Source organism: Somniosus microcephalus, chromosome 5 (genome assembly GCF_052327205.1).
Source record: "Somniosus microcephalus isolate GS21.2 chromosome 5, FLI_Smic_1.0, whole genome shotgun sequence".
Taxonomy (NCBI): Eukaryota; Metazoa; Chordata; class Chondrichthyes; order Squaliformes; family Somniosidae; genus Somniosus; species Somniosus microcephalus.
Genome location: NC_140991.1, coordinates 88175959 through 88248047, shown reverse-complemented (window position 1 = coordinate 88248047; position 72089 = coordinate 88175959).

Genomic DNA, 72089 nt, shown 5'->3' with positions numbered 1-72089 from the left:
TTCCTCAGGTAAGGCAACCAAAACTGCACACAATACTCAAGGTGTGGTCTCACCAAGGCCCTGTACAACTGCAGCAAGACATCCTTGTTCTTGTACTCGAACCCTCTTGCTACGAAGGCCAACATACCATTTGCCTTCTTAACCGCCTGCTGCACCTGCATGCTTACCTTCAGCGACTGGTGTACAAGAACAACCAGGTCTCTTTGCACATCCCCTTCTCCCAATCTGTTGCCATTCAAATAATAATCTGCCTTCCTGTTTTTGCCACCAAAGTGGATAACCTCACATTTATCCACATTATAGTGCATTTGCCATGTTTCTGCCCAATCACCCAACCTGTCCAAATCGTGCTGGAGTTTCACGACATCCTCCTCACAGCATACCCTCCCACCCAGCTTTGTGTCGTCTGCAAATTTGGAGATATTACATCCAATTCCCTCGTCCAGATCATTAATATATATTGTGAACAGCTGGGGTCCTAGGACCGATCCTTGCGGTACCCCACTAGTCACTGCTTGCCACTCGGAAAATGACCCGCTTATTCCAACTCTTTGCTTTCTGTCCGCCAACCAGTTCTCTATCCAAGTCAATACCTTGCCCCCAATCCCATGTGCCTTAATTTTGCACGCTAATCTCTTATGCGGGACCTTATCGAAAGCCTTCTGAAAGTCCAAATACACCACATCCACTGGTTCTCCCTTATCTATTTTACCAGTTACATCCTCAAAAAATTCCAGTAGATTAGTCAAGCATGATTTACCTTTTGTAAATCCATGTTGACTTTGTCCGATCCAGTCATTGCTTTCCAAGTGCTCTGCTATTACATCTTTTATAATGGACTCTAGCATTTTCCCCACTACCGATGTCAAGCTTACCGGTCTATAATTCCCCGCCTTTTCTCTACCACCTTTTTTGAATAGTGGGGTAACATTAGCTACCCGCCAATCCATGGGTACCGTTCCAGAGTCTATCGAGTTCTGGAAGATGACCAGCAATGCATCTACTATTTCTCGGGCCACTTCCTTAAGTACCCTAGGATGTAGATTATCAGGCCCTGGGGATTTATCGCCCTTCAGTCCCATCAATTTTCCTAACACCATTTCCCTACAAATACTGATTTCTTTCAGTTCCACCCTTTCATCAGACCCTATGTTCCCCGGCATCTCTGGGAGGTTATTTGTGTCCTCCTTTGTGAAGACAGAACCAAAATATGTATTTAGTTCGCCTGCCATTTCTTTGTTCCCCATTATAAATTCCCCTGATTCTGACTGCAAGGGACCTACACTTGACTTCACCAATCTTTTTCTCTTCACATATCTATAAAAGCTTTTACAGTCAGTTTTTATGTTCTCTGCAAGCTTACTCTCATATTCTATTTTCCCTTTCTTAATTAATCCCTTTGTCCTCCTTTGTTGAATCCTAAACTGCTCCCAATCCTCAGGATTATTGCTTTTTCTGGCCAATTTATATGTCCTCTCCTTGGACCTTATGCTATCCCTAATTTCCCTTGTTAGCCACGGTTGGGTCACCTTTTTTGTTTTATTTTTATGCCAAACTGGGATGAACAAATTCTGCAGTTCATCTATTCGGTCTTTGAATGTTTGCCATTGCCTATCCACCGTCAACCCTTTGAGTGCCATTCCCCAATCAATCCTACCCAACTCGCTCCTCAGACCATCGTAGTTTCCTTTATTTAAATTGAGGACGCTAGTCTCTGAGTCAACTACTTCATTCTCCATTTTAATGAAGAATTCGATCATATTATGATCGCTCCGACCCAAGGGGCCTCGTACAACAAGATTGCTAATTAATCCTTTCTCATTACATAATACCCAGTCTAAGATGGCCTGATCTCTGGTTGGTTCGTCGACATATTGGTCCAGGAAACCATCCCGTAAACACTCCAGGAATTCCTCCTCCACAGTATTGTTACTCATTTGGTTGGCCCAATCTATATGTAGATTAAAGTCACCCATGATGACTGCTGTGCCCTTATTGCACGCTTCTTTAATTTCTCTTTTAATGCCATCCCCAACCTCTGCCTTACTGTTTGGAGGTCTATAAACCACTCCCACTAACGTTCTTTCCCCCTTAGTATTTCTCAATTCTACCCATACAGATTCCACATCATCAGAGCTAATATCCTTCATTACAATTGTGTTAATCCCTTCTTTAACCAGTAATGCTACCCCACCTCCCTTTCCTTTTTGCCTATCTTTCCTGAATATCGAATACCCCTAGATGTTGAGTTCCCAGTCCTGGCCTTCCTTGAGACACGTTTCCGTAATCCCAACCAAATCGTATTTGTTTACTTCTATTTGCGCAGCCAATTCATCCACCTTATTACAAATGCTCCTCGCATTAAGACACAAAGCCTTCAGGCTTGTTTTTTTAACGCTCTTAGACCTATTAGAATTATTATTTACTGTGGCCATGTTTGATTTAAACTGTTGATTTCTCTGACTGCCACTTTTGTTTTTCTCCTTCCTATCTTTTGCTTTTATCCTTGTTTCCCTTTCCTCTGTCTCCCTGCTCAGGTTCCCAACCCCCCCCATTTTAGTTTAAACCCTCCCCCACAGCACTAGCAAACACTCCCCCTAGGACATTGGTTCCAGCCCTGCCCAGGTGCAAACCGTCCGGTTTGAACTGGTCCCACCTCCCCCAGAACCGGTTCCAATGTCCCAGGAACTTGAATCCCTCCCCCCGGCACCATTCCTCTAGCCACGTATTCATCTGAAGCATCCTTCTATTTCTACTCTGACTAGCACGTGGCACTGGTAGCAATCCTGAGATTACTACCTTTGAGGTCCTGTTTTTTAATTTATCTCCTAACTCCCTATATTCAGCTTTTAGGACCTCATCCCACTTTTTACCTATATCGTTGGTGCCCCATCCACTACCTTAAACATTCACTCCCTCCACCACCGGTTTACCATGGCTGCAGTGTGTACCATCTACAAGATGCATTGCAGCAACTCACCAAGGCTTCTTCAGCAGCACCTCCCAAACCCACAAACTCTTCCACCTAGAAGGACAAAGGCAGCAGGCGCATGGGAACACCACCACCTCCAAGTTCCCTTCCAAGTCACACACCATCTTGGAAGTATATCACCGATCCTTCATCATCGCTGGGTCAAAATCCTGGAACTCCCTCCCTAACAGCACTGTGGGAGTACCTTCACCACATGGACTGCAGCGGTTCAAGAAGGCGGCTCATCACCACCTTCTCAAGGGCAATTAGGGATGGGCATTAAACGCTGGCCTTGCCAACGACGCCTATGTCCCAAGGAGAAATATTTTTTAAAAAGGAGGAGGAGGAGCATCAGCGGGAAGACGAGGAGGAGCAGGAGCTGGAGGAACCAACGGCCCAGATGCCACCAGCACCCGAACACATTGCTGCCTGGGAGGCCAGGGATGGCCTCGCCATGGCCAGATTTACTTAGCGCTTAGGGCTTTGGCAGCTGTACACCCATATGGCTGCAACATGCTGTGCCAGGTTCACCCCACCCCACACCAACACCATAAAGCATCTCTACAATGACCAAGCCATTCCGTTCACACTGACCACCATTGCCGGAGGTACCGTTATGTCTTGCCATTCACTACAACTCACTAAGCCACTTCCAAAGGTGCACACTGTTAGATCCGTGATTCTGAGAGTATGCTGTTTTTCAATAACCACACGGATGCTGTAACTTAACGATAAACAGGTACTTACTGGAGGAGGGTAGTCTCAAGACTGGGGGTCCAGAGGCATGCGCAAGGCTTATATACAGGTGTGGTCACTGCCAGTACTACAGTATACAGGAGCTGTAAAAGTAGTTCTGTCTGAAAGGCACATACACTACAATTCCTACCCTTTTAGATTAGTAGTACCCCTAATATTCAAATAACAATTAACACTTTAACATGTACATTAAGCAACAATAGTCCATTTATAGATTCAGTCTTTGGGGCGGCTTCCTGACCCTTTCGGGATAGCGCCTTTCCTGAGGTTCTTGTTCTTGGTGCAGAGGCGATTCTGACCCCTTTTCATTGGGTAGTTCATCGGGTTCCACTGCTACTGGTTCTGAGGTAGATGCTACCGGTATGTCGGGTTTATCCCCAGGTACTCGAGACATGGGGTTGACGCGTTCCTGCGACGCTAAGATCTGATCGACGTGGCGTCTCACAATGTTCTCCCCGACATCCACTGTGTACATTAATGGCCCCTGCCTTGTGCATATCGTTCCGGGTTGCCATTTCTCTGTTCGATAGTCACGGGCCAAGACTGGTTGTCCTACATTGAAGCTCCTTGTCGGCTTCTCATTGATGTGCTGGAATTGTTTGTCCTCAACATTTCTTCGCACATTTGGTCTGAGCAAGTCCAGACAAGATCTCAACCTTCGGTTAAAGAACATCATGGCCGGGGTCTGGTTGGTAACTGCATGTGTCACGTTTCGGTAGGCTAATAAGAAATTGTCCATCTTATGCTGTAGTGGAATTTCATCATCGCACATGGCCTTTATCACCTTCTTAAAGGTTTGTACGAACCTCTCAGCCAATCCATTTGTGGCTGGATGATACGGGGCGGATGTGTAATGCCTTACCCCATTCCTTCTCATAAATTTTTGAAACTCTTCGGACACAAACTGTGGTCCATTATCAGAGCAAATCTGCTCTGGCAAACCGTTTCTGGCAAATATGGTCCGTAGGACTGCAATCGTTTTCTCTGTAGTGGTTCAGGACATTTTTATCACCTCAGGCCACTTCAAATCAGCATCCACTGCTATTAAGAACATTGAGTCCATGAATGGACCAGCGAAATCAATATGCACCCATTGCCATGGAGAGGAGGGCCACTCCCATGGGTGTAGAGGGGCATGTGGTGGTGCATTTTGGACCTTCTGGCATCCTAAGCAGCTCTTAGTTAGGTCTTCGATTTGTTGATCGATTCCCGGCCACCACACATAAGCCCTAGCAAGGCTTTTCATTTTCACCCCTCCCAGATGACCTTCATGTAGCTCATTTAGCACTCTCTCCCTTAACTTGGGTGGAATCACCACTCTGGATCCACACATTACTGTCCCCTGGCACACTGACAGCTGTTCTCTTCTGGATGAGAATGCTGGCAACAGTGAGTCGCCATGTGTTGGCCATCCCCTCACCGTCAAATCATATACCCGAGACAGCGTCGGATCATTGCGGGTCTCCTTCTCTATATCCACGTTTGTTACTGGCAATCGTTCAATTATTGATGAATAAAATATCTCGATAGGGGCCACTGCTGGTGCTTCCTCCACAGTAGGCAGTGGCAGGCGCGATAGCCCATCAGCGTTCCCATGCTGTTTCGTTCCTTTATATTCTATTTCATATTGATTCGCCCCTAGAAACAGGGACCATCTTTGTAACCGTTGTGCAGTCATCACTGGAATGCTCTTCTTAGGATTAAAGATGGAGACAAGTGGTTGGTGGTCAGTCAGCAAGGTGAACTTCTGCCCATGCAGATAGTGGTTGAATTTGTTTACTCCCCATACTAGGCTGAGGGCCTCCCTGTCAATCTGGGCGTAGTTGCGCTCGGCTGAGGTTAGTGACCGAGACGCAAAGGCTACTGGCCTCTTCAACCCGTCTGGGAATTTGTGCGACAGCACCGCTCCAATACCATAGGGTGATGCATCACATGCCAAACGAATTGGTAGCGCTGGGTTGAAATGGGCCAACACCTCTTTTGATGTGATCAATTCTTTACACTTCTGGAAAGCTCGTCTACGTTCGTCATCCCACTTCCATGGTACCGCTGTTTGCAGTAGGGTGTTCAGTGGGTGTAATACCGTGAACAAATTTGGTAAGAACTTGTGGTAGTAGTTTACCAGCCCGAGGAACGAGCTCAGTTGTGACACATTTTCCGGTGCTGGAGCCTTGGCTACTGCCTCAATCTTTTCAGGGGACTTATGTAACCCCTCTTCATCGATGACGTGGCCACAATACGAGATCTGTTTCTGGAAAAACTTGCACTTGTGGCGATTAGCTCGTGGCCCATACTCCTTTAATCTGGTGAACACCTTCTCCAGGTTGGCCAGATGATCACTGTCATTTTCGCCCGTGACCAAGATGTCGTCCAAATAACACTGGGTCCCTGGAATCCCTTTCAGGACTTGATCCATTGCCCTTTGCCAGATAGCCGGAGCCGAGGCTACCCCGAACACCAGCCGGTTGTATTGATAGAGACCTTTATGTGTGTTAATCGTAACGTATTGTATCGAAGCTTCTTCTACCTCCATTTGCAAGTACGCCTGGGCTAGATCAATTTTGGTGAGGCGTTTACCTCCAGATAGCGAGGCGAAAATATCCTCAATTCGTGGAAGCGGATATTGTACCGTGTGAAGGACTGGGTTCACTGTCACCTTAAAATCCCCACAGATGCGGACCTTCTTTGGTTCCCCAGGCGTATTACTCAACGACCACTTCATTACAGGAACGATGGGTGTAGCCCACTCGCTCCAGTCCACTTTGGACAGTACTCCTGAACGTTCCAACCCTTCCAGCTCTGCTTCGACAGCTGGTCTGATCGCATAAGGCACTGGTCTGGCATTAAGAAACTTTGGGCTTGCATTTTCCTCTGTTTTAATCATTGCTGTTATGCCTTTCCTAGTCCCTCCTGGAACACTTCTTTTGCGTCAGTTAGCATTTTTGACAGTCGTCCAGGTGTGACGTCGTCATCCTTTTTGGCCTCAACCTTCAGTGCCTGTATGGAATGCCAATCTAATTGTATCTTCCGGATCCATTCACGTCCTAGCAGTGGTGGTCCTCCATCTGGCAATACATATATATCCATTTTAGGTATTTCCTGGCCTTTATATATCACTTTCACCCTTATTTTTCCTTTGGGGTAGACTTTTTTCCCCGTATATGTCTTCAAGACAATCCCTGTAGCTTTCAAGGGTATATGTGAAAATGGCCGCTTGTAGTCCCTTTGGTTTATGACTGTTAGGGCTGATCCAGTGTCCAATTCCATTTTCACTTGGACTCCGTCTATCTTGAGTGTAACCCAGATAGTCTGGTGATCCTCCATTTTGGTTACCTTATGTAGTTTCAGACAACCCAGCTCCTTGCTTCCGGAGTCTGTGTCACTTTTCTGTTCGTCTGAACCACTGTCCATCACCTGGTGTACCTTTTTGTACTTCTCCTGCGGAGATTCCTTGCTGTTGGTTTTCTTCCCAGACCTGCAGACTCTTGCTATGTGTCCTGCTTTTCCACACTGCCTGCACACTTGGTCCTTGAACCAACAATCCTTCTGGTCGTGTGTTGTTCTGCCGCAGCGATAGCACTTCCCTGTTCCATAGGACATTTCATTGGTGCCATATTCTTGCGGTCTCCGTTGTATCTCTGCAGCTCCCCTTGCAGCTGCTTCGTGTGATACTGCCATACTGAAAGCCTTGTCCAGCGTAAGATCCTTTTCTGATAGAAGCCATTTCTGGGTTCCTTCACTTTGTAGCCCACACACAAACTTGTCCCTTAACGTATCTGCTAGTCCCGCTCCAAACTGGCAGTGTTTCGATAGCTTGCGCAGTTCCGTTAGGTACTCAGCATTGCTTTCGTCTTTGTGTTGGTTCCTTTGATGGAACTTAAATCGTTCTGCTATCAGCAGCGGTATGGGGTTTAAGTGGTCCTGTAGGATTTCTACTATGCTTTCGAAATTCTTGTTCACCGGCTTCTCTGGGGTTATTAGATTTCGCAGTAACCCATAAGTTTTTGCACCCATGGAATTTAACAAAACCAGTGCTTTACTAGCATCTGGCACTTCATTTGCCCTGCAGTACACCTCAATACGTTCCACATATGTCACCCAATCTTCGACTTCATTGTCGAACGTAGAGATACTGCCAATCTTCGGCATCCCTGGGTGTGATTTAACTGTCAAAAATGGCGTCCCCCACGCTTCCCCTTCTTCTCCGCTGGCACAAAATGGCATCTTCCGTGCTTTCCTTCCTTCCCGCGCTCGCCCTTCTTCTCCGCTGTGGCTTCTAAAAATGGCATCTCCCGCGCTCTTCCTTCTCCGCGGCTCAATGGCGTCTCCCGCGCTCTCCCTTCTTCTCCCCGTGGACACTGTTCAGCCCTTGAGCCCTGGCTGTGCTCTGCGCGTTTTTTTTTTTTTTCCCGACGCCACTCGGTCCTGAACCCGGCTGTTGCTTTACCCTCTCTTTCTCCGTTTTTTTTTTCTCTCGACGCTGCTCGGTTTTCAACCCCCGGCTGCGCCCTGTGCGCTTCACCCTCTGTCTTACCCCGTCGACGCTGCTCGGCTTTCTCTCCGCCGTTGGTCGGCTCCAGCCGCCGCTGTCCGGGAAGGGTCTGCGCTGGACCTGTCGTCAGTCTCTTGCTGATCGTCGTGGCTGGGGAACCAAGCCCAGCTCTCCACAGCCTCCCCTGCGATGTTCACTCTCTGCCGGACGACTGGGCGGTTGCTCGTGGTCGACGCCCGTGTTCCTGGCCTCGACTTTTTTTGTTTTTGTTACACCGCCCTCCCAGAGCGAATCCTCGAAGGGAAATGCAGAGTTGCAGGTAGATTCGAATCGACACTCGTCGCCACTGTTAGATCCGTGATTCTGAGAGTATACTGTTTTTCAATAACCACACGGATGCTGTAACTTAACGATAAACAGGTATTTACTGGAGGAGGGTAGTCTCAAGACTGGGGGTACAGAGGCATGCGCAAGGCTTATATACAGGTGTGGTTACTGCCGGTACTACAGTATACAGGAGCTGTAAAAGTAGTTCTGTCTTAAAGGCACATACACTACACACACAAATTTGTCCAAGACGGGAAAGTGGTGAAAATAAAGATTTTTCTGGTTGACATCGCATTAACGGAAACTTGACATTAACGTTGAATAAAACACCCAAGTGGCTACCCTTGTGAATCGACTTGTGTGTCATCTTTCTCTTACACATGCTTCTACAAGGTGCTACCCCTGTGGCTTCAGCAGTGGTAGAGGCAGCCTGCTCACTTCCCTGCTGCGACTGCTTAGACATTCATGGCGGATGTCCTCCGGGTCTTGGAGCCTGTGATGGCCCCGCCAAAGTCTGCTTCTCCTGCGACTGTGCTGGGGCAGACTCGGCCATCGTGATCCGAGGAGCTATCTGGGGCTTTGACTGAGGGAGTGGCAACGGGGGAGAAGTGTAAGCGCTTTGAGAGGAGCTCACACTTCCATGACACCTCTCACCTTCAACCCTCTCATGGGCCACCCGCACTTCCCTGCTAGCAAGGAGCTTGGAGGGCACCTTGCTGCACAGCAGTGGGACCATGAGGACTCACGTCTACGCTGACATCCCTCCAAGACAGGAGATCTATGAGACTCTGCTATCTATGCTTCATAGATAGTCATCTATTCGCCATAGAGACCATGTGCTCCTGTGAGTGGCGTATTAGTTGCTCCCTGCAGGTGGCCATCCTATCTATAGAAGAGCCTACAGTTGCCATCACCTGCAAGACGCTAGTGCTCATGTTGGAGATAGACTCCTCCATTCTCTGAACATTTACAGACATTGTGATCGTAAAACCTGTCACAGCCTCCTGCACTGTTGAGCAGAGCTGGGAGCGTCCTGCGCCCTCCAGCAAGGAACCTCCACTGCTGTCTCTGTCCCACCATCTGCTGTGACAGACCTGGTGACAACACTACTCTATCTCGCGTGGGAGCCACCGAGGTGTGCGTCTCTGCGCTGGTGCTGGGTGCGGACATGTCTGGTGAAACTGCACCCTCAGAAGCTGGAGGCTCCTCTGAGGAGTCGTCTTCCTCTTCCTCCTGGACAGTGGGTGGGGGGGGGCGCTCTTGATGGACCTGTGGGGAGAGTAAGGAGATGAGTTAGATATGCCACATAAATAATGGGTACAGATGCCATTATGTACATGATGACTATTCAGTGGCTGAAGACATCAGTCCCCATATGAGTGACTGATGTATGCCATGTAGCTGTACGATATGTAATTCTGTCACCAGGTTGCTGAGATGTCCCCCTCTCTCCGTCTCTCACCTCCAGCTGCTTGGCCACTCCCGATGCTTCCAACGCAGCCTCCTCTGCTGTTGTGAGGGTGGCAAATGATAGAGGCCCACCTCCAGTTCTCTCCCTCTCCCTCTTATTGTGTGCTCTCTTCTCCTTCAAGGAGGGAAAGAAGAGAAGGTTGAGCGACAGTGATGGAATGAGTGTAAGGAATGGATGGGTTACATCTTTAGAGGGAGACTATGATGGATTGGGGAGGCAATGCCAAGTGGCATCCTTGTGTGTTATTAATTGGTATGATTGCATTAGGATGAGGATGAGTGTGAGGGGTGGCTAGTAAGATGGAGATGTGATAATGTAGATAGAGAGAGGGGGATGGGTGGACGTGCAAGGTATGTTGGTGTGAGTAATGATGTGCAGGAGTGGGCTTGGGAAGGCAGAGTGATGGGGATGTGAGGAGAGGCACAGCAGGATGAAGTTGAGTGTGGCTTTGTACTCACCTTTCCTGATCTAATGAGATCATTGAAACATTTCCGGCACTGCACCCAGGTCCTCCTGACAACATCCCTGCTGTTGACCTTCTCTGCAATTTGGAGCCAGGCTCTTATTGTCTCCTGGGGAGGTCTCTTCCACCCATTCGAAGGGAAGAGAACCTCCCTGCATGTTCTGAATCCCTCCACAAGCATATGGAGTGAGTCATTGGAGAACCTGGGTGCAGCCCTCTGCCTCTGTGCAGTCATCTCTCCAACTGTTTGGAGCAATCAAAACCTCCAGTGCAGTGACTGCACACTCCTAGATGAACCTTCAAATGCAATGTGGCCACGGCTCCTTTAAATAACCCGACTGAAAAAAACACAATTGATGATGTCATCAGACCAACGCCATTTAATAGGGCCGGGTAACACGCAGGGCGGGCTTAATAGGCCCCATTAGTGCAAAGTCAATTTCTGCAGTGGAATGGAAGCAACAACAGGGTCACGACCTGCCACACTGACCGCCCACACCTGACCCGCCCAGGTAAAGAAATTTTTGGTCAAAGAGTTAACATGTAGGTACAGCAAGCAATTAGGAAGGCAAATGGCATGTTAGCCTTTATTGCAAGGGGGTTGGAGTATAAGAGTAAGGAAGTCTTGCTACAATTGTACAAGGCCTTGGTGAGGCCACACCTGGAGTACTGTGCACAGTTTTGGCCTCCTTACCTGAGGAAGGATATACTTGCCTTAGAGGTGGTGAAACAAATATTCACTAGATTGGTCCCTGGGATGAGAGGGTTGTCCTATGAGGAGAGGTTGAGTAGATTGAGCCTATACTCTCTGGAGTTTAGAAGAATTAGAGGTGATCTCATTGAAACATATAAGATTCTGAGGGGGATTGACAGGGTAGATGCTGAGAGTGTAGGCGGTTTTTTACACTCTTTTAACCCAGATCCTGCCGCTGGTCGCCAAGAGACGTAAGCGGTTTTTGATCCTAGCCCAATTGCTACACGGACAGTTCGAATTGCCCCCGCCTTACGAAAGTTCTATACCCGGGAATTATTATTCAGAGTGGAAATGGAATAAGTCACGGATAGGAATGCTTCGGTGAAAAATCAAACTTGTATTTATTTGGTCTAACATACACTGGCTAAAACATGCACTACTAAACAAAATCACTATCCCTGTGGAGAATACAATCCAGATTACAATCAACATACATACAGTACAAAACTGGGGACTATAACAAGCAGTAATTCCCTTGTTGCTATGATGGGCTATAATTCCACCCCTACCAACGAATTACCCAGTCGCATAAGCCCCTTCACCTGGCTGAACCAAGTGAAACTCCCACCTTGGAATTAGCCCAAAAACTTCACTTCTGAGAGACTACGCTCACCCCGGTTTCGATCGCTCTGCTCATCGGCTTCTCTGGTACTTCTTGTCTTGTTGGAGCAGGAGCGAGAGAAAGAGAGAATGGTGGAAAAGAGTCTGTCTTTATAGGGGTCTGGCTTCCCCTATCTTTTCCTGCCAATCTATAAAATCCATTTGCTTCTGAGCACTCCGGTGCTTAATCTATGATTAGTCATCCTCCGACCCATGTGTATTGGATTAATGGCCCTAAGTCTGGGACATATCTTTTGGTCTTTGTATTGGGAAAACTGGCTCCCTTCTGGCTGGGTGAGGCCAGTGGGTTCATTGTTCTGCTTCTCTTCTGAGATGGAAGTGAGAAGTGCTTTGCATATTAGAGTGGCTTTTCTAATCAAGTTCAATGGCCCCCTTCCTTTTTCCAGGACTGTCGGGTGAACCAATACATACTGGATGACTGATAGTCCTTTTGTCACAGCCAACTGCCATGCGTTCTCTGGAGTTTTAACAAACCAGTCTTTCACGTATCTGCACAGGGCGATCCCATAACAGGGAAAGTACCCTCAGAAAAATCCCATAAAGTCCACAAAATATTCCTGACTGAGTCCATTCTTCAGAGACTTTGTGACCTCTTCAAGAGGCTGTTTTCCCTGGTTGGAGAGTCTAGAACTAAGGGGCATAGTCTCAGGATAAGGGGTAGACCATTTAAGACTGAGATGAGGAGCAATTTCTTCACTCAGAGGGTTGTGAATCTTTGGAATTCTCTACCCCAAAGGGCTGTGGATGCTCAGTCATTGAGTTTATTCAAGGCTGAGATAGACTGGACTCTCGGGGAATCAAGGGATATGGAGATCGGGCGGGTAAGTGGAGTTGAGGTCGAAGATCAGCCATGATCTTATTGAATGGCGGAGCACGGTCGAGGGGTCGTATGGCCTACTCCTGCTCCTAATTCCTATGTCCTTATAGCTGTCTGGTCAAGTGTCAATTTCCTGCAATCACAGGTTCATCAAAATGCTTGGAACACAACAATGGGTTTCTCTGGGCAAAGTCCTTGAGGACGGCAATCGGGAGTGGGGATTGGCCTGCGATCGGAAGTTGAGAGAGGCCCAGGATCAGGAGTGGGGATTGGCTCACGATCGGGAGTGGAGAGAGGGCCGGGATCGGGAGTGGGAAGTGTTGAATCTGTGATTCTTAAAGTATGATGTTTTCCAATAACCACACGGAGGCTGTAACTTAACAATCAACAGGTGTTTACTGGAGTAGGGTAGTCTCAAGACTGACAGTACAGAGGCATGCTCAAGGCTTATATACAGGTGTGGTCACTGCCGGTACTACAGTATACAGGAGCTGTAAAAGTAGTTCTCTCTTAAAGGTACATACACTACAATTCCTCCCCTTTTAGATTAGCAGTACCCATAATATTCAAATAACAATTAACACTTTACATGCACATTAAACAGAAATAGTCCATTTATAGATTCAGTCTTTGGGGCGGCTTCTGGATCCTTTCTGGATAGCGCCTTTCCTGAGGTTCTTGTTCTTGGTGCGGAGGTGATTCTGGCCCCCTTTCGTCGGTTAGTTCATCAGTTTCCACTGCTACTGTTTCTGAGGTAGATGCTACCGGTATGTCGGGTTCATCCCCAGGTACGTGAGACATGGGGTTGACTCGTTCCTGTGACGCTAAGATCTGGTCGACGTGGCATCTCACAATGTTCTCCCCGACATCCACTGTGTACATTAATGGCCCCTGCCTTGTGCATATCGTTCCGGGTTGCCATTTCTCTGTTCGGCAGTCACGGGCCAAGACTGCTTGTCCTACATTGAAGCTCCTTGTCGGCTTCTCATTGATGTGCTGGAATTGTTTATCCTCAACATTTCTTCACACATTTGGCCTGAGCAAATCCAGACGAAATCTCAACCTTCGGTTAAAGAACATCATGGCCGGGGTCTGGTTGTGTCGCATTTCTGTAGGCTAACAGGAAATTGTCCACCTTATGCTGTAGTGGAATTTCATCATCGCACATGGCCTTTATCGCCTTTTTAAAGGTTTGTACGAACCTCTCAGCCAATCCATTTGTGGCTGGATGACACGGGGCGGATGTGTAATGCCTTACCCCATTCCTTCTCATAAATTTCCGAAACTCTTCGGACACAAACTGTGGTCCATTATCAGAGCAAATCTGCTCTGGCAAGCCGTTCCTGGCAAATATGGTCCGTAGGACTGCAATTGTTTTCTCTGTAGTGGTTGAGGACATTTTTATCCCCTCAGGCCATTTCGAGTGCGCATCCACTGCTATTAAGAATATTGAGTCCATGAATGGACCAGCAAAATCAATATGCACCCGTTGCCATGGAGAGGAGGGCCACTCCCATGGGTGTAGAGGGGCATGTGGTGGTGCATTTTGGACCTTCTGGCATCCTGGGCAGCTCTTGGTTAGGTCCTCGATTTGTTGATCAATCCCCGGCCACCACACATAAGCCCTAGCAAGGCTTTTCATTTTCACCCCTCCCAGATGACCTTCGTGAAGCTCATTGAGCACTCTCGCCCTTAACTTGGGTGGAATTACCACTCGGGATCCACACATCACTGTCCCCTGGCATACTGACAGCTGTTCTCTTCTGGATGAGAATGCTGGCAACAGTGAGTCGCCATGTGTTGGCCATCCCCTCACCGTCAAATCATATACCCGAGACAGTGTCGGATCAGTGCGGGTCTCCTTCTCTGTATCCGCGTTAGTTACTGGCAATCGTTCAATTATTGACGAATAAAATATCTCGATAGGGTCCACTGCTGGTGCTTCCTCCACAGTAGGCAGTGGCAAGCGTGATAGCCCATCAGCGTTTCCATGCTGTTTCGTGCCTTTATATTCTATTTCATATTGGTTCGCCCCTAGAAAAAGGGATCATCTTTGTAACTGTTGTGCAGTCATCACCGGAACGCCCTTCTTTGGATTAAAGATGGAGACAAGTGGTTGGTGGTCAGTCAGCAAGGTGAACTTCTGCCCATGCAGATAGTGGTTGAATTTTTTTACTCCCCATATTAGGCTGAGGGCCTCCCTGTCGATCTGGGCGTAGTTGCGCTCGGCTGAGGTTAGTGATCAAGACGCAAAGGCTACTGGCCTCTCCAACCCGTCTGGGAATTTGTGCGACAGCACCGCTCCAATACCATAGGGTGATGCATCACATGCCAACCGAATTGGTAGTGCTGTGTTGAAATGGGCCAACACCTCTTTTGATGTGATCAATTCTTTGCACTTCTGGAAAGCTCGTTTACATTCGTCATTCCACTTCCATGGTACCCCCGTTTGCAGTCGGTTGTTCAGTGGGTGTAATATTGTAGACAAATTTGGTAAGAACTTATGGTAGTAGTTCACCAGCCCTAGGAACGACCTCAGTTGTGAGTGTTGATCGTGAGGTATTGTTTCGAGGCTTCTTCTACCTCCATTTGCAAGTACGCCTGGGCTAGATCAATTTTGCTGAAGCGTTTACCTCCAGATAGCAAGGCGAAAATATCCTCAATCCGTGGAAGCGGATATTGTACCGTGTGAAGGACTGGGTTCACTGTCACCTTAAAATCCCCACAGATGCGGACCTTCTTTGGCTCCCCAGGCGTATTACTCAACGACCTCTTCATTACAGGGACGATGGGTGTAGCCCACTCGCTCCAGTCTACTTTGGACAGTACTCCTGAACATTCCAACCCTTCCAGCTCTGCTTCGACGGCTGGTCAGATCGCATATGGCACCGGTCTGGCCTTAAAAAACTTTGGGCTTGCATTTTCCTCTATTTTAATCATTGCTGTTATGCCTTTTAGTGTTCCGAGTCCCTCCTGGAACACTTCTTGTGCGTCAGTTAGCATTTTTGACAGTCGTCCAGGTGTGACGTCGTCATCCTTTATGGCCTCAACCTTCAGTGCCTGCATGGAATGCCAATCTAATTGTATCTTCTGGATCCATTCACGTTCTAGTAGTGGTGTTCCTCCATCTGGCAATACATATAGGTCCATTTTAAGTATTTCCTGGCCTTTGTATATCACTTTCACCTTTATTTTTCCTTTGGGGTAGACTTTTTGCCCCGTGTACGTCTTCACGACAATCTCTGTAGCTTTCAAGGGTATATGTGAAAATAGCCGCTTGTAGTCCCTTTGGTTTATGACTGTTAGGGCTGATCCAGTGTCCAATTCCATTTTCACTTGGACTCCGTCTATCTTGAGTGTAACCCAGATAGTCTGGTGATCCTCCATTTTGATTACCTTATGTAGTTTCAGACAACCCAGCTCCTTGCTTCCGGAGTCTGTATCACCTTTCTGTTCGTCTGAACTACTGTCCATCACCTTATGTACCTTTTTGTACTTCTCCTGTGGAGATTTCTTGCTGTTGGTTTTCTTCCCAGACCTGCAGACTCTTGCTATGTGTCCTGCTTTTCCACACTGCCTGCACACTTGGTCCTTGAACCAACAATCCTTCTGGTCGTGTGTTGTTCTGCCGCAGCGATAACACTTCCCTGCTCCATATGACATTTCATTGGTGCCATATTGTTGCGGTCTTCGTTGTATATCTGCCATGCCTCATGCTGCTGCTTCATGTGATACTGCCATGCTGAAAGCCTTGTCCAGCGTAAGATCCTTTTCTGATAGAAGCCGTTTCTGGGTTCCTTCACTTTGAAGCCCTCCCACAAACTTGTCCCTTAACATATAGATACATAGAAGATAGGAGCAGGAGTAGGCCATTCGGCCCTTCGTGCCTGCTCCGCCATTCGATGAGATCATGGCTGATCCTTTAATTCAGTATCCCGTCCCCGCCTTCTCTCCGTAACCCTTAACCCCTTTTGCCCGTAGAAATATATCTAATTCCCTCTTAAATATATTTAATGAGCTGGCGTACACTGCCCTCTGTGGCAATGAGTTCCACAGGTTCACCACTCTCTGCTAGTCCCACTCCAAACTGGCAGTGTTTCGATAGCTTGCGCAGTTCTGTTAAGTACTCAGCATTACTTTCATCTTTATGCTGGTTCCTTTTGTGGAACTTAAATCTTTCTGCTATCAGCAGCGGTGTGGGGTTTAAGTGGTCCTGTAGGATTTCTACTATGCTTTCGAAATTCTTATCCATGGGCTTCTCTGGGGTTATTAGGTTTCGCAGTAAGCCATAAGTTTTTGCACACATGGAATTTAACAAAACCAGTGCTTTCCTAGCATCTGGCACTTCATTCGCCCTGCAGTACACCTCAATGCGTTCCACATATGTCGCCCAATCTTCGACTTCATTGTCGAACGCAGTGATACTGCCACTCTTCGACATCCCTGGGTGTGATTTAACTGTCTAAAATGGCATCTCCCGCGCTCTCCCTTCTTCTCCGCTGGCACAAAATGGCGTCTCCCGTGCTTTCCTTTCTTCCCCCGCTCGCCCTTCTCCTCCGCTGCGGCTTCTAAAAATGGCGTCTCCCGCGCTCTCCCTTCTTCTCCGCGGCTCAATTGCATCTCCCGCGCTCTCCCTTCTTCTCCCCGTGGACGCGGTTCAGCCCTTGAGCCCTGGCTGTACTCTGCGCGTTCTCCTGTGCGCCTTTCCCGTTACCGTTGCTCGGTCCTGAATCCTTGAAGGCTGCTGCTTTACCCTCTCTCTCTCTCTGTTTGTTTTTCCTCGACGCTGCTCGGCTTTTTTTATGCCATCGGTCGGCTCCAGCTGCCGCTGTCCGGGAAGGGTCTGCGCTGTACCTGTTGCCAGTCTGTTGCTGGATCGTCGTGGCTGGTGAACCAAGCCCGGCTCTCAACAGCCTCCCCTGCGATGTTCACTCTCTGCCGGATGACTGGGCGGTTGCTCGTGGTCAACGCCCGTGCTTCTGGCCTCGACTGTCTTCCACCGCCCTCCCGGAGCGAATCCTTGAAGGGAAATGCAGAGTTGCAGGCAGATTCGAATCGACCTCGTCGCCACTGTTGAATCCGTGATTCTTAAAGCATGATGTTTTCCAATAACCACATGGAGGCTGTAACTTAACAATCAACAGGTGTTTACTGGAGTAGGGTAGTCTCAAGACTGACAGTACAGAGGCATGCTCAAGGCTTATATACAGGTGTGGTCACTGCCGGTACTACAGTATACAGGAGCTGTAAAAGTAGTTCTCTCTTAAAGGTACATACACTACAGGAAGAGGCCCGTGTTATGTTGATAAACATGTTAATTAAGCATTCCACCTCTCTACGGCAGGATACTCAGACTCCTTGACATCCACTGCCATAAGAAAGATTGAGGGGTTGTGTGCGGCGGGTTGGAGTTGTGTTCTGTGTATTTCACTTTTTATCACCCCCCGACCCTCTTCCACCCACCGGGGGAGGGTGGGGAGGAGGGGTTATTATCAAACCCAAAATGTCTGAATTTTTCCAACAACCCTCCAATGAGACATCTTATTGAATGCCTTCTGAAAATTCTTACATGCAACATAAGAAATAGGAGCAGGAGTAGGCCATTTTGCCCCTAGAGCCTGCTCCGCCATTCAATAAGATCATAGCTGATCTGATCTTGGCCTATAAGAACATAAGAAATAGGAGCAGGAGTAGGCCATTACTGCATTCCCTTCATGTGTACAAACTACCATTTCTTCAACTATGACTTGTCTTTAACAAATCCGTGTTAACTGTCTTTGATTATTTCACACATTTATAAGTGCTCAATAATTTGTATGCTGTGCATTTTCCCTGCTGTTCCATCCCAAATCAGGTGGGATAGCAGCGGAACCAGTGGGAAAATGGGATGATGAGGAATACCGCTGCCTTGACCTAGATTTTCCTCCAGCTTGACCTGCTGGTATGGGCAACAGCTACCCCAGCCCCGCCAGCCACATCAACATTATGCCGAGGATGGGGGCGTGGCCTGGCAAGCTGCCCTATTTCCTTACCTCTGTCGCTGTTCTGCTGCCCCCAGAGACCTGCTCCCAGCATGCACCAGGCAACGCCCTTTTAGAGGGAGAAGGCACATCCCTCCAGTTAGACTGCTTATGCCTGCCTTCGTTAGGCTTTGGCACACTCTTATTAAAGTGTCCCTCTGACTTCCTTTAAGATATCCTCTGCTTCTTGCTGAATTTCCCTTGTTGGCAGCAGTGAGCTACTGCTTGCTGATGACAATTTCCCTAGGAGCCTCGCCTTCATTCATAACTTGGGAAAATGGGTTGAGGTCATAGCAGGGGTCAGGGTGGCAGCTAGAAATCCCACTCAACTTTCCTGGACTGGGAAAAGGAAAATCCAGGCTTATGGGTTTGCCCAAAACTGACGTTAGACTAACTGGTCTACAGTCCACAGTTACTCCGTTTATCCTGCCGGAGATGAAAGGGTTGTCTTATGAAAAAAGTTTGAGCAGGTTGGGCCTATACTCATTGGAGTTTAGAAGAATGAGAGGGGATCTTATTGAGATATATAAGATTCTGAGGGGGCTTGACAGGGTAGATGCAGAGAAGGTGTTTCCCCTCGTGGAGAACTAGAGGGTATAATTTCAGAATAAGGGGGCACCCATTTAAAACGGAAATGAGGAGGAATTTCTTCTCAGAGGGTCGTGAATCTTTGGAATTCTCTTCCCCAGAGAGCTGTGGAGGCTGGGTCATTGAATATATTTAAGGTGGAGATAGACAGATTTTTGAACAATAAGGGAGTCGAGGGTTATGGGGAGCGGGCAGGAAAGTGGAGTTGAGGCCAAGGTCAGATCAGCCATGATCTTGTTGAATGGCGGAGCAGGTTCGAGAGGCCGAATGACCTACTCCTGCTCCTACGTCTTATGTTCTTATGTCTTATCCTTCTCTCCATTCTTGAAAAGAGGGGTTACGTTGGCAACACCTCTCGTCTCTCAGCACAATTAGTGGCCAGAACCTCTGCTGTCTCCTCTCTGACAACCTGAGGTATGTGTCATCAGAACCCAGTGACTTAACCTTTTTAAGGTCTACTAATTTTTTTGGAAAGAATTCCTTGTCCTAATTCTCACTTTCACCATCCAGATCCATTTAATATCTCTGCACTAATCTCATCCTCCACGACTAGATTCATCCTTTCATTCTTGACTGGTCCTATCCTATCTTTAATTATTCTTTTTTAAATTTCCATATGCTTATAAAACACTCACAATTTCCTTTTATATTATCTGCTAGCCTCTTTTTATATTCCTTTTTAATCCCTCTTCACCTCCCTACTACACTTTCTATATTCCTCATAGTTTTCTTTAATATTATTATCTATAGTTTTATTATATGTCTCCTTTTTAAGTTTAAGTTCAGTTTTAATTTATCCATGGAGCTTTATCATTTGAGGCCTCGTAGGAATATATCTCATATTTGAAGATTTCCCACTGTCGAACCATTATCCTGTTTGCTAACTTTGCCTTTTTCCAGTCAGTATCTTTATCTTTGACTATCCATCATCTTTCTTCTATTTCCAAGCCATTCAATTCAATTACAAGCCGGTTGTGAAAATGTTTTCAGTACACATTCCCACTGGCAGCTCCATTTACATGGACAAATGCCATTTTGGATTCTGTGAATGTCTGACCCCTTAATGTAATTATGGGAAATATTGTTTTTAATTCCATTTGTTCTGGGATATCTTCAAAGAAACTTTTGAATTATATTTTGGCTGTATTGCAACAGGAAGCCAGTCAGCCTGAGGCCGTCAGGGGTACAAAACTATTCAGAAGACTCCATGACAGTCTATATCCAAGTAAGAAGTAACAATTATGTCTCAGGGTTAATTTTTTTTGTTGAGGGTTAGCGCAGGAGTATAGTGAAGGTCGCCTTTACTGTAAATATACTGCTTGTACTGAGTACTGTACTTTTATCTGCCTTTTTTCAATTAACTTGTTCAATAGTTTACAGCTGGAGTCTGTAATTATTGTTCCTAGCAAAGTTGAAATCACATGGCACATTGGAGTAAGCTGGAAAATAGTGATCATGGTTCTCTGTTTGACCCGGGGTCTCACTATATTTAACTGGATGTTGGGCAGGTAAAGAAACAATCTGGTTCTTAGGGATGTAAGGTCCGCTTACGGGAGTGGTCAGTGACGCTGAACCCAAGGAAAGTTTGAGCAGGATTCAACCTCTGCTACAGACAGTCCCAGCAAGTGGAGACTGGAGCTCCGGCTCTGAATTCTGGCTGAATACTTGTATCCAGTGGGTGTGGGTGCCCCACCCTACCCCATGGTACGGGTTGTGGGAGCCCATATATCCCTTCTGCCGCAAAGGACTAATCACCCTATTGGCTGGTATAAAGATGGTTACAGCCATGGACAAAGCCTTCATGTATACGAGCACAGCCTGTCAGTTTGTTAATCAGTCTGTGAATCCTTCCACTACTTGCCACTATTCTCCAACGGAAGAACATGAAGCTAGGAAAACAATTGTATCGATGAATTGTTCCAGTACGAGAAGTTGTTATTTCAACACCCAATCATAAATATTACAAACTATATAAATAGCCAATAATTTTAAAATATTTTTATAATCTGGAATGCACTACCTGAAAGGGTGGTGGAAGCAGATTCAATGGTAAATTTCAACAGGGAATTGGATATATACTTCAAAAGGAAAACATTGCAGGGCTCTGGGGAAAGAGCAGGGGAGTGGGACTAATTGGATAGCTCTTTCAAAGAGCCGGCACAGGCACGATGGACTGAATGGCCTAATTCTGTGCTGCATGATTCTATGATTTATTGATCTATTTATCTATATACAGTTTGTAATATATTACTGGTTAATATAACAACTTCTAATACTGGAATAATTCAGCTATACAAATAAAATGATTTTGTCTATTGTTATCCACCATGTCCGTTGGATCTGATTGATCCTTAATGGGCTGATCGCTCACTTGGGAATCAGAGACCGAGCCCCTTACGCCTAGCCATACTCTGACTCTGTAACTAAGCCCCTGACTCCTTCCTCCTTCTCACCTTGGCTCCAGCCTTCTTGCTCTCAGTGAGGCCTGTTATCAGAGGTTTGGAGCCTGGAGTCTGCCTCTATGATAGGTGAAAGAAAAAGAGTATAAGACTTACAGAAAAAAAAGAGACAGATGTAAAGAGAGAAAGGGAGAGAGGTATACAGAGTGCCAGAATAAAGAAAGAAAAAGAAAGACATGCAGAGAGATAAACAAACGAGGATAAACATTGCAAGGCCCCATGTTATTGGTGAGACCTCACATGCAGTGGTTGGAGATCAAGCATTTGAACTTGCACATCTGATTTTCGGAGGTTGTATTTGAAGGATAATAGTGAGTTATCATTACCCACGTGCTCAGCCTCATTGAAATTTTAAAGTCCAAAACTAAATTTTAGCTCTCTGCAGTTTACGCATTTGGGAAAAATTCCACCCACCACACAAGTCTTCCCCATAAAAATTGGGTAGACAGGAATCTCAGGAGCTCACTTGCTGAAGCAGGCTTCTTAAAGGGAGAAGGTTTATTTTTGGGAAAAAAAATTGTTTTGAATTGGCTGACGCAAGGTGTTTTCTTGTGTCGGCCTGCATTTTTGTTTTCTCCACCCAACACTTTTCTTCACTATTCCTGGTTACTCCTAGCTTTGATGTCACACTTTACATGGAGGTTGGGGTACACATTCTTTTGGGAGTTCTTATCATGCTACATAATTGCGATAAGAAAGAAGAGCTCATTAGGTGCCAACAAATGCACGCGCATTCATCCCTGAGGCATTTTTCTCAAACCGCCACTACTCGATAAATTATATTTTGAGTCCAGGTAGCTGAGGACCCTTTTCTGAAGGCTCAGACCACTTTGTGAGAATAAAAACTATTGTGATAGATATATAACTTTGAGTTGACTTGGCTCCCTTATGAACCCATGACCAAGAAATTGACGCATGCCATGTCTTTTAAGAGCCACTAGCAAAGCAATTGGAGTCACTGATATCACCTGGATGTGCAACATCCTGGACTTATTCTGGCAGGTTCCTGCGATCTTGTTTGGGGCTGAGCCTCTGGGGATTGATGACCATATGTAAGTGATCTTTTGGGGCAGGGACCCTGGCACCCGTCGCCCCTCTGACCCAGCATCACCTACTGCAATTTGTGGCCTTTTCCTTCTGGCAGGCACCCAAGATAAATCCCTCATAGCACGGGCACCTACCTGGTTTATTTAAATTAGGTGACATCCCCTGAGGTCACCAAAGGCAGACGCTTGGCATTTATGCGGTGATTAAAGGCCTGTAGATTTTTAGGCCACTGCCTCCAATGTATCAGCTACAATATACTAAACATCACTAATTGGGAACCAAACTTCATCACAAGGATTGGAAGAGACAGATAGCACTAGAGTAAGAAATAATACGGTATTAGGTGGGGCCAGACTAAGACAGAACACAAGAAGGTCTAAGATAGGTTTACAGTGCATGTGTGTAAATGCACAAAGTGTGGTAAATAAGGTTGGTGAGCTGCAGGCACAAATAGCCACGTGAGAATATGATGTTGTGGCGATAACAGAGACCTGGCTCAAGAAAGGGCAGGATTGGGTACTAAATATTCCTGGATATAAGTGTTCAGGAAAGATAGGGAAGGAAAGAAAAGAGGTGGGGTTATGGAGAATATTTCTGTGCTGGAGAGAGAGGATTTCCTGGAGGGGTCAAGGACAGAACCAATTTGGTTAGAGTTAAGAAACAATAGAGGTGCCATTACAGTACTAGGTGTATTCTATAGGTCACCAGCTAGTGGGAAGGATAGAGAGGAGCAAATTTGCTGGGAAATTACAGAGAGGTGCAAGAACTATAGATTAGTGATAATGGGGGACTTCAACTATCCTAATATAGACTGGAATAGTAATAGTGTAAAGGGCAGAGAGGGGAAGAATTTCTGAAGTGTGTTCAGGGAACTTTCTTGATCAGTACGTTTCCAGCCCAAAGAGGAAGGAGGCATTGCTGGATCTGGTTCTGGGGAATGAGATGGGTCAAGTGGAGCAAGTGTCACAAAGGATTACATAGGATATACGGCACAGAAACAGGCCATTCGGCCCAACCAGTCCATGCCGGCGTTTGTGCTCCACTCGAGCCTCCTCCCGTCTTTCCTCATCTAACTCTGTCAGCATAACCCTCTATTCCCTTCCCTCATATGCTTATCTAGCCTCCCCTTAAATGCATCTATACTATTTCCCTCAACTACTCCCTGTGGTAGCAAGTTCCACGTTCTCACCACTCTCTGGGTAAAGCAGTTTCTTCTGAATTCCCTGTTTGTTTTCTTGGTGAGTATCTTATATTGATGGCCTCTAGTTATGCTCTTCCCCACAAGTGGAAACACTCTCTCTGTATCTACTCTGTCAAAACCTTTCATAATTTTAAAGACCTCAATTTGGTCCCTCAGCCTTCTTTTTCCAAGCGAAAAGAGAACCAGCCTGTTCACCCTTTTCTGATAGGTATACCCTAGCATTTCTGGTATCATCCTTGTTCTCCGAACCCTCTCCAGTGCCTCTATAACCTTTTTATAATATGGCGACCAGAATTGTACGCAGTACTGCAAGTGTGGTCAGTAGGGGAACTTTTAGGGAACAGTGATCATAGTATCATAAGGTTTAGATTAGCTATGGAAAAGGATAGGGAGCAATCTAGAATAAAAATACTTAATTGGTGGAGGGCCAATTTCAGTGGGTTGAGGACGGATCTGGCCCGGGTAAATTGGAATCAAAGATTGGTAGGTAAAACTGTAATTGAACAATGGGCTGCCTTTAATGAGGAGATGGTTCGGGTACAGTTGAGGTACATTCCCACAAGGGGGGAAAGGTAGGGCAACCAAAGTCAGAGCTCCCTGTAAGATGAAAGAGTTAGAGACTAAGATAAAGCAGAAAAAGCGGGTGTATGACAGATGTCAGGTTGAGAATACAATGAGAACCAGGCTGAATATAGAAAGTTCAGAGGGAAAGTGAAAAAGGAAATAAGAGGGTCAAAGAGTATGAGAATAGACTGGCAGCTAACATATAAGGGAATCCAAATGTCTTCTATAGGCAAATAAATAGTAAATGGGTAGTAACAGGAGGGGTGGGGCTGATTAGCAACCACAAAGGAGACCTACGCATGGAGGCAGAGGGCATGGCTGAGGTACTAAATGAGTACTTTGCATCTGTCTTTATCAAGGAAGAAGATGCTGCCAAAGTCATAGCGAAAGAGGAGGGAGTTGAGATACTAGATGGGATAAAAATTGATAAAAAGGAGGTACTAGAAAGGCTGGTTGTACGTAAAGTAGATAAGCCACCAGGACCAGACGGGATGCATCTTAGGATGCTGAGGGAAGTTAAGGTGGAAACTGCGGAGATACTGGCCATAATCTTCCAATCCTCCTTAGATATGGGGGTGGTGCCAGAGGACTAGAGTATTACAAATGTTACACCCTTGTTCAAAAAAGGGTGTAAGGATAAAACCAGCAACTACAGACCAATCAATTTAACCTCGGTAGTGGAGAAGCTTTTAGAAACGATAATCCGGGACAAAGTTAACAGTCACTTGGACAAGTGTGGATTAATTAAGGACAGCCAGCATGGATTTGTTAAAGGCAAATCATGTTTAACTAACTTGATCGAGTATTTTGATGAGGTTAAAAAAGCATACGGGATCCTGGGCTTCATAAATAGAGGCATAGAGTACAAAAGCAAGGAAGTTATGATGAACCTTTATAAAACACTGGTTTGGCCTCAACTGGAGTATTGTGTCCAATTCTGAGCACCGCACTTTAGGAAGGATGTGAAGGCCTTAGAGAGGGTGCAGAAACGATTTACAAGAATGGTTCCAGGGATGAGGGAATTCAATTATGTGGATAGAGTGGAGAAGCTGGGGTTGTTCTTCATAGAGCAGAGAAGGTTGAGAGGAGATTGAATAGAGGTGTTCAAAATCATGAGAGGTCTAGAGAGAAACTGTTCCCATTGGCGGAAGGGTCAAGAACCAAAGGACACCGATTTAAGGTGAATGGCAGAAGAACCAAAGGCAACATGAGGAAAATCTTTTTTACGCAGTGAGTGGTTAGGATCTGGAATGCACTGCCTGAGAGGGTGGTGGAGGCAGATTCAATCGTGGCTTTCAAAAGGGAGTTGGATAAGTACCTGAAGGAAAATAAATTGCAGGGCTACGGGGAAAGGGCGGGGAAGTGGGACTAGCTGAAGTGCTCTTGCAGAGAGCCAGCGCGGGCTCGACGGGCCGAATGGCCTCCTTCTGTGCAGTAACCATTCTATGATTCTCTATGATTCGACAAGGGATTACATCGTAGGGTCATTAAAAAACTAGTGCAAGAAGTTATCATGCAGAAACAGAAATTTTATTAATCAAGGCGTTATTTGTAAAAAAAACTCTCTGTCCAGTATCTTTGCCATTGTTAAAAGGGTCACAGCTTTTTACGGAAGCAGTACCTATTGAGACTTATGCTCCATTTATTAGTTCAGTCCCAAAGGGATTGCATTGAGTTCGGGGGAAAAAAAACTGGATTTAATCGTGTATAGTGTCTCCCGTGAGTCAGTTCATGCACTGGGAGATACTAAATTATCTGTCAAAGCATATGGTAGCTTTTAACTAGCTTAATAGGTATTTAATAGCTGAAATCCATGGAAAATGTACATCAGGTGTTTATATTAGCTAGCTACAAATCTCCTTTCTTGCATCTCACACAAACCCAGCTGTACAGTGTCATGCAAGTGCTTTTGCAGCAAATCTGAACCATGTTCTTCTGTTGAGTGTTTTACATGTGACTGATTGACAATGAGTGCAAAATAATTTCTTATTCACATACGAATATAATAAAGAGGATATTATTAGCCCAAGTGCAAGCATAAGAACTGTCAAAAAGGTGAACAGGGACCGAAGAAAGACAGCCCAGGATACTGTGCAAGATTTGCTTAAAGAAGTTATGATTATTTGCGCAGAAAATAAAAACCAGACTTTTTAAAAATGGTTCCTGTGGTTCAGCAGCAAAGCAAAAGACAGTTAAATGAGAACAGAGAAAAGCATTTATCAAAGAGTATCATGGCAGGCCTGAAGCTTTTTGGAATCAAATCTGTGAAGAGAAAAAGTAACATAACAAAAAACTCTTTAACCAAATGGAAGAGTTTGTGTAAATTAGAAAAGGAAAGATTTCAAAGTGGTTTTAAACTCTTGATCACGGGGAAGCAGCATCGTGGTGTGGGTCTATATGACAGCCTCACAGTCAGGGAGCAGTGTGTCCATTAGAACTTGACTGGAGCAAAGAATAAAATTGTTACAGTGTCAGAAACATGCCAAAATATTTGAAGAAAACATATTGGTCCGTTTTTTGCGAACCCTACGGGTGTGTACGCGCTGTGTACACACCCGTAGGGACCTCGTAAGTGCCGGTTTCATGCATGCGAAGCGCATGCGCTGAAAACCGGCATTTCCGATTTGTCAAGAATCCTCTTGACAGATTGGATGCCTGCCCAGAGAAGGGCCTCTGCGGGCAGAGATTTCCGCTTTCTGGAGAACCTCCGCCCGCTGAAGTCCTTTAAAAATCTTACGCCTGGTAAAAGCAGGTGTAAGGCCTGCTTTTACCAGCATAAGAGTTTTAAAAAGTTTTTTTAAATGTTTTTTTTCACTCATTTATACAGTAATTTAAAAATACTTTTAAAAAAGGTAAGTTTATTTTTAGCCCCATAAAAAACTTTAAATTTTTTTCAAACAATTAAATTTTTGTTTAAAATATTTAATTTAATGCAATTTTAACTAATTTTAAAAACGTGATTTAAAAAAAACTTTATTTAATGTTTTGATGTCTTTTTCAAGTGATCTCCATTCATAGTTTTGACATGTCTAAGCTGTCAAAAATATGAAGGGAGTGTAGGAGTCTACGTACTCCTAGCAAAAAATACTGAACTCGGAGAGGTTCAACAGAAAAGGTTTAATTGTTGAGGCTGCATGCTGAACACAAAATGGAGTCAGAGACTACACAAAGTACGACTGCCTTTCATCAGTGCACAGCTTCGACTGCTCCTCCCCCGCTCTGGGCTTAACTATGTTGCAGATCGAGTTTCTTAAAGGTGTGATCCTTCTTAAAGGCATGACGCCTGATTTATAGTCTACGGACCGGAAAGCGGATTGTGTCCGTTCTGTGATCGGTACGCCACAGGAGATTCCCTTCTCCCATTGGCTCCCCATGGCACACGTGATCCCAGGGTTGCTTGCGAACTGCATGCGCCGCTGGGTGACGTGGGCCCTGCGCATTTCGGCGTGGAGAGGCCCAGGAGCGGAAATGGCCGGACCTCTGGAGCCCTCAGGTAGGGCATAGATTTTTTCCAGATCGGAGGCATCCGCACACAGGAAGCCTCCGATCTGGAAAATACGGGCCATAATAAAAGCACCCTAACTGAAGATTCATTCTAGAGCAAGAGAATGATCCGTATTTATCTCAAGATCAACAGTATAACTTATATTGCAATAAATATGGACTGTAAGGCCGAGCCAGTCAGCAGATTTGAATCTATAGCTGGCATCTCCGCAAAATTAAACTGATATCTATAATCAGTAAAGGCAGAAAACTGCACTGAGCTCATGTAAAAGAAGCAGAGTAATCCATTCCTCAGTCCATCAGAAGAGAGGTAGAGAGGTTCATGAAAAATATCTGCAGGGGGGCTATCACTAAGAAAGAGAAATTATATTAATCTAGTCGTGACCTGTGAAGAAATATCTTGTCTGATATCTGAACCGAAAATATAGGCCTAGAAATTGGATTAGGCCGAAAAACGGGCGGAGCCAAGGGCCAACACTATTTGGCTGCGCCCGTTGAAAGTGGTGCAAGTAGCACGCAAAATTTGTGCTGCCTGCTCATTATAATGATTGAAGCGCTGATCTCAGCACTAAACACGCTGCTGGTTGGCTTAGTGCTCAATGGGGGCGGGGGCAATATCGGGTGCAGTCTAATGGCCAGTAATGTTTGGCCTAGGCTCTCTGCACTACTTAAAGAGGAGGTGCTTTGTTGCAGCAGCACCTCATTGTCAGTCTGGCTGAAAATATGGCTCAGCAACCAAGGGAGTGAGCACAAAGGTTCTCAGATGCTGCACTCGAGGCCTTGATCATGGCCGTTCGAAGAAGGCGGGCTGTACTATTCCTGTTAGGTGGCAGGAAGCCATCCAAGGCCACTTGCAGAAGGCTCTGCGAGGAGATAGCTCCTCGTCATGGCCACCAGTATAGTTCAAAGGACGTGGATCCAGTGCCAAAAAAGTTTAATGACCTCACACGGCAGGTCAAGGTGAGTGAAGGATTCAGCAAATGCCATATCCCACCATCTGCACCACAAGCCTCGCACACTGCTCAATGCATCACACCCCTATCACTGAATGTTTGTTTTGTGGTGGCTCTCACTTCAGCTATGTGCCCTGGAGGATGCTGTGATGTTCTGTGACAGAGGGATGGTAAGATGGGGAAGTGGTGAGCAACGGGGATCTGGGGTTTCATTCACTGGAACCAGAGTCTGATAAGGCACTCACAGACAGCCCATCTGGAATGGAGATTTGCTACCTGCCTCCTCCCTCCTCTTCCTTGTCCTCGTCCTCTTCCTCCTTCTCCTCTCCCTCCTCCTGCTCCTGAGGTGGTCCCACAATCCCCGGTGGCAAGTGCTGCACTCTCATGATGGCCAAGTTGTGGAGCATGCAGCAGACAACCACAAAATGGGACACCTGCTCAGCTGGGTACTGGAGGGCTCCTCCCGAGTGGTCAAGGCAGTGGAGCCGTTGCTTGAGCACCCCGATGGTCTGCTCGATGGTGTTCCTGCTGGCACCATGGCTCTCATTATATGAGTGCTGGGCAGGAGTGGTGGGGTTGCGGAGGGGAGTCATGAGCCAGGTGCAGAGTGGATAGCCGTTGTCTCCGAGCAGCCACTCTCAGGTTTGATGTGGTGGCTGGAAGATTTCTGGCACACCAGACTGGCGCAGAATGAAGGCATCATGACTGCTGCCAGGATAGCGGGCAGTGACCATCAGGATGCGCTGGGCGTGGTTGCACAACAACTGCACATTTAGTGAGTGGTAGCCTTTGCGGTTATGCAACATCTCAGGATTGATATACGGTGCCTGCAAAGCCATGTGTGTGCAGTCTGATAGATCCGTGATTCTGAGAGTATGATGTTTTTCAATAACTACACAGATGCTGTAACTTAACAATCAACAGGTGTTTACTGGAGTAGGGTAGTCTCAAGACTGGGGGTACAGAGGCATGCTCAAGGCTTATATACAGGTGTGGTCACTGCTGGTACTACAGTATACAGGAGCTGTAAAAGTAGTTCTCTCTTAAAGGTACATACACTACAATTCCTCCCCTTTTAGATTAGCAGTACCCATAATATTCAAATAACAATTAACACTTTAACATGCACATTAAACAAAAATAGTCCATTTAAAGATTCAGTCTTTGGGGCAGCTTCCTGATCCTTTCAGGATAGCGCCTTTCCTGAGGTTCTTGTTCTTGGTGCGGAGGCGATTCTGCCCCTTTTCGTCGGTTAGTTCATCGGTTTCCACTGCTACTGTTTCTGAGGTAGATGCTACCGATATGTCGGGTTCATCCCCAGGTACGCGAGACATGGGGTTGACTCGTTCCTGTGACGCTAAGATCTGATCGACGTGGCGTCTCACAATGTTCTCCCCGACATCCACTGTGTACATTAATGGCCCCTGCCTTGTGCATATCGTTCCGGGTTGCCATTTCTCTGTTCGGTAGTCACGGGCCAAGACTGGTTGCCCTACATTGAAGCTCCTTGTCGGCTTCTCATTGATGTGCTGGAATTGTTTATCCTCCACATTTCTTCACACATTTGGTCTGAGCAAATCCAGATGAGATCTCAACCTTCGGTTAAAGAACATCATGGCCGGGGTCTGGTTGGTAACTGCATGTGTCGCATTTCTGTAGGCTAATAAGAAATTGTCCACCTTATGCTGTAGTGGAATTTCATCGTTGCACATGGCCATTATCGCCTTTTTAAAGGTTTGTACGAACCTCTCAGCCAATCCATTTGTGGCTGGATGATATGGGGCGGATGTATAATGCCTTACCCCATTCCTTCTCATAAATTTCCGAAACTCTTCGGACACAAACTGTGGTCCATTATCAGAGCAAATCTGCTCTGGCAAGCTGTTCCTGGCAAATATGGTCCGTAGGACTGCAATCGTTTTCTCTGTAGTGGTTGAGGACATTTTTATCACCTCAGGCCATTTTGAGTGAGCATCCACTGCTATTAAGAACATTGAGTCCATGAATGGACCAGCAAAATCAATATGCACCCGTTGCCATGGAGAGGAGGGCCACTCCCATGGGTGTAGAGGGGCATGTGGTGGTGCATTTTGGACCTTCTGGCATCCTGAGCAGCTCTTGGTTAGGTCCTTGATTTGCTAATCGATTCCCAGCCACCACACATAAGCCCTAGCAAGGCTTTTCATTTTCACCCCTCCCAGATGACCTTCATGAAGCTCATTTAGCACTCTCTCCCTTAACTTGGGTGGAATCACCACTCTGGATCCACACATCACTGTCCTCTGGCATACTGACAGCTGTTCTCTTCTGGATGAGAATGCTGGCAACAGTGAGTCGCCATGTGTTGGCCATCCCCTCACCGTCAAATCATATACCCGAGACAGTGTCAGATCATTGCGGGTCTCCTCTATATCTGCGTTAGTTACTGGCAATCGTTCAATTATTGACGAATAAAATATCTCGATAGGGTCCACTGCTGGTGCTTCCTCCACAGTAGGCAGTGGCAGGCGTGATAGCCCATCAGCGTTCCCATGCTGTTTCGTGCCTTTGTATTCTATTTCATATTGGTTCGCCCCTAGAAAAAGGGACCATCTTTGTAACCGTTGTGCATTCATCACCGGAACGCCCTTCTTTGGATTAAAGATGGAGACAAGTGGTTGGTGGTCAGTCAGCAAGGTGAACTTCTGCCCATGCAGATAGTGGTTGAATTTTTTTACTCCCCATACTAGGCTGAGGGCCTCCCTGTCAATCTGGGCATAGTTGCACTCGGCTGAGGTTAGTGACCGAGACGCAAAGGCTACTGGCCTCTCCAACCCGTCTGGGAATTTGTGCGACAGCACCGCTCCAATACCATAGGGTGATGCATCACATGCCAAACGAATTGGTAGTGCTGGGTTGAAATGGGCCAACACCTCTTTCGATGTGATCAATTCTTTGCACTTCTGGAAAACTCGTTTACATTCGTCATTCCACTTCCATGGTACCCCTGTTTGCAGTAGGTTGTTCAGTGGGTGTAATACTGTAGACAAAGTTGGTAAGAACTTATGGTAGTAGTTCACCAGCCCGAGGAACGACCTCAGTTGTGACACATTTTCCGGTGCTGGAGCCTTGACTACTGCCTCAATCTCTTCAGGAGACTTATGTAACCCCTCTTCATTGATAACGTGGCCACAATACGAGATCTGCCTCTGGAAAAATCGCACTTGTGGCGATTAGCTCGTAGCCCATATTCCTTTAATCGAGTGAGCACCTTCTCCAAGTTGGCGAGGTGATCACTGTCATTTTCGCCCGTGACCAGGATTTCGTCCAAATAACACTGGGACCCTGGAATCCCTTGCAGGACTTGATCCATCGCCCTTTGCCAAATAGCCGGAGCCGATGCTACACCAAACACCAGCCAGTTGTATTGGTAGTGACCTTTATGAGTGTTGATCGTGAGGTATTGTTTCGAGGCTTCTTCTACCTCCATTTGCAAGTACGCCTGGGCTAGATCAATTTTGCTGAAGCGTTTACCTCCAGATAGCGAGACGAAAATATCCTCAATTCGTGGAAGCAGATATTGTACCGTGTGAAGGACTAGGTTCACTGTCACCTTAAAATCCCCACAGATGCGGACCTTCTTTGGTTCCCCAGGCGTATTACTCAACGACCTCTTCATTACAGGAACGATGGGTGTAGCCCACTCACTCCAGTCTACTTTGGACAGTACTCCTGCATGTTCCAACCCTTCCAGCTCTGCTTCGACGGCTGGTCGGATCGCATAAGGCACTGGTCTGGCCTTAAGAAATTTTGGGCTTGCATTTTCTTCTATTTTAATCGTTGCTGTTATGCCTTTTAGTGTTCCGAGTCTCTCCTGGAACACTTCTTTTGCGTCAGTTAGCATTTTTGACAGTCGTCCAGGTGTGACGTCGTCATCGTTTTTGGCCTCAACCTTCAGTGCCTGTAAGGAATGCCAATCTAATTGTATCTTCCGGAATCCGGAACCCGGATCCATTCACGTCCTAGCAGTGGTGGTCCTCCATCTGGCAATACATATAGGTCCATTTTAGGTATTTCCTGGCCTTTGTATATCACTTTCACCCTTATTTTTCCTTTGGGGTAGACTTTTTGCCCCGTGTACATCTTCAAGACAATCTCTGTAGCTTTCAAGGGTATATCTAAAAATAGCCGCTTGTAGTCCCTTTGGTTTATGACTGTTAGGGCTGATCCTGTGTCCAATTCCATTTTCACTTGGACTCCGTCTATCTTGAGGGTAACCCAGACAGTCTGGTGATCCTCCATTTTGGTTACCTTATGTAGTTTCAGACAACCCAGCTCCTTGTTTCCGGAGTCTGTATCACTTTTCTTTTCGTCTGAACTACTGTCCATCACCTTATGTACCTTTTTGTACTTCTCCTGTGGAGATTTCTTGCTGTTGGTTTTCTTCCCAGACCTGCAGACTCTTGCTATGTGTCCTGCTTTTCCACACTGTCTGTGCACTTGGTCCTTGAACCAACAATCCTTCTGGTCGTGTGTTGTTCTGCGGCAGCAATAACACTTCCCTGTTCCATAGGACATTTCATTGATGCCATATTCTTGCGGTCTCCGTTGTATCTCTGCAGCGCCCCTTGCGGCTGCTTCGTGTGATACTGCCATGCTGAAAGCCTTGTCCAGCGTAAGATCCTTTTCTGATAGAAGCCGTTTCTGGGTTCCTTCACTTTGAAGCCCACACACAAACTTGTCCCTTAACGTATCTGCTACTCCCACTCCAAACTGGCAGTGTTTCGATAGCTTGCGCAGTTCCGTGAAGTACTCAGCATTGCTTTCGTCTTTATGTTGGTTCCTTTTATGGAACTTAACCCTTTCTGCTATCAGCAGCGGTGTGGGATTTAAGTGGCGCTGTAGGATTTCTACTATGCTTTCGAAATTCTTATTCATGGGCTTCTCTGGGGTTATTAGGTTTCGCAGTAACCCATAAGTTTTTGCACCCATGGAATTTAACAAAACCAGTGCTTTCCTAGCATCTGGCACTTCATTCGCCCTGCAGTACACCTCAATACGTTCCACATATGTCGCCCAATCTTCGACTTCATTGTTGAACGTAGAGATACTGCCACTCTTCGGCATCCCTGGGTGTGATTTAACTGTCAAAAATGGCATCTCCTGCGCTCTCCCTTCTTCTCCGCTGGCACAAAATGGTGTCTCCCGTGCTTTCCTTTCTTCCCGCGCTCGCCCTTCTTCTCTGCTGCGGCTTCTCAAAATGGCGTCTCCCGCGCTCTTCCTTCTTCTCCGCGGCTCAATGGCATCTCCCGCACTCTCCCTTCTTCTCCCCGCGGACACTGTTCAGCCCTTGAGCCCTGGCTGTGCTCTGCGCGTTTTTTTTCTGTGCGCCTTTCCCGTTTCCGCCGCTCGGTCCTGAACCCGGCTGTTGCTTTACCCTCTCTCTCTCCGTTTTGTTTTTCCTCGATGCCGCTCAGTTTTCAACCCCCGGTTGTGCCCTGTGCGCTTCACCCTCTCTCTTACCCCATCGACGCTGCTCGGCTTTCTCTCTGCCGTCGGTCGGCTCCAGCCGCCGCTGTCCGGGAAGGGTCTGCGCTGTACCTGTTGTCAGTCTGTTGCTGATCGTCTTAGCTGGGGAACCAAGCCCGGCTCTCCACAGCCTCCCCTGCGATGTTCACTCTCTGCCGGACGACTGGGCGGTTGCTCGTGGTCGACGCCCGTGCTTCTGGCCTCGACTTTCTTCCACCGCCCTCCCGGAGCGAATCCTCGAAGGGAAATGCAGAGTTGCAGGTAGATTTGAATTGACACTCGTCGCCACTGTTAGATCCGTGATTCTGAGAGTATGATGTTTTTCAATAACTACACAGATGGTGTAACTTAACAATCAACAGGTGTTTACTGGAGTAGGGTAGTCTCAAGACTGGGGGTACAGAGGCATGCTCAAGGCTTATGTACAGGTGTAGTCACTGCCGGTACTACAGTATACAGGAGCTGTAAAAGTAGTTCTCTCTTAAAGGTACATACACTACACAGTCGATGGCGCCCTGCACCATGGGGAAGCCCGCTATCCTGCCAAAGCCATATGCGTGCTCATCCTGCTTCTCTCTGTTCAGAGAGAAGATTATGTAATCCTTTCTCCTGGAGTAGAGAGCCTCTGTGACCTCCCGGATGCAACGATCATATCATAGAATCATAGAAATTTCCAGCACAGAAGGAGGCCATTCAGCCCATCTCATCCGCACTGACCGACAAAGAGCTATCCACCCTAATCCCACTTTCCCGCTCCTGGTCCGTAGCCTTGTATGCGGCACTTCAAGTGCATATTCAAGTATTTTTTAAATGTGATGAGGGTTTCCGCTTCTACCACCCTTTCAGGCAGTAAGTTCTAGGCCCCCACCACCCTCTGGGTGAAAAAATCCTCCTTAAATCCCCTCTAAACCTTCTACCAATTACTTTAAATCGATGCCCCCTGGTATTGACCCTTCCTATCCACTCTATCTAGGCCCCTCATAATTTTATACACCTCAATTAGGTCTCCCCTCAGCCTCCTCTGTTCCAAAGAAAACAACCCCAGCCTATCCAATCTTTCCTCATAGCTAAAATTCCCCAGCCCAGGCAACATCCTTGTAAATCTCTTCTGCACCCTTGCTAGTGCAATCACATCTTTCCTGTAATGTGGTGACCAGAACTGCACGCAGTACTCTAGCTGCGGCCTAACTAGTGTTTTATACAGTTCAAGTATAACCTCCGTGCTCTTATATTCTATGCCTCAGCTAATAAAGGCAAGTATCCTGTATGCCTTCTTAACCACCTTATCTATCTGTCCCACTACCTTCAGGGATCTGTGGACATGCACTCCAAGGTCCCTCTGATCCTCTGTACTTCTTAGTTTCCTACCATTTATTGTGTATGCCCTTGCCTTATTAGCCCTCCCCAAATGCATTACCTCACACTTCTCTGGATTTAATTCCATTTGCCACTGTTCTGGCCACCAGACCAGTCCATTGATATCTTCCTGCAGTCTACAGCTTTCTTCTTCATTATCAACCACACGGCCAATTTTTGTATCATCTGCAAACTTCTTAATCATACTTCCTACATTCAAGTCCAAATCATTGCTATATACCACAAAAAACAAAGGACCCATTACTGAGCCCTGCGGAACCCCACTGGAAACAGCCTTCCAGTCACAAAAACACCCTGCGACCATTATCCTTTGTTTCCTGCCTCTGAGCCAATTTTGGATCCAACTTGCCACCTTGCCTTGGATCCCATGGGCTTTTACTTTCATGACCATTCTGCCATGCAGGACCTTATCAAAAGCCTTCCCAAAATCCATATAGACTACATCAAATGCATCACCCTCATCGACCCTCCTTGTTATCTCCACTAAAAATTCAATCAAGTTAGTCAGACACAACCTTCCCGTAACAAATCCATGTTGACTGTTCCTGATTAATCCGTGTCTTTCTAAATGAAGATTTATCCTGTCCCTCAGAATTTTTTCCAATAATTTTCCCACCACCGAGGTTAGGCTGACTGGCCTGTAATTACTCGGTTTATCCCTTTCTCCCTTTTTAAACAATGGTACCAAATTAGCAATCCTCCAGTCCTCCTGCACCACACCTGTAGCCAGAGAGGATTGGAAAATGATGGTGAGAGCCTCTCTTACTTTTCTTAACAGTCTGGGATACATTTCATCCAGGCCTGGGGATTTATCCACTTTCAAAGATGCTAAACCCCTTAATACTTCCTCTTTCACTAAGTTTATTTCATCTAATATTTCACACTCCTCCTCTCTGATTGCAATGTCTGCATTGTCCCTCTCTTTTGTAAAAACAGACGCAAAGTATTCATTAAGAACCATACCCATGTCTACTGCCTCTACACACAGGTTACCTTTATGGTTCCTAATAGGCCCTACTCTTACTTTAGTTATCCTCTTGCTCTTAATGTATTTATAAAACAGCTTTGGGTTTTCCTCGATTTTACTTGCCAATATTTTTTCATGCCCTCTCTTTGCTTTCCTAATTTCCTTTTTAATTTCACTCCTGCACTTTCTATACTCCTCTGGGGCTTCTGCAGTATTGAGCCCTCGGTATCTGTCATAAACCTCCCTTTTTTCTTTATCCTATCCTGTATGCCCCTTGACATCCAGGGAGCTCTAGATTTGTTAGTCCCACCCTTTTTCTTTAAGGGAACACACTTGTGATGGATGGAAAACTCGGAGATGTTAGCTGTGTCTCCCGCTGCAGACTGAAAGCATCTGGTGGCAAAAAAATTGAGGGCCACAGTGACCTTGAGGGCCACTGGGAGAGCCGTCATTGCCCTACTCTGAGGCTGCAGGTCTGGTTGAAGGGGGTGGCAGAATTCCGTGACCACCTCCTTGGTGAAGCGGAGCCTCCTCATACACTGCTCCTCGCTTAAGTGGAGGTAAGAGAAGAGCTCTCGGAAGACCATCCTGGCCCTAATCCTCCTCTCTCTGTGATTATCTTCTCCTCTTCTTCGCTAACCCGGCTCCCTCTCCCAAAGATGCTCGAGCACGAGGGGGATTGCAAGTAGAGGGCTCATGACTAAGCAAGTGTTGTGAGCAGAAGCCTTTAAATGAGAATGAAGGCATTCTCCACTTGCACCAACACTCCTTGTGACCTCAGGAACTTTAAACAAGTTTATAAACCTGCAAGAGTTGCAGAAGTTTACATGGAGCCAGTCAAATTGAGAAAACATGCCAGCTGCAAGTTGTTGCTGATGATCCCGTTAAATATTGCTGCTGGAGGCTCCTTCCTGTTGCTGAACGCTTGGTCAGCTGGTTGTCATTAAGAGAGGCTGGTAAGTGGACTGGCAATGGCGACAATTGCAGATCTACAGCCCAACAAGAACGCTGCATTTCTTCAACTCCACTGCATCCCCACTCCCTTTGCCCCACCACTGACGACCATGTCTTCAGCTGTCTAGACTCTAAGCTCTGAAATTCCCTCCCTATACCTTTCCATCTGTCTGTCTCTCTCTCCTCCTATTAGACTCTCCTTAAAATATACCTGTGACCAAGTTTTTAGTTACCCCCTTCTAATATCTTTATCTTTGACCCATTGTCAATTTTTGTCTGATTTCACTTCTGTTAAACGCCATGCGACATTTTCCTATGTTAAAGATGCTCTATAAACGCAGATGAAACTTAATGTTGAGAAGTGTGGAGTGATGCATTTTGGAAGGAAGAATCAGGAGAGGCAATATAAAGTAAATGATACCATTTTTAGAAAGGTGCAGAAACAGAGACCTGAGGGTTGTGGGTTCAAGTCCCACTCCAGAGACTTGAGCACAAAATCTAGGTTGACACACCAGCACTGAGGGAGTGCTGCACTGTCGGAGGTGCCCTCTTTTGGATGAAACATTAAACCGAGGCACCGTCTACTCTCTCAGGTGGATATAAAAGGTCCCATGGCACTGTTCGAAGAAGAGCAGGGGAATTCTCTCCAGTGTCCTGGCCAACATTTATCCCTCAACCAATATCATTAAAATATAGATTTTCTGGTCATTTTCACATTTCGGTTTTTGTGACCAAGCTGTGCACAAATTGCTTATGCATTTCCTACATTACAACAGAGACCACACTTTAAAAGCACTTCATTGGCTGTAAAGTGCTTTGAGAAGTCCTGAGCTCAGGAAAGGCGCTATACAAATACAAGTTTTTTTCCCATTTTGTTGCTTAACTATTTTTCACTTTTTTTTATCCTTTCCCGCACTCTTGCCCGTCTTGCTTTTTTTCTGCTTTCTCATTGTGATGTTTTCCCTTCCCCCATCATATGGTTTAAACAATCCCCCACAACACTAGTTACGCTCCGAGAGAGGGCAAGTGAAGCCCATCCATCCTGTACAGGCTACTCTCGTCCCAGAACTGATCTCAGTATTCCAGGAATGTGAACTATTCCCTGCTACACCACCAGCCATACATTTACTTCCTTTATCTTGCTATTCCTATACTGATTAGCAGAAGGAGTAATCCTGAGATTACTATGCTTGAGAGCCTGCTCTTTCATCCATCTCCTAATTCCTGAAACTCCCTTTGCAGGTGCTCAATTCTGTTCTTCATTTTGATTCTCTCAACTACTTCTGACAGTCCTTTTCCCTCTTTGAAACATTTTGCACCTCCTCCATTATATACCTTAACCTGGTAACTAGGAACGAAGGCACTACTTGCAACTCGCAGTTGTGGCTACAAAAGCTCTTGTCTATTCTTTGACTCTGGAATCACTGGGGGCGATTTTCCCAGCCCCGAGGAGGTGGGTTTGGAGGTGGGACAGTTGGCAAAATGGCAAAAACTGAGGGCGGGTTCAGAACCACCTCCAACCCACCTCCACGCAATTTTGCCAGAGGTGGGTTTGATGGGTGCGATTCGGTCCCGCCTCCATCAGTCCAGAGAGGTAGTTAAGACCCTTAAATAGTAGTTAAGGGCCTCTATAATCCTATTTTGACAGGCCCTCGTTATTTTTCCACATTTTCAGTGTGTTCCATGACCCTCCTAAACCACGCCAGCTAAAACCTGGCGAGTTGACAAGTGGATGGCCTCCTCACAGCTGCAGCTCCACCATTAAAACGGAGCTTTCATCAGGGATCAGTTGCAGATGGCAGAACTTTGGTTCAAAAGGTCTTTCAGCAGTTTTAGCAGGCCTACCGAAGTCGGAGGTGCTGCAGCTTCAATCTCTCAACTGTGGGACTGCCTTGGAAGACCCTCTTGTAGTGTCCGAGGATCAATAATACTCAGACTGCAGGAGAACAATAAAACAGGTATTTAGTGAACAGAGAGTAATTCAAGACTGAAGTACAGAAGCCTGCTATGGCTTTATATACAGGGGTGGTCACTGCCGGTACTGCAGTATAGAATCAGTTCTTCTCTTAAAGGTACATACACAACAATTCCTCCCCTTTTAGATAAACAGTACATAACATTCATTTAACAACTAAATAATAACTACAGGTAGACTATCCTTTATCCGAAAACCTCGGGACCAGCCGAGTTTCGGATAAAGGAGAATTTCGGATTTCAGAAGGTGGGTCAGCGGGGGTCCGCGGGGGGGTCGGCGGGGGTCCGCGGGGGGGTCGGCGGGGGGTCGTGCGCACGACTTACGCTGACGCTCAGCGTAAGTCAGTCAGGGTCGGCGGGGGTCGGGGCCGGCGGGGTCCGCGGGGGGGTCGGCGGTTGTCGGGGCTGGCCGGGTCGGCGGTTGTCGGGGCCGGCGGGGTTCGCGGGGGGGTTGGCGGTTGTCGGGGCTGGCGGGGTCGGCGGTTGTCGGGGCTGGCGGGGTCCACGGGGGGGTCGGCGGGGGGGATCGGCGGTTGTCGGGGCCGGCGGGGTCCGCGGGGGGGTCGGCGGTTGTCGGGGCTGGCGGGGTCGGCGGTTGTCGGGGCCGGCGGGGGGGTCGGCGGTTGTCGGGGCCGGCGGGGTCCGCGGGGGGGTCGGCGGTTGTTGGGGCTGGCGGGGTCGGCGGTTGTCGGGGCCGGCGGGGTCCGCGGTTGTCGAGGCTGGCGGGGTCGGCGGTTGTCGGAGCCGGCGGGGTCCGCGGGCGGGTCGGCGGTTGTCGGGGCCAGCGGGGTCCGCGAGGGGGTCGGCGGTTGTCGGGGCTGGCGGGGTCGGCGGTTGTCGGGGCCGGCGGGGTCCGCGGGGGGGTCGGCGGGGGGTCGTGCGCACGACTTACCCTTTAACCGAACTTCCGAAACCGGAACCCTCTAAAAACCGAAGGTTTTTTCGTTCGTACGCACGACTTACGCTGAACGAAAAAACCTTCGGTTTTTAGAGGGTTTCGGTTTTCGGAAGTCCGGATAAAGGGTAGTCTACCTGTAATTACAATTACAATTTTCTCTGTACTATATACATCAACTGAAATAATTATTTATAAGTTCAGTCTTTGAGGAGGCTTCCTGATCCTGACTGGATAACGCCTTTCTCGAGTATCCTGTTCTTGCGGCGGAGTTGATTCTGGCTCATTGTCATTGGTTGGTTCGTCAGCTTCCAATACCACTGCTTCTGAGGTAGACGCAATCTGTACTTCGGGTTGATTACCAGGTGCACCTGCTCGTGGTATGGGTTTGCTTTTTCCTGTGACTCTAGAATCTGGTCAGCATGGCGTTTCATGATGCTCTCTCCAACGTCCACTGTGTACATTAGTGGTCCCTGCTGTGTGCATATCGTTCCTGGCTGCCATTTTTCTGTTCGGTCGTCGCGGGCCAAGACTGGTTGCCCTATCTTGAAGCTCCTGGTTGGCTTCTCATTGATGTGCTGGAATTGCTTATCCTCAACATCTCGTCTTATGTTTGGTTTGAGCAAATCCAGGCGACATCTTAGCCTTCGGTTGAAGAACATTATGGCTGGAGTTTGGTTGGTGACTGCATGTGTCGCATTCCGGTAAGCAAACAAGAAATTATCCACCTTGTGTTGTAGTGGTATGTCGTCATTATGCATTGCCTTTATTGCCTTTTTAAAGGTCTGAACAAACCTCTCAGCCAATCCATTTGTGGTTGGATGATATGGGGCAGATGTGTAATGTTTCACGCCATTATTCCTCAGAAACCTCCGGAAATCCTCGGACACAAACTGTGGCCCATTGTCGGAGCAAATCTGTTCTGGCAAGCCATTCCTGGCGAAGATGGTCCGTAGGACTGCAATAGTTTTCTCCGTGGTGGTGGAGGACATTTTGATGACCTCTGGCCATTTTGAATGGGCGTCCACAGCGATTAGGAACATTGAGTCCATAAATGGACCAGCAAAATCAATGTGTACCCGTTGCCATGGAGATGAGGGGCACTCCCATGGATGTAGCGGGGCCTGTGGTGGAGCGTTTTGGACCTTCTGGCATCCTGTGCATCTCTTGGTCATATCCTCGATTTCTTTATCGATTCCCGGCCACCACAGAAACGCCCTGGCTAGGCTCTTCATTTTTACCCCTCCCAGATGAACCTCATGAAGCTCATTGGGCACTCTATCTCTCAACTTGGGTGGAATTACCACTCAGGATCCACGCATCAAGGTCCCCCGTCACACTGACAGCTGTTCTCTGCTTGTCGAGAATGCTGGCAACAGTGAGTCGCCATGTGCTGGCCATTCCTTCACCGTCAAATCATAGACCCGAGAGAGTGTCGGGTCATTTCGGGTTTCCTTCTCTATACTTGAGTTTGTAATAGGTAGACATTCGACTATGGTCGCATGGAATATCTCAACAGGGTCCACTGCAGGTGCTTCCTCTACCGTAGGCAACGGTAGGCGCGACAGCCCATCAGCGTTTCCATGCTGTTTCATACCCTTGTACTCTATGTCGTACTGATGTGCCCCTAGAAAAAGTGATCATCTTTGCAGCCATTGCGCCGTCATCACCGGAACGCCCTTCTTTGGGTTAAAGATGGAGACCAGGGGCTGATGATCAGTCAGTAGGGTGAATTTCTGCCCGTGCAGATAGTGATTGAACTTCTTCACCCCCCACACCAGGCTGAGGGCCTCCCTGTCAATCTGGGCGTAGTTACGCTCGGCTGAGGTTAACGAGCGCGACGCAAAGGCTATTGGCCTCTCTGAACCGTCAAGGAATTTGTGTGACAGCACCGCTCCGATGCCGTAGGGAGACGCATCACATGCTAACTGAATCGGTAGTGTTGGATTGTAGTGGGCCAATACTTCTTTTGAAGTGATTAGGCATTTACATTTCTGAAAGGCACGCTTACACTCATCACTCCATTTCCATGTTACTCCAGTTTGCAGCAGGGCGTTCAGTGGGTGCAGAATTGTAGATAAATTCGGCAAGAACTTATGGTAGTAGTTCACCAACCCGAGGAACGACCTCAGTTGCGACACATTTTCCGGTGCTGGAGCCTTGACTACAGCCTCACTCTTGTCCGGCGACTTATGCAACCCTTCCTCATCAATCATGTGGCCACAATACGAGATTTGTCTCCTGAAGAACTCGCATTTGGGGCGGTTGGCTCGTAGCCCATATTCCTGTAATCTCGTGAGCACCTGCTCCAGGTTGGCAAGGTATTCACTGTCATTTTCGCCCGTAACCAGGATGTCGTCCAAATAACACTGGGTCCCCGGGATCCCTTGCAGGACTTGTTCCATCGCCCTCTGCCAAATAGCTGGGGCTGATGCTACCCCGAATACCAGTCGATTGTACCAGTCAATTGCCTTTGTGAGTGTTTATCGTGAGGTATTTCCTAGATGCTTCTTCCACCTCCATTTGTAGATACGCTTGGGCCAGATCAATCTTTGTAAAGCGTTTCCCTCCAGATAGTGAGGCGAAAATATCTTCTATCCGTGGAAGTGGATATTGTACTGTGTGCAGGACTGGGTTCACAGTTACCTTGAAGTTCCCACAGATGCGAACCTTCTTCGGCTCCCCAGGCGTGCTGCTCAATGATTTCTTCATTACAGGAACGATGGGTGTGGCCCACTCGCTCCAGTCCACCTTGGACAGCACACCCGAACGCTCCAGACTCTCCAGCTCTGCTTCAACGGCTGGGCAGATCGCGTAAGGTACCAGTCTGGCCTTAAAAAATTTTGGGTTTGCGTTATCTTCGATTTTTATCATTGCCGTTTCTCCTTTTAGAGTCCCAAGTCCTTGTTGGAACACCTCTTTCGCGTCAGTTAGAATTTTTGACAGTCGTCCAGGTGTGACGTCATCATCCTTTTTATCAGTCACAGTTAGCGCCTGAATGGAATGCCAATCCAATTGTATTTTTCGGATCCATTCACATCCCAATAGTGGTGGTCCTCCATCCGGTAATATATATAGATACAGTTTCTGTGTTTCCTTGCCGTTGTATTCAACTGGCACCCTTATTTTTCCTCTGGGGTAGACTTTTTGCCCCGTGTATGTCTTCAATACAATGGACGTGTCCTTCAAGGGTATGTGTGAGAATAGCCGCTCATAGTCTCATCGATTCATGACAGTTAGGGCTGATCCTGTATCCAATTCCATCTTTACTTGGGACCCTGCTATCATGAGGGTGACCCAAATGGTTCGGTGATCCTCCTTTGCGATCACGTTGTGTAACTTTAGACAACTTAGTCTCCTGCTCCCGGAGTCATTATCACTCTCTTGATCTTCCGAACTACTGTCTGTCATTTTTTTTACTTTCTTGTACTTTTCCTTAGTAGTTCTTGTAGTGTTGGTTTTCTTTCCCGACCTGCAGACTCTTGCTATATGTCCCATTTTCCCGCATTGCCTGCATACTTTGTCCTTAAACCAGCAGTCCTTCTGATCATGGGCTGTTCTGCCGCAGCAATAGCACTTTTCTGCTACATACGCCATTTCGTTAGCGCTGTATTCCTGTGGTTTCTGTTGTATTTCTGCAGCTTCCCGTGCTGCTGCTTCATAGGATACTGCCACGCTGAAAGCCTGTTCTAGCATCAGGTCCTTTTCCGAAAGTAGTCGTTTCTGGGTTCCTTCACTCTGGAGCCCGCAGACAAACTTATCCCGTAAGGTGTCTGCCAGTCCTGCTCCGAACTGGCAGTGCTTCGATAACTTGCGTAGTTCCGTAAGATAGTCAGCATTGTTCTCATCTTTGTGCTGGTTTCTTTTATGGAACTTGAATCTTTCTGCTATCAGCAGCGGTGTAGGGTTTAGGTGTTCCTGTAAGATATTAACAATCTCTTCAAAACTTTTCTCCATTGGTTTAGCTGGGGTAATTAAGTTCCGCAATAGGCTGTACGTTCTCGCGTCCATCAAATTTAATAATACCGACGCCTTCTTTCCATTGGCCACCTCATTGGCATTGCAGTACACTTCAATTCTTTCCACATACGTGGTCCAGTCTTCTAGCTCGTTGTCAAAAGCAGTGATACTGCCACTCTTCGGCACCTTGGGTGATTTAAAATGGCGCCTCCCGCGCTTTTTCTTCTTCCCCAATGTAATAAAATGGCGCCTCCCGTGCTTTTCCTTCTTCCACTTGCTGCCACGCTGCTCCTAGCGTTCTACAGGGTAATGGCGGCGACCCGCGGCTTCGGCGTGTCTCACTTTTCCTTCCCCGCGTTCTATCCTCTCCACGCTGCCCGGTTCTTGAGCACCGACCGCGCCCTGTGCGCTCCACCCTCTCTCTCTCTCTTCCTCCCGACGACGCTGCATGGCCCCTTTGCAGAGCTGCTCGATCGAGCCCGAGCCCGCCGCAGTCCGGAAGGGTCAGCGCACTACCTGCTACCAGCACGACTTGCTGGAACACCTCGACTGGGGAGCCAGGCCCAGCTCTCCACAGCCTCCCCTGCAACTCTCCGATGGATCCCTGGGCGGTTGCCCGCGGTCGACGCCCGCCGTTCTGACTTCGACCTCCAAGAAGCTTCTCTTCAGGGAAAAGATCCCCGTGAGGTGATGCAGTACTGCAGGTGACTTCAAACCTGCCCGTTGCCAGTGTAGTGTCCGAGGATCAATAATACTCAGACTGCAGGAGATCAATAAAACAGGTATTTACTGAACAGAGAGTAATTCAAGACTGAAGTACTGAAGCCTGCTATGGCTTTATATACAGGGGTGGTCACTGCCGGTACTGCAGTATAGAATCAGTTCTTCTCTTAAAGGTACATACACAACACCTCGCCCTGTTTGGGCTGAGCGCTTCCCCAACGGAGATATCTGCCAGCAGCATGGGAACCATTTATTTCCTTTCACCATGGAGCTCAGATTTGGATGAGGAGCAGCCACGGCAGCAGCAGAACCAAGCAGCTCAGCAGCAACAGCAGCAGGAGCGCCAACCTTCTGCTCACCCACGTGATGCTGCACAGGGCAGAAGGCGCCAGCGCATCGAATCAACTCGTTGCAGGAGATACCCCCCTCAGGGTTTGCAGACAGAGGATGAGCTACCTGAACATGAGTGAGCAGCAGTGCCAAAGGAGGCTGAGACTTTCGTGAGACGTTGTCTGCGACAGCTGCGCACTGCTGCACCAACACCTGGAGCCCAGAGGAGCGGGTGGACACCCCTTACCAGTGGCTGTCAAAGTCACCACTGCACTCAATTTTTTTGCCTCAGGCTCCTTCCAGGGATCAACAGCAGACATCAGCGGCATCTCTCAGTCGGCCGCCCATAGTTGCATCACGCAGGTTACCAATGCCCTTTTCGACAAAGGCCCACAATTACATCCACTTCTCAAGGGATCAAGCCCAGCAACTGAGTGCAAAAGACAAGGCTGAAGCATTTGCAACTATCTTCAGCCAGAAGTGCCAAGTGGATGATTCATCTCGGCCTCCTCCTGAGGTCCCCAGCATCACAGATGCCAGTCTTCAGCCCATTCAATTCACTCCACGTGATTTCAAGAAACGGCTGAAGACACTGGATACTGCAAAGGCTATGGGCCCTGACAACATTCCGGCAATAGTACTGAAGACTTGTGCTCCAGAACTAGCTGCGCCCCTAGCCAAGCTGTTCCAGTACAGCTACAACATTGGCATCTACCCGGCAATGTGGAAAATTGCCCAAGTATGTCCTGTCTACAAAAAGCAGGACAAATCCGACCCGGCCAATTACCGTCCCATCAGTCTACTCTCAATCATCAGCAAAGTGATGGAAGGTATCGTCGACAGTGCTATCAAGCGGCACTTACTCAGCAATAACCTGCTAACTGACGCCCAGTTTGGGTTCCGCCAGGGCCACTCAGCTCCTGACCTCATTACAGCCTTGGTCCAAACATGGACAAAAGAGCTGAACTCAAGAGGTGAGGTGAGAGTGACTGCCCTTGACATCAAGGCAGCATTTGATCGAGTGTGGCATCAAGGAGCCCTAGCAAAACTGAAGTCAATGGGAATCAAGGGGAAAACTCTCCATTGGTTGGAATCATACCTAGCACAAAGGAAGTTGGCTGTGGTTGTTGGAGGTCATTCATCTCAATCACATGACATCACTGCAGGAGTTCCTCAGGGCAGTGTCCAAGGCCCAACCATCTTCAGCTGTTTCATCAATGACCTTCCCTCCATCATAAGGTCAGAAGTGGGGATGTTCGCTGATGATTGCACACTGTTCAGCACCATTCGAGACTCGTCAGATACTGACGCAGTCCGTGTTCATATGCAGCAAGACCTGGACAACATTCAGACTTGGGCTGCCAAGTGGCAAGTAACATTCGCACCACACAAGTGCCAGGCAATGACCATCTCCAACAAGTGAGACTCTAACCATCTACCCTTGACATTCAATGGCATTACCATCGCTGAATCACCCACTATCAACATCCTGGGGGTTACCATTGATCAGAAACTGAACTGGACCAGCCATATAAATACTGTGGCTACAAGAGCAGGCCAGAGGCTGGGAATTCTGCGGCGAGTGTCTCACCTCCTGACTCCCCAAAGCCTTTCCACCATCTACAAGGCACAAGTCAGGAGTGTGATGGAATACTCTCCACTTGCCTGGATGAGTGCAGCTCCAATAACACTCAAGAAGCTCGACACCATTCAGGATAAAGCAGCCCGCTTGATTGGCATTCCATCCACCACCTTCAACATTCACTCCCTCCACCACCGGCACACTGTGGCTGCAGTGTGTACCATCTACAAGATGCACTGCAGCAACTCGCCAAAGCTCCTTCAACAGCACCTTCCAAACCCGCGACCTCTACCACTTAGAAGGACAAGGGCAGCAGACGCATGGGAACATCACCACCTGCACGTTCCCCTCCAAGCCACACACCATCCTGACTTGGACCTGTATCGCCGTTCCTTCACTGTCGCTGGGCCAAAATCCTGGAACTCCCTTACTAACAGCATTGTGGGTGTACCTACACCATATGGACTGCAGCGGTTCAAGAAGGCGGCTCACCACCATCTTCTCAAGGGCAATTAGGGATGGGCACTAAATGCAGGCCTAGCCAGCCAGCGATGCCCACATCCCATCAATGAATTAAAAAAAAAGCAAGTCTAACCATGCGTTCAGTTGGCTTTGCAAATATGGCAGGCTTGCCTCAGGGCATCCCATGAAAACCCAGCTATCTTTGTCAACCGCAAGGGCGTCCACTCCCTCAACGTACAGCTGGTGTGTAACCACAAGAAGGAGATTTTGCATGTTTGCGCCACGTTCTGTGGTAGTTGCCATGACTCTTTCATCCTGCGGAACTCTAGTGTCCCTCCGCTCTTTAATCCGCCAAACCAACTTAACGGATGGCTCCTTGATGACAAGGGCTGCCCCCTGAAGAAGTGGCTAATGACGCCGATCAGGAGGCCAGCTAACGAGGCTGAAGAGCGCTACAATGCCAGCCACACTTCGACCAGGTCCATCATCGAGCAAACCATTGGCTTGTTGAAGATGCGATTCCGATGCCTTGACAGATCAGGCATTCAGCAGCCAGGGTCTCCAGAATGGTCATGGTCTGCTGTGCACTGCACAACATAGCACAGTGTCGTGGCTTGCAGCTTCCTGATGAGCAAGTGGCTCAGTTCATAGCCTCCTCAGATGAGGATGAGGATGAGGAGGAGGAGGATGAAGAGGAGGAGGAGGAGCAGGAGCAGGAGCAGGAAGAGCAGGAGGAGGACCGAGCGCCAGCCTATTGACCAGCAGCAGTGGCAGCACACGAGCACATGGCTGCCCATGATGCAAGGCATGCATTTATCCTGGTAAGATTTGCATAGGTTGCCCATGTTCGCACATGTCCTTGGCTCCATCTTAAGACATGATAGACAATGGACATGATTTTCTGGCCTCCTTTCACTCTGGCCACCAACCTGACCGTGCAAGTGTCGTGGAGCCCGCAATGTGGAGCTGCCTAAGGCGAAATAACAGATGCCATCACACCAACAGTTTGCTATCAAATCATTTTTATACTTTCCAACAGGGATGGCATTTCATCAATACACATAAACATTCACCCAAGTGGCTACCCCTGTGACTAATTGGTGCTTTATCTTTCTCTTATGCGTGCTCCTACGTGGTGCTCCCCCTGTGGCTTCAGCAGAAGTGGAGGCCCCTTGCTCACTTTGATGCTGCTCCTGCTTCGACACCTTTGGCGGGCATCCACTAGGTTTACTAGCCTGTGAGGGCTTGCCAAACGTCTGCTCTTCCTGCGGCAGTGCAGGGGCTGAGACGCCCATCTCAGTTGGGTGCGGACTATGGTGGGCCTCTGACCGAGGGCTACGCAATGGCATGAAAGTGTGAGCACTTGGAGAGGAGCCCCCACTTCCTTGTTGTCTGCCACCAACTTCCCTCTCATGGGTCAGGTCCACCTCAGCGCTTGCAAGTGGCTTGAGAGCACCTTGCTGCACATCAGGGGGGCCATGGGGACCCGTCTCTGCACTGGCAGTCCTACTCAAAAGGACTTCCATGAAGCTCTGGTTTCTCTGTTCAATAGCTGCCCATCGTTCCTCCAGAGATGTCAGTCTATTCTGAACAATCACCATGTTTTCCTGACTCTGGCGACTTATTGCCTCCATGGCCGTAGCCAGCCTTTCCACGGAGGTTGCCATCCTTTCCGTGGTGCTGCGTATATGCGCCATTGCCTCCCCAACAGCACTGCTCAGATTAGAGTTGGACTCCTCCATTCTCTCCACACTCGCAGTGACCCTGGAGACAAGACCTGTCAGAGACTCCTGCACCTGCTCCTGGAGTTCCAGCACCGCTCTCCTTCTGGATGGACTCAGAGGCACAGGGTCCACATGCAGCGGAGCAGAGCTAGGAGAGTCCTGTGACCGCCGCCGACGACTCTCCACTGCTGTCCCTGTCTCCACCGCCTGCTGATGCTCAACTGTGAGATGTAATACACTAATAAAATTAAACATAGCAACTTTGGCCTAGAAATTCAGTATCGCCACGTTTGGGGCGCTACAGCCGGGCGTTCGCTAAATTTAGCGCCCGGCGCAACTTAGCGCCACCTTCGCCAAAATTGAGTTGCATCGCCTCAAGAGGTTGCTGCTGCGCTAAAGCAGGCGGTGCACGACTATCATAAGGCACTAAGCCGGCGAGCCGAGATGCTACCACCGAGGGCGGGCGCAGCGCAGGTGCGGCGAGTTGTTGATTGAAGGCAGACACGTTGGCGCCGGTCAGCTCTTAAGGGGTAGGGTCGATTTGTTTTGCTGCCACGCCCTGCACACTGCAGCCCTGAATCCAGGCCTAAACAGAGCTGCTTCAAGATTGCAACGCCCACGACTATGGAGAAGGCCAGGGAGCGAGCGCAGCGCTTCAGTGAGGGTGCCCTGAAGCTTCTGGTTGGCACAGTGGAGCACAGGCGACCTTTCCTGTTCCCTGATAGTGGCAGGAGGCTGCTGCCCAGCGAGTACAGAAAAGCCTGGAGGGAGGTGGCAAACAGGGTGACCTCCAGCAGCTTGGTCCCCAGGACACCCATGGAGTGCAGAAAGAAGCTCAACGACCTCACTCGGGTTGTCAGGGTGAGTACCCTTTCCAGTATCCTCTTCATCCCTGCATGTGCACCTCACTTTACGGCCAAAGGGTCCTGAAAGCCCCAATGCCCAGCCCTCATCCAACAGCTATGGGACTCATGAAAATCACATGCACATTCACCGCTTTACACACTATCAGGGCTATTCCACCATGGGAGGCAGTGCAGGCAAGATGAGGGCTTGACGCTGTCAGGGCTATTCCACCATGGGAGGCAGTGCAGGCAGGATGAGGGCTTGACACTGTCAGGGCTATTCCACCATGGGAGGCAGTGCAGGCAAGATGAGGGCTTGACACTGTCAGGGCTATTCCACCATGGGAGGCAGTGCAGGCAAGATCAGGCCTTGACACTGTCAGGGCTATTCCACCATGGGAGGCAGCGCAGGCAGGATCAGGGCTTGACACTGTACTCAGAGGCCGTCCTTTCTCTTGCAGGGCAAGCTGGCCCACAATCGCAGGCAGCAGCTACGGACCGGGGGAGGCCGTCCTGACCTTAAAGAGCTCAGCGACCTGGAGCAGCGAGTTGAGCGGATTATGGGAGGCTGGCTGATTGGCCCCGTCGCCAGTGGAGATGCCAACCCCGTTCTGGACAGCAATGGTAAGGTCATCACCTTTTTGACCTCTCTCTTTCCACTTGTGCCTCACACCAGCATCCTTTGCCACTCTCAAACCAATGCAGTGCATAGCAGCACTCATGCCTCCCTCGCTGCCGCCCTGTCCTCACTCTAAAGCAACTCTTGTGCCTCCCTGATTTCAGATGCTGAATCGCCAGGTGAGGAGGCAGGCCCTCAAGCTGGCACTGTGTCTGATTCGGAATTCGAGGAGGAGGAAGAGGAAGCCGGCCCATCAGTGCCACCCTCAGCCGAGGCAGCCCATGGCCATGATGGGGACACGTCTTCCCTGGAGGGGAGCAGGGGGGAAGGGTCTGATGAGGGTGAAGCTCCGGGGCCCAGTGGGTTGCAGCAACGCGGGAGGGGTGGGGAAGCTCGGCGACCTTCTCCCCGGAGGGTGAGTGCGGCCTCCAGTCCTGCTACGGTGAGCGCAGAGGAGGTGCGGCTCCTTGGTGAAATGGGCGCCCAGGCTGAGCGCAGGCACACTGAGCTCATGGCTGCAGTGGCAAGGATGCCTGACTCCATAGAGTCACTGGCAAGGAGTGTTCAGGAATTCGGGGTAGCACAGGCCAGGAGTCTGCAGGAATTCAGTGCAGCACAGGCCAGGAGTCTGCAGGACTTCGGGGCAGCACAGGCTAGGAGTCAGCAGGACTTCGCTGCATCACATGCGGCTTCCAGCCAAGTGCTTAGTCGTGTCATGCATTCACTGGCTGGTGTGATGCAGACACAGATCAGGGCCACACGGGCACTAACTGCTGCCACCCTTGCTGGATCGGCCAGGAATCGCTGGTGTTGTTTCCGTTAGTAGTAAGACACAGACTGCAGGAGAACGGTACAACAGGTGTTTACTCAAAGTGGCTCACTCTGGAACTGAACTGTACAGATTACTACTCAGTGCTATATACAGGTGTGGTCACTGCGGGTACTGCAGTATACATGAGCTGTAAAAAGTAGTTCCCCCCTTAAAGGTATATACATTACAATTCCTCCCCTTTTAGATTAACAGTACCATAACACTCATTTAACAATTAAATATCAAACTAATTACAATTAACACTTTTAACATACAACGTTAGCTGAAAATAGTCCATTTATATATTCAGTCTTTGGGGGGGCTTCCTGATCCTTTCTGGATAGCGCCTTTCCCGAGTGTCTCGCTCTTGGTGCGGAGGCGATTCTGGCACCCTGTCGTCGGTTGGGTCATCAGCTTCCGATGCTACTGTTTCTGGGGTAGATGCGACCTGTACGTCGGGTTCCTCACCAGGTACGTATGGGCAAGGCATGGGGTTGACTTGTTCCTGTGACTCTAGGATCTGGTCAGCATGGCTTCTCACGATGTTCTCCCCAATGTCCACTGTGTACATTAGTGGGCCCTGCCGTGTGCATGTCATTCCTGGCTGCCATTTTTCTGTTCGGTAGTCGCGGGCCAAGACTGGTTGCCCTACATTGAAGCTCCTTGTTGGCTTCTCATGGATGTGCTGGAATTGCTTACTCTCAACATCTCTTCGTACGTTTGGTCTGAGCAAATCCAGGCGAGATCTTAACCTTCGGTTAAAGAACATTATGGCCAGGGCCTGGTTGGTGACTGCATGTGTCGCATTCCGGTAGGCGAACAGGAAATTGTCCACCTTATGCTGCAGCGGAATGTTGTCATTGTACATAGCCTTTATTGCCTTCTTAATGGTTTGTACGAACCTCTCAGCCAATCCATTTGTGGCTGGATGATACGGGGCGGATGTGTAATGCCTTACCCCATTCTTCTTCATAAACCTTCGGAACTCTTCGGACACAAACTGTGGTCCGTTATCGGAGCAAATCTGTTCTGGCAAGCCGTTCCTGGCAAAAATGGTCCATAGGACTGCAATAGTTTTCTCCGTGGTGGTGGAGGACATTTTGATGACCTCAGGCCATTTCGAGTGCGCATCCACGGCTATTAAAAACATTGAGTCCATGAATGGACCAGCAAAATCAATATGCACTCGTTGCCATGGAGATGAGGGCCACTCCCATGGGTGTAGAGGGGCATGTGGTGGTGCATTTTGGACTTTTTGGCATCCTGAGCAGCTCTTGGTCAGGTCCTCGATTTGTTTATCGATTCCCGGCCAACACACATAAGCCCTGGCAAGGCTTTTCATTTTTACCCCTCCCAGACGACCCTCATGAAGCTCATTGAGCACTCTATCCCTTAACTTGGATGGAATTACCACTCGGGATCCACACATCAAAGTCCCCCAGCACACTGACAGCTGTTCTCTTCTTGTCAAGAATGCTGGCAACAGTGAGTCGCCATGTGCTGGCCATCCCTTCACCGTCAAATCATATACCCGAGACAGTGTCGGGTCATTTCGGGTCTCCTTTTCTATACGAGCGTTAGTTACCGGTAGGTATTCAACTATAGTCGAATGAAATATTTCGACAGGATCCACTGCTGGTGCTTCCTCCGCAGTAGGCAGTGGCAGGCGCGATAGCCCATCAGCATTTCCATGCTGTTTCGTGCCCTTATATTCAATCTCATAGTGGTGCGCCCCTAGAAAGAGTGACCATCTTTGTAGTCGTTGCGCAGTCATCACCAGAACGCCCTTCTTCGGATTAAAAATGGAGACAAGAGGCTGGTGGTCAGTCAGCAAGGTGAATTTCTGCCCGTGCAGATAGTGATTGAACTTTTTCACTCCCCACACTAGGCTGAGGGCCTCCCTGTCAATCTGGGCGTAGTTACGCTCGGCTGAGGTTAGTGATCGTGACGCAAAGGCTATTGGCCTCTCTGAGCCGTCCGAGAATTTGTGCGACAGCACCGCTCCAATGCCATAGGGTGATGCATCACACGCCAACCGAATTGGTAGTGCTGGGTTGAAATGGGCCAATACCTCTTTCGATGTGATTAGTGTTTTGCTCTTCTGGAAAGCTCGTTTACATTTGTCACTCCACTTCCATGGCACTCCAGTTTGCAGTAGGGTGTTCAGTCGGTGTAGTATTGTAGACAAATTTGGCAAGAACTTATGGTAGTAGTTTACCAACCCGAGGAACGACCTCAGTTGTGACACGTTTTCCGGTGCTGGAGCCTTGACTACTGCCTCAATCTTTTCTGGGGACTTATGTAACCCCTCTTTATCAATAACGTGGCCACAATACGAGAACTGTTTTTAAAAAAAACTCGCATTTGGGGCGGTTAGCTCGGAGCCCATATTCCTTCAATCTAGTGAGCACCTGCTCCAGGTTGGCGAGGTGATCACTGTCATTTTCGCCGGTGACCAGGATGTCGTCCAAATAACACTGGGTCCCTGGGATCCCTTGCAGGACTTGTTCCATTGCCCTTTGCCAAATAGCCGGACCTGATGCTACCCCGAATTCCAGCCGGTTGTATTGGTAGAGACCTTTATGGGTGTTGATTGTGAGGTATTTTTTGATGCTTCTTCTACCTCCATTTGCAGATACGCCTGGGCCAGATCAATCTTAGTGAAGCGTTTCCCTCCAGATAGCGAGGCGATAATACCTTCAATCCGCGGAAGTGGATATTGCACGGTGTGAAGGACTGGGTTCACTGTTACCTTAAAGTCCCCACAGATGCGAACCTTCCTTGGTTCCCCAGGCGTGCTGCTCAACGACTTTTTCATCACAGGAACGATGGGTGTAGCCCACTCACTCCAGTCTACCTTGGACAGTACTCCTGAACGTTACAAACCTTCCAGCTGTGCTTCGACGGCTGGGCAGATCGCATAAGGTACCGGTCTGGCCATAAAAAATTTTGGGCTTGCGTTTTCTTCGACTTTAATTGTTGCTGTCATGCCTTTTAGTGTTCCGAGTCCTTGCTGGAACAGTTCTTGCACGTCGGTTAGGATCTTTGACAGTCGCCCAGGTGTGACGTCGTCATCCTTTTTGGCAGCCACAGTCAGTGCTTGTATGGAAGGCCAATCCAGCTGTATTTTCCGGATCCATTCATGTCCCAGTAATGGTTGTCCTCCATCTTGCAATACATACAGGTCTAGTTTTGGTATTTCCTTACCGTTATATATAACGGCCACCCTTATTTTTCCTTTGGGGTAGACTTTTTGCCCAGTGTACGTCTTCAAAATAATTTTTGTGTCTCTCAAGGGTATGTGTGAGAATAGCCGCTCGTAGTCCCGTCAGTTTATGACTGTTAGGGCTGATCCTGTGTCCAATTCCATTTTTACCTGGACTCCTGCTATTTTGAGAGTGACCCAAATGGTTCGGTGATCCTCCGTTTTGATCACATTATGTAGTTTCAGTCAACTCAGCTCCCTGATTTCGGAGTCGGTATCACTCTTTTGTTCGTCTGAACTATTCTCCATCACCTTATGTATCTTCTTGTACTTTTCTTTTGGAGATTTCTTATTGCTGGTTTTCTTTCCCAACCTGCAGACTCGTGCTATGTGTCCTACTTTTCCACACTGTCTGCACACTTTGTCTTTGAACCAGCAATCATTGTGGTCGTGTGTTGTTCTGCCACAGCGATAGCACTTCTCTGTTCTGTATGACATTTCGTTTGTGCCATATTCTTGCGGTCTCTGTTGTATCTCTGCAGCGCCCCGTGCTGCTGCTTGATATGATACCGCAATGCTGAAAGCCTTGTCCAGTGTAAGGTCCTTTTCAGATAAAAGCCGTTTCTGGGTTCCTTCACTTTGAAGCCCACACACCAACTTGTCCCTTAAGGCATCTGCCAGTCCCGTTCCAAACTGGCAGTGTTTCGATAGTTTGCGCAGTTCTGTTAAATATTCAGCATTGCTTTCATCCTTATGCTGGTTCCGTTTGTGAAACTTGAATCTTTCTGCTATCAGCAGCGGTGTGGGGTTTAAATGTTCCTGCAGAATCGTCACTATGTCTCCAAAACTCTTTACCACTGGCTTCGCTGGAGTTACTAGATTTCGTAATAAGCCATACGTCTTTGCACCCATTAAATTTAACAATACCGGCGCTTTCTTGTCATCTGACACCTCATTTGCCTTGCAGTATACCTCTATTCGTTCGACATATGTAGTCCAATCTTCGACTTCATTGTCAAATGCGGTGATACTGCCACTCTTCGGCATTTTGGGTGTGGTTTAAAATGGCTTAAAATGGCATCTCCCGTGCTTTCCTTCCTCCCCCGCGGCTGCCAACGCCGCTCTTGGCAGTCCTCGTGGCAATGGCGGCGCCATGTAAGTTTCGCGCGCTTCTCCTGCGCTGCTGCCAACGCCGCTCTCGGCGGTCCTCGTGGCAATGGCGGTGCCTCGCGGGTTTCTGCGTGTCTCCCTCCCTCTCCTCGACGCTGTTCGGCCCCTGAACACCGGCTGCACCCTGTGCGTTCTGCACTCTCTCTCTCTCTCTCCCGTCGACGCTGCTCGGCCCTTTGCTGTGCCACTCGGTCAGGCTCTAGCCCGCCGCTGTCTGGGAAGGGTCTGCGCACTACCTGTTGCCAGCCCGTTTCACTGGACCACCGCGACTGGAAAGCCAAGCCTGGCTCTCAACAGCCTCCCCCGCAATTCTCGAGTCTCTGCTGGATGACTGGGCGGTTGCCCGTGGTCGACGCCCGTGTCTCTGGCCTTGACCTCCAATCTACTGGTCTCCAGGAACGAATCCCTGGGAGGTGATGCAGAGTTGCAGGTAGGATCGAATTTGCCTCGTCACCAATGTTGTGTCCGTCAGTAGTAAGACACAGACTGCAGGAAAACGGTACAACAGGTGTTTACTCAACGTGGCTCACTCTGGAACTGAACTGTACAGATTACTACTCAGTGCTATATACAGGTGTGGTCACTGCCGGTACTACAGTATACATGAGCTGTAAAAAGTAGTTCCCCCCTTAAAGGTATATATACATTACAGCCGGGGCCCTCGCTGTGCCGCAGCAGCCCAGCAGGCTGTGCTTCAGCAGATTGCTGCACATGGTTCAGTGCTGGCCCGTGCGAGTGCCAGTGTATCGGCCAACCAGGGAGTGCCTGTGCTCTATCAGGTTGGCAGCATCCCTGCTGCCAACACTGTCACTCCTCCACTGCAGCTGCCACCACCCATAGGACAGACTGCTGCCGCCCAAGCAGAGTTGGAGCAGTCAGCAGCCGGGCCCTCCAGGCCCAGAGCTGGTCCAGGCTGTCCCCCAAGGGCATCTGCCGACTCAACATCTGACCCTCAGCAGCCTTCCCCCAGCCTTGCTGCAGCCACTGGGGTCCCATTGAGGAGGAGCTGCAGGGCAGGAAGGGGCCAATCGCGCAAGCGAGGCGGATCGCTCTCGCAGGCGAAAAAGTAGAAGGTGTGGCAAAATGTTTTTTTATATGAAGGCCGAGAATGTGATTTGTTTTTATATGAAGGCCGAGAATGTGATTTTTTTTAATATGAAGGCCGAGGATCATTGTAATTTTTGTTTAACTGTTTTCTTCATTTTCTCCAGGTTGTGAGAGCCAGTTATGTGTCTGACTGTTTTTTGGGGGGTTTCTCTGTATTTGTTTGTCATGCGGGAAGGGCACAGAGTTTGTCAAATAAAAAATGGTCTTTATTCAGATTGTCCATGTTTGCACTTTCAACTATTTGTTGCCTTGACCGGCTGAGGGTTTGCGGAGCGGCTCCATTCATGTTCTTTCAATGGCACAAGCCATTCCCTGAGAGGGGGCCTAGAACCGACTTGCAATAAGCCACTGACGGACGGCCCTTGCACTTTGTGCCTCCCTCCCATTTTGGTGCTCCTCCTCCTCCTCTGGTGGTCCTCCAATGTCTGCTGGCAGTGGCTGAGTCCTGAGGATAGCCAGGTTGTGCAGCATGCAACACACTACAACGAAATAGGGTACTTATTGTAGGGCTCCCCCGGAATGGTCCAGACAGCGGAACCGTTGCTTCAGCACACCGATTGTGTGCTCAATGATGTTCGTGGTCACTTGATGGCTGTCATTGTATCGTTCTCCAGCAGGGGTGGTGGGTGCACGGAGCGGGATCATCAGCCAGGTGCACAAAGGATAGCCCTTGTCCCCAATAAGCCAGCCTCCTGGGTGAGCCGGGGCTTTGAAAATGTCTGCCACAGAAGTCTGGCACAGGATGAAGGCATCGTGGCTGCTGCCTGGAAAGCGGGCATTGACAGCTAGTATGAGCTGCCTGTGGTCACACACCAACTGGACGTTCAATGAATGGTAGCCCTTCCGGTTGTGGTAATCCTCGGCATTCTCTAGAGGCGCCCGCAAAGCCACATGCGTGCAGTCAATGGCGCCCTGAACCATGGCGAAGCCCGCTATTCTTGCAAATCCCATTGCGCGCTCTTGCTGCTTGTCCGGGGTCATGGGGAAGGAAATGTACTGACGTCTCCTTCTGAAGAGGGCATTCGTCACCTGGCGGATGCAGCAATGCACCGCAAACTGGGAGACATTGGCAATGTTCGGGGCGCACCACGGGCGTTGCACCATGAAATGACATCAGGATCTGCGTGCGCACCTGAGCGGACGCTGCGGTTTTGCGCCGCCACTAATTCTTGACTGAAGTTCGCGAGAGGCGCAGATCGTGCCGCGCCCGGGCGCTAGCCGCTTTGCGCCCCACTTCTCGCCCTCTTAAGGTGCTAGCGGCTGGCGCTAACAACTGAATTTCTAGGCCCTTGTGGTTTAGTCTCTCAAGTATAGTTTTAGGCTGACTACACCTCAAAGCTGAACTCCAGTTAAGGCTGAACTCATCACTTTCCTGTCCTTTTGTATTCTTGCTAGTGTATTGCTATTCAAGACTAACCTCTTCTAGTACACTGAAATTTATACCCATCTTTACTTATACAATAGCCCAACTACCACAGGAAAAACATCCAATTAGAGGACAGCTAATCATACCATCAATTAATTAACATATTCAAATCAGCCCATAGATAAAGCACCAAATAAACAAAATTAAGTATTGAATTACTAAAATTAAGCAAATTAAAGTCAAAATACAATAAAATAAGTAAGTAAAAATGTCAGTACTTTTGCCCCATCACTCCCGCTGAGGCAAAAGCCCACACTTCTGCACTCCAAAGGTCTCTCACTGCTTCATGTCTTAAAGTCACTGGTAAACACTTAGCACTAGTAGACTTGGACTGCCCTATCAGAAGCAGCGGTGGAAGCAGAATCCATGATAGTTTTAAAAGGGAATGTTTGAAAAAGAAAAAAGGTATGGGGAAATAGCAGGGACCATGTGGATAGCTCTTTCGTAGAGTTGACACGGACAAGATGGGTTGAATGGCCTCTTTCTATGCTGTAAAATGCTATGATTCTATAGGGTTGATTTCCCTATGATTTCCATGACTTACCTGGGGATGGAGTTTGGTTGATGAAACCAGTTAAATGAGGTGCAAGGGGGTGTTCCGCCTCCTGCCTTGTTTTCCGGCTGCTAGGATTGCTGGCCACCTCATGGTGCTGTGGTCTGTCCATAACTCTCTGCTTAATATTTGTTGCTTCTAGGATCCTGGAGTCCACTCAGCCAGTATAAAGAAGGCACTAACCACCTGGCTGGAAGCAATACTGTAGATATTGGTCTCAGGCCGATAGTTACAATGTAACTGCAGCATAAGAAATATTGGAGCTATGTACAGGAAGCTTTACTCTGCACTTACACCATGCTATGTTTTATATGGCACAGGACCTGGTTTTAATTGGCAAAAAGCAGAAAATGTTCCTTCCGTTCCTTTTCACTGACATTCCTTATTTTAACGAGAACAACACTCATTCCCAAAATATTTTAAAAAATTGAAATAAAACAATACACTAACTTAAACAATATTGATTATTTCTATTGGTAGGCAAATTGAGTTACAAGTTCATGAACACAAAACGAGTACTACATACATAAGGGGTTGAGGGGGTGTGATTAATGGGTGACTAGAAGAAACTTTTTCACACAATAAGTTACCAGAATGTGGAATGCTTTGCCACAAGTGGTGATTGATGCTAAATTGATTACAGCATTCAATGTTACTGAAAGAAAAAAAATATAAAAGGTTATAGGGAGAAAGCAGGAAAATGGGACTGTAAAAATCAGCCCTTGAGAGCCCCTACATTCAGCACAGGCAAGAAGGGTTTAATAGCCTCGTGCTAAAAATGTCTTTTTCTCTTAACATTCAAAAGTTCAAAAACATAGAATAATTTTAATAAAACTAGTTTTATCTGCATTGATGCGTTTAGGAAGAATGGCTAAAACCACAGTGTTTATAAATTGCAGGTGAGCAGAAAAACTTCTAGGTGATGAGTAATTCTGTGATTGATGCCTGTTTTATGACTGAGCTGAGTTCTCAGGAGTATGTAATGAATGAGATCCATCAACGGTTCCTGTAAGGGCACTTTATAGAAATGACTAGCTAACTAGTTTATCTGTTTTTAGAAAGCAAAGATTTTATTACTTCCTCTGTAATTTCTATGTCAAGAAAAATTATATTTGTCACTCATCCGCTGTAAATTTAATTCATTAATATAATATTGTATTCATTACAGGAAAGGCCATAACTAATGTAAGCAATTTCTCCAAGCTAAAAGAAGGCTTTGCCCTCGCCCATCTCTTGATATGAAAGGATGATATCATCTGCATAATTATAGCAATGGCATTTATCTGACCCTAAAAAATGACTGCTATATTAGCATACAGACACTTATCGCATTGGTGTGACATTCATCTATTCACTTAAAATTGGGACAATGCCCCAGTTAAAAAAAACCAGAGGAATGCCAAACCAATGTGTTCCTATGCTAATACCGCAAACAGTAATTTTCAGTATTTGTTGGCCTGGATAGGAAAATGTGCTCACAAGTGCCAGGAATGTGCTCACAAGTGCCAGGTGTGTGTGGAAAGAGGCCACCCACGCATTGGTCTGCGGGCTCTTCAGTCCCCCTTTGTGAATAACGCAGCTTAGGCCTTTCAAAGAACAAGTGAAGGACATGGAAATGAAGGTGGGCTATTGGTATGGCATCATCTGCCAAAGTTCCTGTCATCCCAGCCTAATTTACATTGGAACATGGAACAGAACAGATAGACCCAACTCTCGGTATAAATTTCACTGGAGGATGTTGGAAGGTGCCAAACTTTAATGCCTGTTTCAGTGAGGTGAGATTTTGAACTACTGTAAAGGGAGATTTATCTTAGGAGATATGTTATTGCTGCTGTCAGTTGAAGTAATTTAACTTAAGGGTCATTATTACTTGAAGCTGTGACTTAAGTGTGGGAGAGATTTAAAAGGGTCTGCACTGACTCTTAAAAGAGAATTCCCCTTGAGGTGCCTGGGAACATGACAGTACCTCTAGATATTCATGTATTTGGCATTTCTTGAAGATGAGGAGGATAGATGAGACTGGAGAAGAGTCCAGCTGCATCAGAGGACATTGAGATGGGTACGGAGTTATCCAGCCACCAAACTGTACAGAATTACACAGAACTGTTAGCTACAGCTGTTTGAAGGGCAGTACATGAGGAGACTCAGATTCCCAAAAGATGCAGTTCATGAGCTATGCAGGACCCTGACACCTCATTTGAAGCCAACTTCGAGGAATGCCACCGCTTTGTCTATGGAGGTGAAGTTTTCCACCATACTAACATTTTACAGATCTTTCCAGTCTAGTGCAGGGGGATCGCCATGACATTTCACAGCCAGCGCTCCACTGTTGCATCAGGCAGGTGACTGATGCACTGTTCACTAGAGCTGTCCAGTTCACTTCTTCCCCGTGGATGCGTCTTCTCAACGTGAGAGGGCATTGAGCTTTTTCAGTGTGGTAGGCTTCCCAAAGGTGATATGGATTGCACTCAGGTGGCTATTCAACAAAAAGGGATACCATTCCCTAAACATGCAGCTGATATGCGACCACAGGAATAAGATCTTGCACATCTACATGAGGTACCCTGGCAGTTGCCATGATGCATTTATCATGAGGAAGTCTTCTACTTTATTACAAGACTCTCTTATCTCTTACCTGGTAGCTTCATGCCATGCTGTCTCACTTTGGCAGTCTGCATGCTTTATTATATGTCTGGTGTTACCTTGAGTCATAGAGTCATAGAGTCATAGAGTAATACAGCACGGATAGAGGCCCTTCGGCCCATCGTGTCCGCGCCGGCCATCAAGCCCTGTCTAATCTAATCCCATATTCCAGCATTTGGCCCGTAGCCTTGTATGCTATGGCATTTCAAGTGCACATCCAAATGCTTCTTAAATGTTGTGAGGGTTTCTGCCTCCACAACCCTTTCAGGCAGTGAGTTCCAGACTCCAACCACCCTCTGGGTGAAAAAGTTCTTTCTCAAATCCCCTCTAAACCTCCCGCCCTTTACCTTGAATCTATGCCCCCTAGTTATCGACCCCTCTACTAAGGGAAAAAGCTCCTCAGCATCCATCCTATCTATGCCCCTCATAATTTTGTACACCTCAATCATGTCCCCCCTCAGCCTCCTCAGCTCCAAGGAAAACAAACCCAACCTGCCCAGTCTCTCTTCATAGCTGAAGCGCTCCAGCCCTGGTAACATCCTGGTGAACCTCCTCTGCACCCTCTCTAACGCGATCACATCCTTCCTGTAGTGTGGCGACCAGAACTGCACACAATATTCCAGCTGTGGCCTAACTATGTGATGGTTTCTTAATATTGGGACTGAACTGGTTTCCATTGGCTGCCTGCCTTGTACCTTTTTGTTAACTCAAGGCTCATCTTGTCCCTACATTACATATTTGTCAAAGCATGTTTACCTTAAGACTCTCCTGTTTCTATATGACACCCAACCTGGTTGCCAGTGCCTTTTAACCTCAAGACTGCCTGTCTCTTGCGGTAGCATCTTGTCAAAACTCATTGAACTAATTACCCTCCCAAGCTTAATGCTCCTATAAATCTGCTCCCTGTAAATTATTGCCTCTTACATCAGCTTCCCACAAGTAACGCTTCAATAAGTCAGATTTCTGTTATACAAATGTTAAAATAATTTGTCTTCCAATAAATCATTTTGAAATAATTTAAGTTCAATAAATAAAGTCACATTAAGTTAATCAACTATTCAGTGGAATCAATTCTTTACTAAAACATACTCAGTTATATCCCCTCAACAATTTGATCCACCTCCAATATTCCTGATAAATGAGTTTATAAGTTAATTCTCTGAATACGTGCACCACAAATTGTGTTTCAATAAATTGATTTAGAAAACGTATGCTTCATAAATTAGGTTGCAATAAATCAACTAGATATTTTGATGCTTCAAAGACTCATTTATCCTTTTGTCATATGTTCCCATTCGAGCTCCATCCTCTCAACATTGCTTTATGTCACTGATGATCTTTCTTTTAAGCCTATCTTTACTTCACTGCTGTTCCTGATCATTGCCTGGTCACTTGGATGTTTTTTTTTGTTAGCTTCTCTCCTATTTCCTCAATGCCTGTTGTCTTTGCTCCAGGAATTCAACGTACAACCCCACTACAGACTTGCTTCAGGCTGTGCATAATGTTTGCCCCATTTTCCTGAGATTATCCCCACTCATGGTTCCCCTTGTCCATGGCTCATTTGATTGTACATTTATCAAGTTTTGTTGCATGGACTTTTCCAAAGTATGATCCTTTTCTGTCTCTTACAATCCAGCATGTTTTATTTTGGTGCTTTTCATTTTTGTTGGCTTTATTTGCACTCTTCTTTTTTTGCATCTGTTTTCCATTCAATTTCTTTCTATGCTCTAGATTCTGCATTTCTCCGTGTTAATTACTAATATTATGTTTGCTCTTTAGACCTCTCCCTGTTACTTTATAGGTCTTCCCACAGCCCTTTTTTTTGCTTTCTGTTATTTGTTTTCCCAATTTATTCCCTAACAAACCCCCAAATCCTTTCATACAAATAACCCCTCACCCACCAATTAAGCAGGTTATTGGGACCAGATGTCTAAACAAATCCAACCTACATTTTCCATAGATTTAAACTCTGCAAGCATACAATATCTTCTTTAGCTGTGTTAATAAGTAGCAGGAATTTCCACGTGAGTGGAGCTATCCTTTTAGTTGCTGGCACTGTACATGATCAAAGAGGGATCAGAGGAAGATGGACAGCGAATGATGAAGAGTTATCCTTCTTAGAGAATTTACAGGCCAAGAACAATTTGACATTGACAGCAAAGCAATGCCTTTGTTTTTTTCACCTCAGCAAAGATGTATTCACTAACATATTCCAGGTTCGTTACATGGTGACCTGGAGTCACTCTCTTTGATAACAAATGCGTTACGTGCAGCCATGAGCTCCTGCACTATGAGCTCGTTTTAGGCACCAGAGAATAATTACACTCTGCATTTCACAGCCCAGAATGCCAAACTGCATCTAAGAGGTCATAGGCCCACTACAAGTGAAGGCTTCAAGATTCGTGCACTTTTCTGTAGGTGAGGAGCATACTCTGTGGGCATTTGTCCTTTCTTCCTCTTTTCACCCCATAGGTTCACTTATACCTTGTGTTTTCAGATGCTGCCTTCTCTTCACTAGCAAAGCAATAATTCAGCATTCATGTCTCCTTTTTACATTTTCTCTTTTCCTAAAACTTGAGGCCAAGGATAAAAGTGTATCATTTCACACCTGAGTTACAGTAGAAAGCATTAATTATAAGTACAATACCCAATTCTGCGTTCTGGTCCATGGCGTGCGTATTTCTTTTTAACAGCTTAATTGACAGGCTTGGCTCCCACTCGGGCGGGAAATGCTGCAGAAGAGGCCACAGCCCAGGAGCGCTTAAATTTAGTGCTATTGGGGGTAGAGATTGTTGGGGGTGGGGGGAGTGGCGGTACAGTGTGGTTTGGAGGGTTGGGGTGATCACGGGGGTTCGGGGAGAGATTGGATGCCGAGATGGCGGTGGGGGGGGGGTCCGGGAGAGATCGGAGGGAGAGTCGGGGATTGGATGCAGAGATCGAGGGACAGTTGGAGATAGAAACATAGAAGATAGGAGCAGGAGTAGGCCATTCAGCCCCTCGAGCCTGCTCCGCCATTCAATGAGATCATGGCTGATCATCCAAACTCAGTACCCTGTCCCTGCCTTCTCCCCATATCCCTTGATCCCTTTAGCCTTAAGAAATATATCTAACTCCTTCTTTAATATATTTAATGAATTGGCCTCAACTGCCTTCTGTGGTAGAGAATTCCACAGGTTCACCACTCTCTGGGTGAAGAAATTCCTCCTCATCTCAGTCCTAAATGGCTTACCCCTTATCCTTAGACTGTGACCCCTGGTTCTGGACTCCCCCGCCATCAGGAACATCCTTCCTGCATCCAGTCTGTCTAGTCCTATTAGAATTTTATAAGTTTCAATGAGATCCCCTCTCATTCTTCTAAACTCTAGTGAGTATAAGCCCAATCGACCCAATGTGTCCTCATACGTCATTCCTGCCATCCCAGGTATCAGTCTGGTGAATCTTCGCTGCACTCCCTCCATGGCAAGAACATCCTTCCTCAGATAAGGGGGTCGGCGATCGTGTGGGGCTGTTGGAGATCGGAGGGAGGTCAGTAATCACAGGGGTGTCGGGGATAGATCATGGCGGTGGGGGGGAGGGGTGGGGTTTACAGGTTTGCTTGTTGGGCCTGGAGGAAACACTCCTGCTCCTCCTGCCCCACAAGCAGTGCTGTAAATATACTTACCTGATGGATCCAGCCCTTCTCACCTCCTTTTACCTGCCGGGTTTCCTGAGGCCCAGGAAACCCAGCCAACAGTGTTTAAAAATAGGAACACTGTTAAAATGAAGGCAGGCAGCCTGTTTAAAAGATTTCGATGACCATCTCCTTCTGAGAATGATTGGCCGCCCACTCCTCTTCCCGCCTCTGTTAAAACTGGAAGTGGAAGCGTTTGAGGCGGGTTGTGTTCCTGTTTCAGATCTTTAAGATTTTAACTTCCCACCTGACACAAACCCAGCTGTATTTTGGGGTTAAATTTCCCCCCATGGTATGAATCTGCATTGTATTCAGGTGGCCTAAGTTATCTTATGTTCTGGTACTGTACTAAAATAACGACATGACATGAGCCTCACCTATTTATACATCCGTTTACTACCTGTGCATAATGTACACAAAATGAAATGTTAAAGAAATAATTAGGGGCATCTAATAATCTACACAGCAGTATTTCAATGGAAGTGTATTGTTTTCACATGTTTTCACATGTTTAGAATTTGGTGGATTTCATGTGCATTGCATTACATGCACAGAAATACAGGAGTTACTGGGATCACTCTGTGAGGTCCTAATTCTGCTCCAGCAGAGCAATAAGCTAAGCTTGCTGATGCCACGAGGCCAGCTCATGAATATCATTTAAATATGTTCCCTGTACAGTTTAACTATTGCATTGTAAGTGGGAGTATACACGGGAATAAAATATTGGAACCTTTTTAATGGCTCAAAAAATGTTCATACAATTTTTCAGTCTTTGTATAGGGTTCACAGAAGGGCAGTTGAAGCCAAAAGGATGGACAACCTAGCGTGGGGGAATCAGATAGAGCCTGTGTGCAAATGGCAGAGCAATGCTCTCTCTGATCCCTTTTATGATGGCTGGCAAAGTGGACAATCTGTTGCAGGAGGGCACCCTCCCCAGTGCACAATGCCTGCAAGGAGTTGGTGGGCAGGCTAAAAGCTGTCTGCAGTACCTGCATGACCTGGGAACAGATGTGGAAGAAGACTTCAAGGAATATGGTAAGGAAATACGAGCCAACAGTATCGTGTGCCAAGCAGATGGCAGATGCCACAAAGTGTTGCTTGTCAATCTGTTCTAGATTTATTGCTTGCCCATTCCAAGTCATCATGCAACCTTACAACTCTTTCATTACAGCTCATGTGGAACTATAGCTCTGCAGGGCACACTGTCACAGTGTACAACTTGTACAACTTGCCACACTCACACCTTCCAAAAACTTCACACATTAAACCAATCTGACAGAAGCATGATCACTTATTGACAACAACACCAACAGCAACTTGCCTTTAACATTGATAAATGTCCCAAGATGCTTCACAGAGGAACACGGAAAATTGAGGCCAAACCAAAGAAGGAGAGGGAAAAAACTGGAGGGGTTTAAGTAGGGTTTCAAAGGAGGAAAGGGAGGTTGTGAGGCAGAGGGATTTAGGGAAGGAATTCCAGAGAGTGGGATGTTGGAGCAACTGGAGTGGGGCAGGCAGAGTCAGAGACATGGAGATATAAAAGCAAAATACTGCGGAGGCTGGAAATCTGATAAAAAACAGAAAATTCTGGAAGTTCTAAGCAGTTCAGGCAGCATCTGTGGAGAGAGAAACATAGTTAACATTTCAGGTCGATGACCTTTCGTCAGAAGCGGGAAAAGTTAGAGATGTAACAGGTTTTAAGCAAGTACCGGCTGAGCAGTTTCAAATTTCCCTCCTAGACTCCATGGGCAGGATTTACATTGGGCTGTGGAGGCAGGATTGGAGGCATTTGGAGGGTTAAAATCTCGAAATCGGGGGGGCACGAACCCATCCCGCCCCCAACCCGCCTCCATGCCAGTTTCAAAGGAGGCGGATACCCGACCTGTGCTGGGAGCCGCCTCCCCGAGGCGGGAAGGGGATTAGTGCCAATTTTAGCCTAATCCCTATTTTTATTCCTGAAGTGTGGGATTCCCAACGGCTCCAAACCACACCAAGTTAGCGAGGCGGACCGTTGAGCTGAAGGGCTTGGAGGGTTCGAGATGTCCAGTGTTCAGGTGAATGATGGGTGCATGAGTGCAGAGGTAAGTGTGTTTGGTGTGTGTAAAGTGTTTAAAGAAGTTTTACTTACCTTTACAGCCTTCCTTCCTTCAGGTCTCGGGAGTCCCTCATCTCACCGGCACAGAAAGCAGAATGGCCGCGAGCTGTCAAAAGTTGCAGCATTCAGCTTTCTGTTCTGGAGAGATCTCTAAATCAGCCTGAGAGGAAGGAATGAACTTGGAGTACAGTTTGTCAGTGTTTGACAGCTTCAAAGAGCTGTCAAATGCTGATATTTCATCTGTCAAAAGCTCTTGACAGATGAAATGTCAATCTGTGACATCACCTGTTGCAGGTTGGCCCTTAATTGGCATGCTGAGCCCCTGGGCGGGCTCAACAAGGTCAATCAAGTTAATATCGCGTGGGTTGGCCACAACTCGATGGAGGCAGGACTACAACCCTGAAAGTTGTAGTCCCGCCTCCTACATGCCTCCAGTATCAAAATCCAGCCCCATATATATTGTCACACAGAAATCACACAGAAACCCCACAGTGCAGATAGAGGCCATTTCGGCCCATCGAGCCTGCACCGACACATATCCCACCCGATCCCCGTAACCCCTACACCAACACATATCCCACTCTATCCCCGTAACCCCACGTATTTAATCCCCCTAACACTAAGGGTCAATTTATCATAGCCAATCAACCTAACCCGCACATCTTTGGACTGTGGGAGGAAACCGGAGCACCCGGAGAAAACCCACGCAAACACGGGGAGAATGTGCAAACTCCACACAGACAGTCACCCGAGGCCAGATTCGAACCCGGGTCCCTGGCGCTGTGAGGCAACAGTGCTAACCACTATGCCACCGTGCTGCCCTCATACAAATCCAAGTAACCCTGATATTTCATATTTTTCTTTTTTTTGTTCATGGGATGTGGGCGTCGCTGGCAAGGCCAGCATTTATTGCCCATCCCTAATTGCCCTTGAGAAGGTGGTGGTGAGCCGCCTTCTTGAACCGCTGCAGTCCGTGTGGTGAAGGTACCTCCACAGTGCTGTTACGGAGGGAGTTCCAGGATTTTGACTCAGTAACGATGAAGGAGTGACGATATACTTCTAAGTTAGGATGGTATGTGACTTGGAGGGGAACTTGGAGGTGGTGGTGTTCCCATGCGCCTGCTGCCCTTGTCCTTTGAGGTGGAAGAGGTCGTGGGTTTGGGAGGTGCTGCTGAAGAAGCCTTGGTGAGTTGCTGCAGTGCATCTTGTAGATGTATATGATGTTGAAAGTGCAATGGCAGGAAGGTACAGCCCTCCTATGATGTAACCTCTGTTCCTCCTCATCTTTGTTTTCCTCCAAATAGAAAGAGATTCCTTAAGGACACCCATTGTCCCAAGAAGTCACTGTAACCAAAAGTGGATGCACCAAAAATTAGGGCTAGCCAAAAAATAGTGGGGGGAAAAACTACAAAAAGTATCAAAAGCAACATTGAAAACACAACTGTGATTTGGAGGCTGTCTCTTTAAATAACTTTATATTGAGCCTATATACTGCCTAACTGCCCAATTCATATGGCAAAGTTAGGAAGCAGTTTACTTCTGATAACAAAAGGGCCGTAAAATGGTATCGGTATCTACATGATTCACGGGGTATTACAGAAATGGAAATAATTTCCGGCATCTAAATTTGAGTTTTGTTTTTTCCAGTTTTTTCCAATTGTATCGGACAAATCTAGTTAAAAGAACATATTTGGATACTTGAACTGGAATACATAGCTTCTTAAGAAGAAAATGTAAACTTCAACTATTTCTTATTGTTGTGCTGACTTCACTTCTTCCCTGATTACTCCTAAATTGATTGCCTTTGTTGTAGTCTGAAAAGAATAACTAACATCAAAAATTCCTTTTAAGTTAGATCTTTCCAACTTTCTTTAAACCTATGGAGTAACCTGCTGACTTTCAAACTTCAAAGTCTGCTGCTGTGACTGCTTTGAAAATGATATATTAAATTTTATAACATATAATGAAAAATTTGTATGGACGAACACAGCAAGCATTTACATATTTATTCAATATATTGGTCTCATGTTATCCATGAAGAGCATTAACATCTGTTTGTTAAATGTATTATTTAATTTTACCTTTTAACATTAGGAAGTAGCAATAAGAGTAGCCATTCAGCACATTGAGCCTGTTTTGCCATTCTATTAGATCATGGCTGATCTGTACCTCAACTTTATTTATTCACTTTTGCACCATATTTCTTGATACTCTTACCTAACAAAAATCGATCAATCTCAGTCTTGAAAGTTTCAATTGTCCCAGCATCCACATACTTTTGGGTGAAAGAATTCCAGATTTTTACTACTTTTTGTGTGAAAAAATGCTTCCTGATTTCACTCCTAATTGGGCTAGCTCCAATTGTAAGATTGTGCCCTTTTTCTGGATTCCCCCACTAGGAGAAGTAATTTTTCTGTATCTACGCTATTGTACCCTTGATCATTTTAAGAACCTCAATTAAATCACCCCGCAACCTTCTAAATTTAAGAGAATACAAATCGTTTATGCAACCTGCCCTCATAATCTCTTTGAGCCCCGGTATCATTCTGTTGAATTCCCTTGAAGACCAATATATCTTTCCTGAAGCCCAGTGCCCAAAACTGAACACAGTGCTCCACATGGGGTCTGACCAAAGCTCTGTACAACTGATGCCTGTAAGTGGTTTGGGCCCCTTGCCCACGTTAACAGTTGGATGCTACGGATTCCCCACCCACTACACGCCCATTTTGGGCACAGGTTGAGAATCATCCCTGGGTCTCTATTTTCTAATTGCTATGAAGTAGACAGGATTACATGATTCATAGGGGGAAAAATTCAGTTGTTTGCGCCTCCCGTTAGCGCCTTAAGAGGGCGCTAATGGGGCGCAAAGCAACTAGCGCCCAGGCGCGGCGATGTTTGCGACGCTCGCGAAATTAACTAGACATTTTGCGGCGGCGCTAAACACTACCGCCACGATCTCCTGCACCGGCAGATTGTGACGTCAGTCGAGTGCGCAACGCCCCGTTAGCGCCCCGGACTGGATATTGAGTGGCGCCCCCTGCCTTACCGCCTGCCGCTAGCAACGACAGGTTGAGGGGAGCATTATGCTGTCAGAAAGGGACTAGGGGAGCGCTATTTAAAGGCGACCGCTTCCTGCCTTTTCTTGTCGGTGACATTTTTACACCACGCATTCTGAGAGAGAGAGAGAGAGACTTCTGGAGAGATTCAACGTTGTGTGAAGGAGTTTTGGGTACTGAGCAGCACTTTGCAGGTTTATTTTGATTTGCCCTTCCTTGCTTCGCCAGCGCTCTGAGTTAGCGCCTCGCTCCTCGGCCTTTGCGCCTTAAAACAGGTGTGAAGCGCCAGATTTAGCGCTCCAATCACCTCCAGGGGCGATAAAAGCCAAGTTTGCTGTCGGAGGCGATAATTAGCGCCAGGCGCTAAACTTTGCGCATGGCCGATAATGGCGCCCCAAATGGGGCGATACCGAATTTTTCCCCCATAAAGTCACAGGTCAGATAAAACTCCTTCCATATTATTTTACTTCCTCTGTATCAAGTTTATAGAAACCAATCTAAAACCTCAGGAAAACGTAGTCAGAAAGGGCCTGATTTTTAATATTCACTATTCACAATTGTGAATTTTAGTTTTAGACTTGTGGGAATGCATCATTTTATTCAGTGCTTGTACTGGAAGCTCAGGTGTGTTAGAATGCTGTAAAAGTAATGTGCAATTTTTCAGCCAATCGAAAAGTGTCTGAATGAATACTGCTTAACTAGCAAAATGGCCACTTAACTAGAATAAATAGTAGTCTGTGTGCAAGTTCAGCTGTGGAGTACTTAATTTCAGGCAGCAATGGGGAACAGTCAGACAACGGAAAGCAAGATCAAGTTCTGACGGTCACAGCTGACCATATCGGGGCACAGAGAGCTGCTTGGTATGGTGCAGAGGCCAAACTACTAATAATAAGAGGGTGAAGCAGGTGCGTGACGTCATCGCCCTAGCTATCAAGGTGGATCACAACCCAGCAAAACCTGAAGGGATATCTGAAAGTATGTGTTTTCCTTGGAGAGAACTGCAGTGGTGAGGAACGAGAATGACTGTGAAAAACTGTAGCCTGACGTATATGTAGACTGCCATACTGTGCGCCCAAGTGCCTCCTGCATTTCGGCCTGTGGTGCATCGGTGAGAGTAGTCACAGCCATCTTACCACGACAGGCCTGAGCTCTCCCCTGCAAGTGCATTGATTTTGAATGCTACTCAAAGGCAGTCGACAGAGCAGAGAACCTTTGCTGCAAGTAGTGCTATATTGTAAGAAGTCACTCTTGCCAATCAAAGTAGGTTGCAGAAGCCCGATGAGTCTGCTTGAATACCTTAGTAAACTTAAATTGATTTAGCAATCAGTTACAAAGGCAACACAAGGGGAGTTGGTAGTGAAGATGGTTGATAACTAATACAACTTGCCAAAGGACTGACTTATTATTCACACATGCAGCTGATAA